This window comes from Numenius arquata, chromosome 23 (genome assembly GCF_964106895.1).
Source record: "Numenius arquata chromosome 23, bNumArq3.hap1.1, whole genome shotgun sequence".
Taxonomy (NCBI): domain Eukaryota; kingdom Metazoa; phylum Chordata; class Aves; order Charadriiformes; family Scolopacidae; genus Numenius; species Numenius arquata.
In genome coordinates this window covers 7010049-7077243 of record NC_133598.1, presented here as the reverse complement: position 1 = coordinate 7077243, position 67195 = coordinate 7010049, and the positions used below count along the sequence as shown (strand labels likewise).

Sequence of the window (67195 nt, the reverse complement as noted above, 5' to 3'; positions counted from 1 at the left end):
ATCGGTTCCCAAGCCCAGTTCCTGGTGCCCCCGCAGCCATCAGGGCTGGGGCAGATGCAGTGGGGGGGGCCCAACAGAGAGCCCAGGGAGCCCCAACGCAGGGAACCGCAGCCCGGGGCAGCCATCGGCGCGAGGCCAGGGTGCTGGGCTGGGCTCCAGCAGAGCTGGCGTCGTCCCTGGTCCGGCTGCCGATGTGCTGCGCCAGCAAATTACAGCCCTTGTCTGCATTGGCTGCAGCCGGCTGCCTGCGGCCCCGCTCCGCCACGCTGTTTGCACAACCCCGAGCACCACCGGCCGCGCGCCTCCGGTAACTGGAGCACCGGGCTGGCAACAGCCCCGGACAATACCTCCGGCCCCGGGGAGCCACGACGCCGGGGACCCAATGGTCCTCCTGCGATGTCACTGCAGGCAACGCCACCTTCCAGCCATCCTGGTGAGCACGGTTGCTGCAAACACCGTGAAATGCCGCGCCGTGGCCAGGAGCACCGGGCAGCCGGGAGGTTCCCACGCTGGGACATCTCCCACCTGCATCCCCTGACACCCTCCCGAAACACTTTGTGGGGCTGGTGATGCTCGGTGCATACCGGCACCGATGATGCTCAATGCACACTGGCACTAGCATGCACACATGCCATGGGCTACAGCTCTGCGTGGCCAGCAGCCCTCCCTGGCCACCATCACGTCACCCTGGCACGAGCTGGTGCCTGTCCCTGTCCTCCCCTCAACTTTGAAGCCCGTCCAGTGCCTTGTCCCCACCTGGTGCCATCTCCAGGCCCCAACACTGCTCTGTGCCACCGTGCAGGGACAGCGGTGACAATCCCGGCTGCTCTCGCGGTTGCACCGAGCAGAGGCTGAGCTGGGACTCATGACAAGGCACAAAATCATTCGCTTCTTGCCCCATCCCTGCTCGGTGTAGCTCCTCCCGAGGCTGCGTGGGTGCCTGGGTTTTCAGGGCTGCTGAACCCCAAACCCAGCACGGTGTACCCCAGGCTGAGGGGACCCTGTCCCTGAGCAGGGACGGCACGGCAGAGCCTGTCCCCACCCCGGCGGGATGCCCAGTGCCGGCCCTGGCCCCCAGGGCTGGGGATGCTGCCGAGCGCAGGCAGGGTCTGGCCCTGCTCCCGCAGCCCCGTCCCGGGATCTACAAACCAGACGCTCTCGGCTCAGGCATTTTTTCCACTTCCAAGCGGCTGCGATCCAGCCCCTTCGCCCTCCCCAGCTCCCCCCACCCCGGCCTCCCCTCTCCTGCTCTGCAGCCGCCCGTGCCCACAGCCCCTGGCACGGGGCAAGCAGGTGCCTCTGGAGGTGGCCAAAGGGGGTCCCTGCCCGGTAGGGGGTGAGGAGCAGCCCAGGGCCCAGCCTGCGCTGAGCTGCACCCGGGGGGAGTTTGGGGAGGGGGGGGCGGGAGGGTGCCGAGGTCGCAGGCGGTTTCTGGTTTAATTGGGCTCATTTGGAAGGGGAGCGTTTCCGTTCGGCACACGCCGGCACCGCAGGAACACAGCTCCCAGCCGGGTGGGATCCCCGCAGGCTCCTCGCTCCTCCTCTGCTTTGCTCCCCCCGCTCTCCTTTTCTTTAAAGCAATGCAAAGCTAAAATACACGCGATAGAAACACAGGGAAAATTAAATACAGTAATTACCTTTTTTTTTTTTTTCTTTTTGACGATACAAAGGCTCAAGTTTACTGTAAAAGAGAGTGGGTGCTACACGCGGGTCCGAAGGGACGGGCTTGGCCCAGGAGGAACCGAGAGAAATCACGTCGGCGTGGGGAGGGGGAGCCTTACGCTGGTATATGATCGTGTGTAAATACAGCCTTAAACTACAGGAGAGACGATACAAAACGCTGGAGCCCTCTGAGCTGGACACGGAATGTGCCCTGGCGAGCGCCAGCATCCCCGGCTGCCCCAAAACCGGGAGAGGGTCTGTGGCTCTGCCGGTGCTGCCCCGGCCGTGTCGGGAGGGGAGGAGGGGGGTTCCGGGTGGCCGAGCCCACCGGGCTGGGGCTGCCGCTGCGCCCTGCACCCACCGCGGAGCCGCTGGGGAACGGGGGGGCAAAAGGGTGTTTCACTAAAACTGAAACATTTTGTTCCCATCGGGGGCCATGGCACCCGCCAGCGTGGCCGGGGCGAAACCGCACAGAAAACCAAAACCTCCCACTGCGGCCATAGAGCCAGGGGGTGGGTCGGGGGGGGGAATGGCAAAATCATCTTTGGCAGGCTTGCCATGGCAGCCAGCACGGCCGTTTCTCACCTAAAAGACATTTAGGTGAAAAATTTCCAGCCCCGCTGGCTCCCACAGAAGAGCTTCAAAGAGAAAGCAGGAAAAAAAATAGTTACAAAAATAGTGACAATGCCTCAGCTGAGAACTTTGCGCTGGCGAAACCCACGGATCCTGTCGCTGAGACGTTCCAGAAATTCGTCCCCGTTTTGTCACGTTGGCCAAGTTGGAAGAAGAGAAGACAGAAACCATCGCCGGCGGTGCCCCGTTCCACGGAGATGGAGGATTTCAGCGGGTGGTTTTAATGGGTGGTTTTAACACCCCGCCAATGACATTTTTTAAATATTAAAAATCTTTGGGGAAGAAAAAAACAAAACAAAACCAAAAGAAGCCCTTCCTGATGGGAGGCGTTTCCTGGGCTGTCCTCGTCCCCCAGCCCTCCCCGTGGACCCAGCGCCCGTGGGGACACAATGCACGCCTGGGGGTGCCCGGGCCCCCGGGACGGGGCAGGGGGAGACGGGATGGGCAGGAGGACAACGCTGCGGCCGCCGGGTTTGTCCCTGCACGGGGAGCGGGACGGGGCCGGGCTGGGGGTGCCAGGCGGTTCCCAGGCCATGGGGCTGGGGGCTGCAGTGGGGAGGGGGAAGGTCTCTTAGTGCTCAGCGTGGCTGCGATGCCCATCGCGCGCACACGTTTTGGGCGAGACGGAGCCAGGGAGGGCCCCAGGCAGTCGGTGTCTGGGGGGTCTCTCTGGGCCCCCCCAGTTGCACGGGCTCCCCTGGTCCTTGCCCAGGCAGCCATGGCATGGCAGGACGAGGCACTTATGCTGCCACATGCAGAGGTCCGGAATGGATGGCAAGGCACTGCGGACGGGGGGGGCACCGTGGCACCCCACAGGGCACCAGCACGGCTGTGCCAGGTTGGCAGCTGAGCCTCCATCACAGCTCCAGGTCCCCCAGCCACAATGCAGCACAGAGGGGCTGGGACGAAAGCCGGGGGGGCACCACGGCAGCGAGAGCAGCACCGAGGGGCGGCAGCAGCACGTGGTGGGTGCTCTCCCCCCCGCTGCACCCCAACACCATTCCCAGGGCAGTGTCTGTCCACGCAAGTGTCTGTGCATATGCTGGGGACCCCTCAGCGGTGGTGGCTAGTGGTAATGGCACAGGTCGCGGTGCCATGCCGCGTGCCGTGGGCAGCCCATGGCGCAGAGCGTGGTGGCGATCCGGGGTCCCCTGGCACCAGGGAGCTGCTCGGCAGTCATGTCCCCTCTCTTCCTCACCTACGCAGCCCCGGTGGCTGTCCTGGCCGCGGCACGGCGCGGGGCTGCCACGGTGATGCTCACATGCTGTCTGCCAGCTGGTGACAGTCCAAGTCCCCCTTCAGCTCCAGGAAGCCCGGCAGCTTCACCCCCGTCTTGCGGTCCACGCACCAGCACTTGCCCCGCTGCCCGTCCAGCGCCGGGTGACACTGAGGGGACAGGTTCGGTGAGGGGCACCCAGCCTGGCCCCCACAGCCCCATTCCCATGGGCTGCCTGGCAACGGCAACCAGGAGCTCTCATCAGGGCTTTGCCACCCTCATCCCACCCTGGGGCTTTTGCAAAGGGTGATTCCCGAGGGTGATTCCCACCGAAGGAGCCACGGGTGGGCTCTGCTGTGCCCCGGCACTGGCCCGTCTGTCCGTGTCCCCTTCCCAGTGCCCCCCCCCCGGCGCCCCGTGATGGGAGAGAGCCATATCCTACCTGCTTGGGGTGGAAGTTGCCGTTGCGGTCGCAGTTGGGGATGGGGATGACGTACAGGTCCTCGTGCGTGCGGGTCTGCGAGGCCGCCAGCCTCTCCAGCGCCCGGTGCAGCTCGCTCTGGCACGAGCCCTGCGCCTGCGGGAATGGGGGGGGAGGGGGGCTGAGCCGGCAGCGGGGCTGGCGAGTGCCCCCACCCCAGCACCCCGGGACCCCCACCACCCATCCTGCCCCCCCTCGAGCCCAGCGCCGCCCCAGTGCCCCGCGGTGCTCACTATGGGCCGCGTCTCCTCGCGGTGGTACGGGCTCCCGCTGTTGCGCATCTTGTTGCCGTTGTTGACCCGCTTCGCCTGCTGCTTCTGCAGGCACTTGCGGTCGTGGATGCTGCAGGGGTTGAAGCTGTTGTTGGGGTGGTCGATCTCCTCCTTCTCTGCAAGGACACAGACAGGAGGGGGCTCAGCACCAGGGGGCAGCCCCCAGGGATGGAGACGCTCCTGCGGTGCCCTGTTCCTCCGCAGAGCAACTTGCACCCCCAGGCACAATGTGTAGCCAGTGCTGCCGGACTCCACGCCACCCTCCCCAGTCCCCACAGGCGTCACCCCCAGCCCCGGGTCCCCTCCTGCCCCTGCCACCTTCCTGCAGCACTGGGAAAGGCTCCTGGGAGTTTTTACGACTCATTAGCCACAATTCACGGGCTTGTTGCCATGTGTCTGTTATTGTAGGGTGGCAAATGCACGCTGCAAGAGCGCCGGGCAGTTGATCCAGTGTGCTGCGTGGCACGAGGGTCAGGCCGTGCCCCGGCCAGCCACGTGCCACTGGGCGCCGGGTGCTTGCCCACCAGGGAGCCCCAGCGAGACCCTGGTGCCCCCCAAAAGCTGCCTCTGAGGAGCTGCAGGGGGAATGGGGGCACCGGAGCTGCACCGGGGCGGTGCTGAGCACCCGCCAGGCTGGGACGGCACCGGGCGCCGCGGCCGGGAGTGGAGCCGTGCTCTGCCACGGGGCACAGCCCCCGCAAAGACATGAAAGAAGAAATTCCAGGAATAAGAAAGCTAATCTCCTGCGGGGCCAATCCCGAAAGGCGGCGCTTGGCATCCTCGCCTGCGCCAGGAGCGCAGCCAAACTGCAATCCCAGATGTTGGCAGCTGGACGGGGTGTCATGAGACACGAGCTCTCATCGTGATTTTTTAAAAAGCTGCCGGTCCCTCTGGTTTGGGGCCCATTAACGCCCTGTGGAGGGGGGACGCCTCGAGGAGCTGGGGTCCCACCTGCACTCAGAGCCACGTCAGGCACAGCCCGAGCAGCGTTTTGACTCCCAGCCCACCTGGGCTGTAAGAGGAAAGCGGCCAGGGCTCCCTGCCCGAGTTTATCCCGGGGCTGGGCTTATACTAATCAATATTGCAGCCAGCAACAGGAAAAACCTTCCCAAAGCAGGCGGGGGGCAGTCATGGTGCAGCACGGGTGGAAGCACCCAGGGGCTCACAGCAGCAGGGACGGAGGATGCCGGGGTGATGCCGGGCACTGGCCCTTCCCACGGACAGGCAGGAGCAGGCAGGAGCAGGCAGGAGGGTCAGAGCCACAGCCTCCTGCCCACCACATCCCCGTGGGATCCCGGCCCTGGTCTCCCATCAGCACCTCACACGGCGGCTCCCCTGCAGTGAAGGGTTCCTGGACCGGTTCCCAGCAGCCTGGCTAAAGTTCACAGCGAAGCCCCGATCAAATCCTTCTTCTTCATTCCTGTTATTTGCTTTTTGTTTAATCTGTCAATTTTTTCCAGGAAATGGCTCATGCCCTTGAAATTTGAAACACAAACCCAAAGTCTCCAGGACCCCATGCAGAGTGATGCCAGCCCTGGCGCACACCAGCCCCGGTGGCACCAACCACGGGGCCGTGGCGCAACACGGGTACCAGCAGCAGAGCCCAGCCAGGGAGTGGAGTTCGGGGGGGGGGGGGGGCTCAGGCAGCGGTGCTCCTTCCCTCCCCTGCCTCCCCCCTGCACCTTCTCGGGGAGAGATGTGAGGAAGAGCCAGGTGGGAGGTCTGGCACCAGCGGGGGCCACATGCCAAAGTCCCGGCATCTCCATGGAAGACAGGACCGGGAGGCACCGGCCGTTGCCCGCTCTGCCCCGGGGGAAGCCCTCACCCACCCCCAGCACAGACAAACACCCCTCCTCCCCCCGCCAGTCCCCTTCAGAGCATCGAATCTCTCGGCTTAAATAAAACCAGATGCCAGTAACATTTTCATAAGGTCACATGAAACGTCGGTGCCTCTGGGCAGCGAGGCGGCTCTCTCCCGGCACTGGGCTCGGGGGACAGAGCTCTGGGACCCGCAATCCCCCCGACACAGGGGGGCTGAGCTGCCCCCCCCCCCCGACTCACACACCAGCCCCAGGATCCCTCCCCACTGCAGGGATCGCTGCAGTCTTCGTGGTGATTTTCCCACCCGCTAAGCAACCCCTCAGCAATCCCTCTGCACCAGCTGGACGAGGAAACTCCTCACACTCACACACAAAGACATGGAAAAAGCAACTTCTGTGGCGCCTGGAGGCCCCCAGCCCGCCAGCCCCCCGCATCGCTCCCGGAGCATCCCTTGGGAAGCACCATCTGGATGCCAGCCTGGCAGTGCTGGTGCCTGTGGGGCGTCCCTGAGCCTTCCCACACCTCTCCATCGCATCCTGCTCCACCGTGGCCACCCAGGGCATCCCATGGACCGGCCACCATCCCCCTGGTGCTGCCGGTGACGGCTGGGGCCGTGCAGGCAGAGAGAGGTCTCCAAGCGACAGGGGAGGACAGGTAGAGTGGAGGGGGGTTCCCACTTGGCCAAGGGCTGGGGGAAGCCCCTCTGGCTGGCTTGGGATGGAAGTGGATGCCAAGGGGATGGGAACGGGTGCTGTCCTCGCTGGCTGTGCAGACCGGCTGCCCCGTCCCGGCAGCAGGAGGATTCTGCCCGGCCTTCTCCTCAGTCCATGGACAGGAGACACAAACGAGTCATTCAGCGTCGCCTTCAATTAACGGGAGCTGCAAATGAGGTTGGTCACATGCTGAACTTGTGATTCACCGCGCTGAGCCCGAGGGAGTAATGAAGGGCTCCGGGCTCCACCGCGCGGCTCCCGTGGGAGGAGAGCCCGGGGCAGTGAGCGAAGCCTCAGGACCGCGTGTGTGTCCGTGGGAGAGGGACAACTGTCAGGGACCCCCACAGCTCCAGCCCCGCTCCCCACTGCTCCACCAGCCCAGGGGCAAAGGACCCCACGTGCCCCATGGGCCAGAGGGGAGACATCCACGTGTCTACGGCCGACACGGCACGAGCTGCGGTGAGTCCCAGCACCCTCCGCTTCCCCGTCTGGCACCCCTGGTGCTGCCTGCGGGTGGTCCTGGCAGCACCGCGGGCTCTCTTGGCCACTGGGGCTCTCGACTTGGCAGGCGCTGGCGCGGGGAAGTCTGTGCTCATCCTGCCGAGCGCTGGCCCCGGCGGAGCATGGAGAGCCAGGCCATGGGGGTGGCAGGGGCGCAGGCACCAGGCACCTAGTGTCCCTTGGCCAGGGACACTGGCCGGGAAGCCTGGCCCATCCCCATCCCACAGGGACACGCTGAGCCCTGCCGTGCTCCAACACGGCCAAGCACATCTGCGCCTCCCGGCTCAGCGCCCGACGTGAGCCAGACGGAGGAGACGTCAGGATGCAGGAGGGGGTGTGAGGGATGCAGAGGCAGATTGTCGCCCGTAGGGACCAGAGCCTTGCCAGGAGCAGTGCCCAGCCCGGAGAAACCCAGCCATGGGCGAAGGCCAGACCCCATCCCCAGGGACAGCTGGGAGAGGGCAACAGCCTCGCCTGGCCCCCTGAGCGGGCGGAACGGGGCAGTGAGGGACATGTGGGGTGGACATCGCCAGGAGCTGAATCCAGCCTGTTCTCGCTGCCCGTGCACCGTCCAGCCGGGGCTTGGCCACTGCTGGCCCTCCTGGCCACTGAACACGGGAAAGGAACAGGATCCCTCCCCGCCACTGCTTACAGCGACCACACGGGATGCGCCCAGACATAATTATTTACCCAGCATTAAATCACTCGTCGCGTGCTGAGGAAAAATGTCCTCACCTCTTCCCAGCTGCCACACACGGGTTCAGCCATTGCCTCCCCCTGGCACCCACAGGCTGTGCCCAAAAGCCACGGCTGGAACCTGCCGGGTCCAGTCCCATCACAGGGCTCCGGCCGAGCAGCGGGATGCCCCGGGAGCTGGCAGGGCTGGGAGCGGGACACAGGGACCAGGGTCCTGCACAAGGTCCCCAGACCCGCAGCCACGGGAAAGGGTCTTGGGTCAAGAGAGCAACCACCTCGCTCCCTAGAAAGCCCCATCCCATGGGTTCCACAGGTCCCAGGCAAGCGGAGAGGCTGTTTCCTGGCACTGGAGCAGGGAGCCATCGCCCAGCCCCTCGGAAAGCCCGGCCTCAGCCCAGCCCCCTCGATCCCAGCCTCTTCCCTGGAATGCAGAGCCCCCCGGGCCGAGCCCCCAGACAAAGTGTTTACTGTACGAGCTGCACGTTAACCGCTTCCCAGCCGCCCGCCCGCCGCAGCCTCCGCTCGCCCGGCACCCGCTCAGCGCCGGCGGACACGGGCGCAGCCGGGGGGCACCTGCTCCATACACCCCTGCCTCTAAATAAGCATTTAAGTCCCTTCTGCTCACCCAGAGGGGACCCGTTGGGTGCACCGGCCGTGCCAGGGTGCCCTCCCTATGCCAGGCAGGGCTGCGGTGGGAGCGATGGAGCCTGCAGCCCCCTGTCCCCCGCTGGCTGGAGCGGGACAGGGGCCCGCAGCTCAGACGTCCCACCGGGACCTTCCCACTGGGGCTGCACCGAGCGATGTCCTGCGGGGTGTCCTGTCCGCGTCCTGCCGGGCTGTCCCGGGCGAAGGGGCTCACTGCTGCCCGCTCCCCCATTCTGCCACCTGCGACGCTGCGGGCAGGCGCGGTGCCCGGCTCCCACGGCCACCCACCCGTCCCAGCAAAGCCAAATCACCGCGGGAAGGAAGGGGAAAAAACTGCAAGTCTGTTTCCTAAAGGCTCTGGGAAAAAATGCTGCGTTACACGGGGCACGGCCAAAACCAACAGGCCTTGGCAGCGCGACGCAGCCCCGGGCCAGGGAGCCCAGACAGCTCCTGCAGGATGTGGGACCAGGGACAGGTAGGGCAGGGGCCTCCACCGCAGACCCCATGCCGAGCACTCGCAGCCAACTCCTGTCCCCACCTGTGAAGGTCCCTCCTCACCATGGGGACACCGGCAGAGCTGTCATGGACCAGCCATGGGAAGAGGGAACGGAGCTGGGATCTGGGAGCTGGCATCTGGGAGCTGCTCCAGCCCCTTCTGCCCCTCGGGGAGCATGAGGTGACCCCATGTGGGGACACAGGGCCAAGCCAGCTTGTGAACTGTCCCATGGTGGGATGCTGCTCCCCTGCTCCAGGGGATGTGGTCCCCATCACAGCCCGTAGACAGGGAAGGGGGGGAATGTGGCAGCCAGACCCACCGATGGGCCAGCCCCATGGGCCAGTTCTCCACGCTCAGCCCCAAGGGCCAGCTCCATTCCCGCTGTCAAAGCCACAGCGCGACCTGCACAGCTCTGGGTCTGGGCTCCCACCTCCAGCTCTGCTCCTGGCACCCAGACCCTACCCGAGCACCACGGGGGTGGCAGGGGGGCCACGATCAACACCTGCGAGAGGGTCCTGGGGCAGACAGGCTGGGGCAGAGCCCACGGGCAGTGGGTTTCTCCAGCCTGGCTCTGCCTGCTGCCCACACCCCCCCCGTCCTGCCCGGCCGGGGAAGGACACAGAGCCCCGGCACAGAGCCCAGCCCAACCTGCCGGTGAGGGAAGCAGGTGCCCCGAGGCCTCTTTCCTGTTTCCTCCTGGCAGCGCAGGCAGAGCTGCCGGCAGCATCCCCGGGGAAGGGGGAGTGCAGGGGTCACCGTGCAACGGAAGCTCCCCCGGCAGCTGGGACCTGATCCCAGAGCCGCGGGTGCCTGCGGGACCCCGGCTGCCCTGCCGTCCAGGGGCACTCTGCAGCCAGGGCACGGTGGGTGACGAGTCCCTGCGAAGCACCCCACTGCAACAGGCACGGAGCCACCGGCCGTGGCAGCGGTGGGTAAGGACGGCACAAATGTGACCCGCTGGTACCCGGCTGAGGGAGCTCAGCGCTGCTCCCTCCCTGGGATGCACTCCATCATCCCCATCCCGGGGCTGTCCCATCCCGCTGCAGGGTCCCGGCAGAGCCCCCCGCTCCACAGCCCCAACTCTTGCCAAGCGCGCGGCCAGCAGGTTGGCGCAAACAGGGGCTGCTCGGGGGCCGCTGCTGGCAACCCGGCACCCACCCCTCACCGCGGGGCCGGCCTTACCTGGGGGCTGGAGGCTCTCCTGGATGGCCTCGACGTCGGCCAGGTCGGTGCAGATGCCCTGGCCGTGCATGAGGGTGTGCAGGGGCCGGGGCACTCCGCGGGGGGGGTAACAGCGCAGCCCGGCGCCGCAGCGGGCGGTGTAGACCCCGCAGGGGGTTCCGCGGCCGAGGGCGCAAGTCGCGCAGCAGCCGCAGCCCGGTTCCCGCACCAGCTCCGCGCAGCCCTGCGGAGCCTTGCAGCGGGCCAGCCGCTCCTCCGAGCACGGCGGGCACTGGATCGCCTCCTCGCCGCCCACCGGCCCCGCCGCCGCCGCCAGCAGCAGCAGCAGCAGCGGCAGCGGCAGAGCGCGCCCGGCCGCCCCCCGCATGGCGGCCCCGCTCCGCGCCCGCGCTCCGGCCCCGCTGCTGGCGGCGCTGGGCTGGCGGCGGGCGCGGGGCGGCGGCGGCGACGGAGGCTTTATGCGGCCCCTGGCCACACCTCCCGCCGCCGGCACCGGGGCCACCGGCGGGGCCGCCCCCGCCGCCACCGGGAAGCCACCGGGGAGAGACGCTCCCCGCCCGACGGGGACGGCGGAGGCGGCGGCACCGGCGGCTTCGGCACCGGGGAGGGCGGCTTCGGCACCGGCGCCACCGGCGGGGCAGCTCCGGCGCCGGGCAGCCCGGAGACCCCCCGGCCCCGCGTCCGCCCCGCAGACCACCCGCCGCCCCCTCGCAGCCCCGCTGCCCCCGGCAGCCGCCCCGACAGCCTGCCCGGCGCCGCCCGCCCCGTCCTGAGAGCGACTGGGATGAACCGGGGGTAGGGGGACGGACACCGTACGGGGGCTGTGCCCGAGACCCCCAGCGTGGGGCAGCCCGGGGTGGGCTCCAGGGCCCGGGGGTCTCCGGCGGGAGCAAAAGCGCTGCCGGCAACACAGCACCGCGGGCAGCTCAGCCCCCGTCTGCCAGCGACCCCCGGGGGGCACCGCGGGCTCCCCGCGCCCCCTGGCCCCGCACCCGCTGGGTCCCCGCGCCCCCAGACCCCGCACCCGCCGATTCCCCGCGCCCCCCCCGGCCCCGCACAAGCCCGTGATAAGTTGAAAGCTGCCGGCACCTAGTGGCTATTTAGGAAATCGGGAGGCGAGTGGGCGGGGAGCCCGAGCATCCCTCCCCGGGCACGGGCGGTGGGACAGCACCGCGGGAGAGCCGGGAGACGGCAGGGACCGGTCCCTGTGCTCGGGGGGACAGGTCCCCGAGAGTCACCCGGGGGTCTGCTGACCCGCGAGCTGCACCCAGGGGCATCTCAGCCATCGCCGGGCTCGGGGCAGCCGGGGGGACCCGCCTGGATGTGGCAGGGGGGTCCTGGATACAGCCCGGGGTGGGATAAGCTCCGGCACAAGCACAGCCCCGCTGCCCCTGCCCTGCTGGAGATGCCACAGCGCCTGGGCTGGCCTTGCACGAGCTGTCCCCAACATGCCCGGCTCGCTGGGGTGGGGGGAAAGGGGGCAGAGAGACCCCCTCTCTCTGTCCCAGGGCCAGGATCCTCTGTGGCCAGGGGTAAGGCAGAGACCAGGCTGAACTCATGACATGGGACAAAGAGCGGCTGAGCGCTGCAGGGAGCTTTGTCCCGCATGCCCAGGGACACACTGGCACAGCATCTGTGTGCTGGCCATGTCACCACGCTGGCCTTGGTCAACGCTGGCGAAGCCACCACCCTGTGCTCCACAAAGATGGACGAGATGACCACGACTATCCCCACCACCAACGGGGACGTGGTGCAGCCTGTGAGGATGGTGACCTTCACCCTGCAGGACACAGGGAGCCAGCCCAGCCCCTGCGGTGCTGCGGGACAAGCACAGCGAGCAGGGAACAGCCACATCCCGAGGACCGGGCTGAGCAGCGGCAGCCGCTGGGGTTTGCGACTGCGCTCCGCACCATCTACGTGGCAATTAACTGTTATTAAATACTTGGACGTTAGCCGCTCCTGGGCCCCACTGCAGGGCCGTGGTGTGGGGCTCGGTGCAGCGGGGGGGACGTGGGGCAGCCTCCTGGGGGTGGCCAAAGCTTCAAAGGGACCCCAGAAGGCAAGGGGATGCAACACACCTGGGCTGCCCCGAGGGCATCCTGCCCCAGGGCAGCAGCTCCCACAGCTCCTGCAGCTCCTGCCCCATCCCCGCTCGCCGTGGGGCAGGCCTGTCCCCAGGCACCAGCAGCAGGGCTCAGCAGGCTGCTCCATGACAGAGACATGAGGGGGATCATGCCGGGATGCAGCTCTGGTTGTGCCCAGGAACATAACAGAGGGACAGGAGCAGGCACCGGGCCCCGTGTGGGTGCAACACTTGGATGGCACTTGTTTCATTTGCCCTGATTAAACAGGCAAGAGGGAGGAAGGTGGGGAGCAGCGAGCGGACAAAAAGCCACCTCCTCAGCATTCTCGCAGCCTGGCCACGCACGGAAAGGACCCAGCACATCGCAGCCCCCTTGAGATGAACAGAGACAGCCTGCAACGCAGGGCTCAGGCTGAGAACTCCAAACTCATCTCACAGGTGAGCACATCTGTGCTTAAATTGGCTTGAATGTGGGGGCTACTGCAACCATATTTTCTCTGCCATGCAGGCGAGCTGGGCATGGGCAGGCAGGTAGGACGTGGGGTGGGCAGGCAGGGTCCGTGTCCCCCCTGCTCCCCAGTTCCCTTTCTCCCCTCCCAGCCGGTACAGGGGCTCTGCAAGGCATCGGCACCCGGTAGTGCCCCGGAGCCCCTGCCCTGCACTGCTGCGCGGTGGCCGTGACTTGGGGCAGAGGCGCCAGCCTTGACACAGTGTCCAAGCAAGGACCAAACCCAAACAGGTGCCCAGTCCCCGCTGGGGCCGCGGCACCTTATCAGGCCTTGGCAGCGCCGAGCGCCCGCTGGGGAGACTGTTGTGTCTGCGGGAGGAGGCAGCGCGGCAGCAGCGCTGGCGGCTGGCGGGGAGCGCAGAGGATGGGCACGCTCTCGCTGTGCAGCCCCGGGGGCTGTCCCCCCCTCCTCTGGCCAGGCACGGCTCCTCCCAGCCATCCCAGCACCATTCTGCGCGGTGGAGAGGGGCTGGTGTACCCCACAGCTGTGCTGCCCCCCACCCCGGTGACAGCCCTGCAGCCAAGGAGGGTGCTCAGTGCACGGTGTTTGATGCTCGGTGCACAGGACCCCCAGCCCCAGGGCGCTTTGGGTTCCCTGTACCCCTTTCCCAACTTCAGTGGTGTTTGGGGGTTCCCGAGGCTGTGGGGGTCCGGGCTGGCTGCTGCTTCCCTGCCACTCACCCCACAGGGTCTGGAGCTGCCCCATCCCCGGGGAGAGGCTGCAGGTCAGCACAAGGCAGGGGCAGAAGGAGGTCTGGGGCTCAGAGAGGGCTGGAGACCCCCAGCCAAGGGTGGCCCTGATGGAGCTGGTGAGGCGCAGGGCTCTTTGCCCCCACAGTGGGACACGGTGACTGCACACGCTGCAGGACCCCGACACCTCCCAGGCTCTCGCAGCCCTGTCCCCACCGACCCACCCGTCAGCCGGTCTCTGTCCCCTCCTGGCACGAGGTACCGGTGCCCGGGCAAACCCCGCAGAGCGCTCGGCTGCTCTTCCTGCGGCCGATGCCCCCTGCTCTCAGCCAGCCCCTTCCTGCACTCCCCTCCTCGCTGGTTTTACTCCCCATTTCCAGGCAGCATCTCCTCCCTGGCCCTCCCTCGCCTTGGTCCCAGCGGTTCCTCCTGGCCCTGGCTGCCTTTCCCACGGTTCCCGCTGGCCTCCTTGCCCCTGGCCGGCAGGACGAAGGGTGGGTGACCTGGCTGCGCGGGTGCTCAGCCCTCCCCCCCGCCAGATGCGTCCCACGGGGCGTGGGTGCCGGGGCGGGCGAGGGGCGTGTTGGGCGGCGCGGGGGCCGCTGTGATAACAGCGGGGGCTGTGCCAGGGCCATCAGAGCAGACGGTGCGGGTGAACAGGATGAGCCAAGCACCCCTGTCCTGGACAGTCTGGCCCCGAGGCAGCGGCATGGGGTCCGGCAGCCCCCAGCGCCTCCTCCGCACGCTCTGCATCCTCTCGGTGCTGGCCGGGCGCCTGCCACCCACCACGGCCCAGTGGTTTTACCCCCTGGGCTCAGAGGACACAACGCCGGATCCAGGCAGCAGCCCCACGGCCCCCACAGCGCCCGCCCTGGACGGGGAGGAAGGTAGGCACGGTGGGACGGGGGCACAACTTCCCCAGCACCCCCAGCTCCTGCACCCCAGCAAGGGGGGGGCACCTCAGGCATAAGGCTGGAGGGTGAGGTGTGGGGTGCCGGGGTCCAGGGCTGCTGGTGGCACCACTGTGGCCGCAGCGAGTGCTGGGAACCGGGAGTGCTGTGTCACCCCAGTCCCCCTCCATTGTCCCATCGTCCCTCTGCTCCTGCAGATGCAGATGCCGGCAGCATGGAGCCCACGCGAAAGGTGCTGCTGAGCAAACCCCCACTGGCAATAGCCCCCCGACGCCGGGAGCCCCTCACCAGGGGGGCAGCGAAGAGCCCAGGCCGTGCCCTGCCACGCACACGAGGAAAGGTGCCTTTCCCCGGGGCAATGTTCCCCCCCCAAAAAACTCCCCAGCCACTGCCGAGCTCCTCACCACATCCTTCCCCTTATCTGTGCCCTGCTCCAAGTCTCTGCCCCCTCAAAAAGGAGCTGCGGCAGCTCCCAGTGTCCCCCCCCATGGCAGCGCTGAGGCTCAGCCTTCACCCCGGGTGCCGGGAGGGTCCCCATGCCCCCCAGGATCTCCCCCAGCCCCACGCTGAGCTCTCCCCACCCATCCCAGCAGCACCGACCCACAGTCACCCCAGAGATCTTCGAAGGGAGCGCAGAGGAAGAGGAGTTCCTGCAGATCAAGGTGTGGAGGGGTCCTGGTCCCTGGGGGGGGCAGCCTGTGATGGATACCCAGAGAGGGCTCTGGGAGACATGGGCTGGTAGGGTGGGAGGAGGACGATGCTGCAGGGGACAGGGAATGGTGTTCGGGGGGGTCTCACACTCAGCCCCCCCTCTCCTCTGCACAGCCGACGGCGAAGGCGCTGCCCCGGTGGGAGCCCCCAGCCCCACAGACGGACCCAGCTCTCCAGGTGAGGGGTGGGCACAGGACGGCCGTGCCAGACCCTGCAGCCAGGGTTCCCATCCCGCAGCTCATCACTCCCTCCCTCTCCAGATGTACAACGGCTCCGGCTGCGTCTGCCCCGTGCGCCCTGGCCCCCCTGGCCCTCCTGGCCCAAAGGTGCAGTGTTCCCCCCAGGGAGAGGGATGAGGACCCACAGGACCCGCTGGGAGAAATCCCACGGCTCTTTTGGCCATGCAGAACCTTTTCTGCTCAGGCTTTGTACTCTCGCTGTGGGGTCTGGATTGCTGGGGAACTCAGGTGTCCCCTGGCAGGGGGGCAGCAGGTCCCCACGGTGGGCACCAGGCTCTGTCTTTCCCCGACAGGGAGAGAAAGGCGACCGAGGGTCCCCAGGGGAGAGAGGCCAGCCCGGACTCTCTGGGGAGAGAGGGAAGTCTGGCAGCCCAGGGCAGCCCGGTCACCAGGGTCCCCGGGGCCCCCCAGGTCCTCCAGGACCACCGGGGCCCCCAGGACCACCAGGCGCCTGGGGATCCAGGAGCCCACCTGCACCTGCCACCCTCCCCGAGGGATCAGAGAACAAGGTGGGTGCCGTGGTGGGGTGCACAGGCAGACGATGCCAGGGTGGGTGGGTGATGCTGGTGCTGGCTGCAGGGATGGACACCATCCCTGGCTGGACTCTCAGGATGGGGAGGGCTGGGGCACCTGGTGGGAGTGGGCAGCCCAGGGGAGGGGGACCAGAGGATGGGACATGGCCGTTCACCAACTCTGCTCTCTCTTTTCTTTCTCCCTCCAACCCGACAAGCAGTTGGGAACATCCAGTCCTGCAGGGAACCGGGGGCCCCCAGGTCCCCCTGGGCCACCCGGACCCCCAGGTTACCCAGGCCATGAAGGCCCCCCAGGGGTCCCTGGGCGGGAAGGGCAGCCAGGACCCCCTGGCCCACCAGGGGCTGTGGGACCACCCGGTTTCCCTGGGGCTGAAGGACCTCTGGGGTCTCCAGGCTCACCTGGGCCAGACGGACCCCCGGGGGCACCAGGGCTCCCAGGGCCCCAGGGTCCCCCTGGAGTGCCTGGGCACGAAGGACCCCCTGGTCCCACAGGACCTGCATCGCTCCCTGGCAAACCAGGGCTCCGAGGGGAGCCGGGATTCCCTGGGCTAAAGGTAAGGGGGTCCCAGCTCAGCTGGGGCCGGAGCAGAGCCACTGGGGTGGGGATGGAGCAGCCGGGCTCTCCAGCCCCTCGCTCTGTCCCCCCGGGGAGCAGCCCCCAGCACCGAGCCCATCGGGTGGGCTCCAGGGCTGCCCCAGCAGGGACCGGGGGGACATGGGGTGCTGGCCGTGTCACATTCTGTGTGCTGGCAGGGTGAGAAGGGCGAACATGGACTGCCAGGCATGCCGGGGAGCCCTGGCCGGACCGGAGAGACCGGCTCCCCGGGCATGCCTGGTCCCATGGGGCCACCGGGGCCACCAGGGGACTACAGGGTGAGTCGGGGGTCCAGGGGCTGCGGGTGTTTGGGGAGGGGGGCAGCCCCTGTGCTCACCCCGGCACGTCCTCTCCTTCCAGTGCGACTCGCGCCACGCAGGGCACCGGGGATCGGCCGGGCCACCGGGCCCCAAGGTGAGCCAGGGCAGCGGGCACCGTGGGCGGTGGGTGTTGGCAGCGAGGACACGGGGACAGCGTGGCCACGGCCACCCCCCAGTGCTGGTGCCAAGACCAAACAGCTCCACGGAGACCCCGGAGCCGGGGTGCTGATGGGACCTCTCTGCTTTCCTTCCAGGGAGAAAAGGGCGACCCTGGAGAGAGGGTTTGTAGCCACGGGCACCGGGGTGGGGGGAGCTGGCTGGGGGGGGGTCCCGTTCCCACACCCTGAGCGTGAACCCCAGAGCCCCACGTGCTGCCTCTGTGCCAGGGCACTGCCCGCCTTCACCTCACCCTGGCGGCACCACCAGAGTCCCCAGACGGGCTGGGGCACGGGGCAGGGGTGGCAAATCACACCATCCCCTGCGGCACATGGAAATGCACGTGTGCACACCAATGCACACACACGTGCACAGCCATGCACACAGCGCACACCCCTGCATCCCCACCACCCAGCACAGGCTCTAATCGCGCCTCTCTCTGCGGCTCGCCCAGGGGTGCTGCTACGGGGAACACGGGTGCAAGCCAGGTCACCTCCCCTTCCACGGCACCGGCAGCCAGTCCAGCTCCTGGGTGCCCATCAGCGGGTACCAAACGGTGAGTCCTCAGAGCTCGTGGGGTCCCGTCACAGCAAGGGGTGCCTGGGGACCCCAGCCTGGCTGTGGGGACCCTCCTGCCAGAGCCCAGGCTGCTCTGCGTGCCCCACACCACAGCTCACCCCACCGCCAGCCTCACAGGGCTTGTGGGATGGAGGGATGGGGGATAAAGGGATGGAGGACTCAGGATGGAGGGATGGAGGATGGAGGGATGGAGGGATGGAGGGATGGAGGGATGGAGGGATAGAGGGATGGAGGATGGAGGGATGAATGATGGAGGGATGGAGGATGGAGGGATGGAGGACACAGGATGGAGGGATGGAGGAGGGAGGGATGGAGGATGGAGAGGGGGAAGATGATGGAGATCAGCCTCAGTCTTCTCTCTTCTCTGCAGGGCGGCAAAGAGGAGCCGGAGGTTTACGGAGCAATCATCCCCCATGTGAGAGACAGGGCCCGGCTCCCGTCCCGGGAGGTTCAGCCCCGGGAGGGGAACGGAGCGGGAGGGATAGGGGACAGCAAGGGGGTGTCATAGCTGCCCCCCAAAGGCAGCACCAAAATAGCCCAGTCCAATCTCCACACCGCTTTACTGCAGGGTCTTCGAGGTCCCCCCGGTCCTCCTGGTCCCCCCGGCCCCCCCGGAGCACCAGGTCTCCTCTACCTCAATGTAAGGCTGAGCGCAGGCTGTGCACACGCCTGTGCCAGAGCACACACACGTGTGAGCGTGCACAGCACGAGGGGCTCCCCGCAAACAGCCTGTCTTTCCTTCCAGAGGGTTTATCCCGTCCGTGCCCAGCCACCCTGCAAGCAGCCGGTAAGCCACGGCCTCGCTGTCCCCAAGAGAGACCCTGTCCCCTCCCGGTGCCCCGGGAAGGGCATCCCTGTGCCTGGTGGCAGTAGCGGGCCCCGCTTGCCTCCACAGGGAGCCGCCGACGCAGGCTGGGCAGCAGGTAAGGGCATTTTTTTTGGGTGTTCTGGGGGCTCCAGCCTCCTCAGAAGCACCTTTTGCGAAGTCTCGGCTCCCTTCCTGGGTGCCACCCTGCACGGGTCCCCAGCACCGCAGCTGGCTCTCCCACCCACCCACCTCCCACCACCACCATGTCCCTGCGGGGCCAGTTCCTGCGGGAGCATGTAGCCCCTGTGCCGGGGCACCTTGCGACCCCCCCCTCCTCTCCGGGCTCTCCAGATGCCGACATCCCTCGGACGGACCAGCCGGACTCCCATGCCGATCTCCAGGTGCGTGCTGGCTGTGGCCGCAGGCAAGCCCCCCAGGCTGTCCAGCTGCCCCGCACCCCACAGCAGGTCCCTGAACCCCTCCATCCCCCCCAGCGCCAGACGTGGGTCTTCAGGTCCAAGGAGCTGATGCTGAAGTCGGGCAGCGCCGTGCCCGAGGGGAGCCTGGTCTATGTGCGGGAAGGGAGCAGCGCCTTCCTCCGGACACCCACCGGCTGGAGCCGCCTCCTGGTACCGTGCACCGGGGACACCCCTCGGGGTCCCTTGCAGGGAGGGGGGTCCGGGCTCCCACCCTGGCAGGATTTGGTGACGGGGCAGCAGAGCCCAGGGAAGGAGCCGGTTCCCCCCTAACCCGTCCCTCTGCTCCTTGCGTTGAGCAGCTGGAGGATTCAGAGTCACTCTTTGCCGGTGACGACCCCTCCGCCTCCACCCCACGGTACCAGGTGAGGGGTGCGGGCAGCCACCGGGTCCACTCGCGTCCCAGCAAGGGGACAGAGCCCTCCTTTGCCTGCCAGGGGGGGTGACAGGCCCCACAGGACTGTCCTCTCCTCTCCATCCAGGAGGTGAAGCGGGTGCAGACGAGAGATCCCAACACGGGGCCACCCTCGCTGGCCCCCACGGACTCGCTGGTGAGCGTTGCCCTGAGCCCTGCTGCGGGTCCAGCTGTGCCAGAGGGACGTGCCATGGAGATGGGCACACACAGAGCCCGGGGTCATGTTGGGATGGGGAGGGTCCCACACCCATGGCACCCATGGCACTGTGATGGGTGTCCCTGGGCTGACTTGAGCCACCTTATTCCAGGTCCAGAAGGAGGAGGGACAAGAGCTGCCCCAGATCCTGCCAACCACCATCGCCCCACGGATCCCGTCAGTAAGCAATGCTTGGCCATGGGGGTGGGAGACGGGTGGCCCAGCCTCAGGAGAGGGGTGAGAGGTGCCCAGGGGACACCCCCATGCCCAGCTGGCACTGCCGGAGTCTCGCACCCTCCTGGGAAGGGGGGAGACCTCGGCACCTGGCCATGCCCGAGCCTCCCCCCGGCCATGCCTCCCCTCCCAGCTCCGCCTGGCCGCCCTGAACGTCCCCCTCACCGGTGACATGAGTGGGATCCGGGGTGCCGACCTGCAGTGCTACCGGCAGTCCCAGGAGGCTCGGCTCTATGGCACCTTCCGGGCGTTCCTGTCGGCCCCCACCCAGGACCTGGTCTCCATCGTCAAGAGGACAGACAGGACCCTCCCCATCGTTAACCTGAAGGCAGGTATCCCCGTCCCCATGGGGGCTGCTGGTGACAAAGCCCCACAGCCCCCGGTGAGCCTGGGCTGGGGGGAGCCTTGCCCGGTCCGACACTGGGGCTGCTGCATCCCGGCTGTGCTTGGCACTTGTGTTTTGGGGTGCCAGGAGGAACCCAGGGCAAGTTATTGCCCACGTGTGCTCAGGACAAGGGCATCACCTCGTCCCCTGGCTCAGTGCCACCACTTGTCCCCGCAGGGCCAGCTGCTGGCCAAGTCCTGGAGCTCCCTCTTCGAGGTCCAGGCTGGTGCCACCCTCCGGGGACCCATCTACTCTTTCAACGGGCGCAACATCCTGACAGATCCCCTTTGGTGAGTCCGGCCACGGGGTGGGCACGAGCAGGACGCCCCCTGACGAATGCACCCACACCAGGAACCGGGCTGGGGGGGCTGCAGTGGGTCCCTCCCACCCCTGGTGTCTGCACGGATGCAGGAGCTGGTGTGAAGAGCCAGGGGTGCCCCGACGGGTGTCCCCCAGCCCCTCTCACCCCCGTCCCCCTCCGCAGGCCCCACCGGCTGGCCTGGCACGGATCCACGCCGCGAGGTAGCCAAGCCCGCAGGAGGGATTGCCAGGGCTGGCGCAGCTCCAGCGCCGGGGAGGGCATGGCCACCCTCCTGGGCGAGGGACGGCTGCTGGCCGGGCAGCGGCACAACTGCTCCCGGGCGCTGGTGGTGCTCTGCGTGGAGGTGGCCTTTCCCTACCGGCACATGTGGTGACTCCGGCACCGGTGACACCCAGCCACACGTCCCAGGGGCCGGGGAAACAGCCCCGGGAGCCCCACGGGCAGCCCCAGGGGAGAATGGCAGCGCCAGAGCCGTGCAAGAGCACCGAGAGGACGCCGACCCCGCAGCCGGGCTGTGCCGTGCCCGTCCCCGGCTGTGCCATCCCCCCAGGTCCCGGTGCCGGGCGGTGGCAGGGTGACACCAGGCTGTGCTCGGCCACCTCCCTGCAGCTCCAGCGAAGCGAGTTCTGTCACTGCCCCAGAAATAAAGACACAAAACGGTTGGTGTTTTGGGTGACACTCTGTCATGGGGGTGGCCCTACCCAGGACGTCACCTGCTGCAGCGAGGGGCAGGGGGGGGACATGCTGCAGCCAGCCCGAGGAACGGGGAGAGGGTCTGGAGCCACCCGTGGGCTTCAGCCCCGATGGGATCAGCACAATCCCATGGTGGGGGGGTGGTAGGAGAAGGGGGGACACCACAGGGACGGTGAAGTCACCGGGTTCCATTTCCAGCGACACTGGTGTCACCGGGCGCTGGGTCGGCAGAGCCGCCTCTTCCAGGGCACGGGCAGCGGCGTTTGCCCGCCCGGAGCACCGGCAGCGGACGGAGGCGGGATGGGCAGAGCCGGGCAGCGGGCAGCTCCTCCTCGGCGGGGGAACGGGCAGGTCGGGGGGCACGGGCAGGGCTGGGCTGGCACCCGGCGGCAGCCCCCGGCTGGGGGCTTGGGGTGGACACCCGGGGGGTGGTGGTTTCACACCAGGGCTGGGGCCTGAAGAGACAGTGCTGTACCCCTGCATCCCAGTGTGTCCCCAGGACCTGCCCAGTGGGTCCCAGTGTCCCCAGGACCTGCCCAGTGGGTCCCAGTGTGTCCCCAGGACCTGCCCAGTGAGTCCCAGTGTCCCCAGGACCTGCCCAGTGGGTCCCCTGGACCTGCCCAGTGAGTCCCAGTGTCCCCAGGATCTGCCCAGCAGGTCCCAGTGTGTCCCCTGGACCTACCCAGTGGGTCCCAGCGTCCCCAGGGCCAGCCCAGTGAGTCCCAGCGTGCCCCCAGGACCTGCCCGGTATGGCCCAGTGTGACATAAGGGCCAGCCCAGCAGGTCCCCAGGGCCTGTCTGCTTGGTCCCTGCGTGTCCCCCATACGCTGCCCAGTGCGTCCCAGTGTGTCCCCGGGGCCTCCCCAGTGTGTTCCCTGGACCTGCCCAGTGGGTCCCAGTATCACCAGGATCTGCCCAGCGGGTCCCAGTGCCTCCCCAGCGCGCCCCAGTACACCACACTGCCAACGGCACCCGGGCAGGCGTAGGGCCCCCGCCGCACAGTGCCCTCCCCCTCGCTCGTCTATTGGCTGACATCGCTGTCCGTCGCGCAACTCTCCCTTCTGAGTGGCTGGTTTGAATGCGCGGAGCGCCTTGTGACTGGCGGGAGAGAAGGGAGGGGCGCGACCCGTGGCCCCGCCCTCCGGCTGCGATTGGCGGCGCGCTGGGGGCCGGCGGGCGGTGATTGGCGGAGGGTTTCGGCGGGCTGAGTGGAGGTTTGAAAGGCGCCGGGCGGTTGGGGCCGCCATTGCCTCCGCTCAGCAGCGCCCGCCGCTGCCGCCATGGAGCTCCAGGAGTCCCCGTCGCCTCTCCGCGTGCGTGCCACCCTCTCCTGCCCCGCACACCGCGGCCCCCTGTCCCCGCGGGGCTTCGGGATCCCCGCCGCTCCGTCCCTTCCGCGTCCTGGGCCTCCCTCAGCTCCCGACCGGCCTCCCCGGCCCCTTCTCGCGGCCTCTTCCCCCAGCCCCCCTCTCTCCTCAGATCCCCTGTCCCTCTGGGATTTCCCCCATCCACGGTTTCCCCCCCCCCCGGGATCCTCACCCCGGTACCGTGTTGGGGTCCCCCGCCGCCCGGGCTCACTCCACTCCCCGACGCGATCCCCTTCGGGCCCCCCCATCTCACCTCCCGGATCCCGCTGCCCCTCACTGCCGCCGTCTCTCCCCCGAGCAGCCCGCGAACGAGAACCTCCGGCTGCCCAAGGGCGATGGCAGCAAGAAAGGGCTCTCGGTGGAGCACATCTACCAGAAGAAGACGCAGCTGGAGCACATCCTGCTCCGGCCCGACACCTACATCGGCTCCGTGGAGCTGGTCACCCAGGTGCGGGGGGGTCCGGGGCAAGGGAGGGCCGCGGGGCTAAGCCTGAGCCTCCTTGGTGCAGGCGAGAGGTCATTAACATGTTTATAAAGCACAAAACATCTGCTTTACAAACTGATGGTGCCGAAGAGGAGGTGGACCCGGGAACTTACATATTTCTTGCCTTCTTTTCAGCAAATGTGGGTTTTTGATGAGGGCGTGGGCCTTAACTGCAGAGATGTGACCTTTGTGCCTGGCTTATACAAAATCTTCGATGAGATTCTAGGTAAGGTGACCTGTCTGTTGGGTCAGTGACTGATGAGTTATTAATGGGTGCCAAATGTCTGAGAAACTGGAATTAAATGCAAGGACATAGGACGTTCCGCTCAAATATGAGAAGAAACTTCTTTATGGTGAGGGTGACAGAGCCCTGGAACAGGCTGCCCAGGGAGGTTGTGGAGCCCCCTTTGGAGATTTTCAAGACCCACCTGGATGCAGCCCTGAGTAACATGCTCTGGGCAATCCTGCTTCGGCAGGGGAGTTGGACTAGATGATCTTTATGGTCCCTTCCAACTCTAAAAATTCAGTGAAACTTATCAAGTGCACTTTTACCTGGTTGCATTGCTGACTGAGTAATGTCTATTGCAAATTATAGACAATTTCATAGATGGTATTCCCAGAGTACATTGTTGATTGTGCTTGGAAATATTGGATACTAATGTCCTTCCATTAGTGCTACTGAATAGTAAGCCATTCACGGGATGATGGCACACTCTATTACAAAACCAATTTAATTCAGCACAAAATTCTCCTTCCTGTGTTAACTTGCAGTACTCCTTTTTGTTCTTTGTAACTTGCAAAACATCTGCATACCGAGATGATTATTAGTAACATCGTATTGAATTTTTGCATTCATTCTACTGAAGATGCTTTATAGTTAATAGTTTGGTCTTGATTGAGAATGTAATACAATAACAATAATCTTTCCGTTCTAGTCAATGCCGCAGACAACAAGCAGAGGGACAAAAGCATGTCGTGCATTAAAGTTACAATTGATGTGTAAGTTTTATTTCATTTCTGTTCATTGCCTTCCCAACTCAGGAGAGGTAGATTTTCTCTCTCGGGTGCAGTTCTGCCGAGCTGGTGTGGTGTTGGAGGGCTGTGTCGCGCGGCCAGTCTGAATGAGACCAAATATAATTCACCAGTTGTTAAAGCTTTTTCCTTTGTTTGGTCCTTTGGTCGGTTACTGAGTGCTGACTGCTGAAATGACTGCCGATTGTTGTTTTCCGTTGTGGCCAGTTTCCTCCTCTTCCTCTCAACCTTTTTATTCTGTCACTGAGTGTGGATAGAAGATTTTTACGTCTGGTGGCCCTTTCATAGATGGTATCTGCAGATCTGAGAATGTTTTTGTTGACTTGTCCTCCCTCTGCTGGCTGTTTCTGCACTTGCTGAGCAGAGATTCGCTCTTGATGAAATGGTGGCCTTTCCCTAGAGTTTTTGTATAATACTTGCTTCATAGCACAGATGTTTGCAGCCTTAAAAACATAATTTTTTTCTTTCCCCCTAGAGAGAATAACACAATCAGTGTATGGAACAATGGGAAAGGTATCCCAGTTGTTGAACACAAAGTGGAGAAGGTCTATGTGCCTGCTCTTATCTTTGGACAGCTACTAACATCCAGCAACTACGATGACAATGAAAAGAAAGTCACAGGTAGGGAAGACTGTCAAACACAAATATTTCTGAGCAGCCTGATCAGTTTAAATGTGTGAACTGATTTAAAGGAGTGGGGAAGGGCATCCTTGATGCAACATGAAAACAATGTTTTGAGTCCATCACAGAGAAGTCTCCATGCTCTATTTTAGGGTAATAACAGTACAAACATGAAGAAAAGGAAATATTCTCTTTAAACACTAATCCCAATTAACTACGGGTTTGTAGTCGTGTACTGAGTTTGTAGGATATTGTTGCTTATGGACAGTTGTACTTCGATTGTGCTTAAGTGGCTGAACTCCTGTTAGTCTGGAATTCTTTTAGATGTTTTTGAACAAAGGTAATAACAAAAATCTGTTTTCCTTCTAATTCCAGGTGGGCGAAATGGTTATGGAGCCAAACTGTGCAACATATTTAGCAAAAAATTTACTGTTGAAACTGCATGTCGTGAATACAAAAAGTTATTCAAGCAGGTATGAGCACTCCTCGTTTCAGTAAGGTTATACCCGAGATTTTCAAATAAAGACCCTAAGTTTTCATTCCAAAAATCTAGGTGTAACCTGCATTCAGTGCACCGTGATTGGAATAAATTTGGCCCACAGTTGCTGTATGACCAGATATAATTCAAATGAATAATGAAATGAGCAGACAGAATCTAGCTTTTAACCAGTGGGTTTTTTTGATTTGAAAGTATTTAAAACTTATAAATCAGCTTCCTGCTTTCAAAAACTAAGCTGGTGTGCGCATTAGATTTGCAACTCACAAATCCTCCTTTCCTCAGACCTGGACAGACAACATGGGAAAGGCCGGTGAAATGAAACTGAAGTATTTTGATGGAGAAGATTACACATGTGTCACTTTCCAACCTGATCTGTCAAAATTCAAAATGACAATTCTTGACAAAGACATTGTCGCACTAATGTCTCGAAGAGCATATGATATTGCTGGATCCACAAAGGATGTCAAAGTTTTCCTAAATGGACAGAGGCTGCCTGTAAGTAAGCATTTAAAAGAAACGGTAATATCTGTATTTCTCGTGCCATTTCAACAGTGAGATTTTGTTGAAGCCATTTACGTCATTACACACAGTGAAGGGAAAATTTGCACGAGTGATTTCTCTGCCCGCTTTTCAGGAGCATATGAATTAAGTATTTATAGGAGCTGTTGTAGCTGAGTTGTCTGCTTTCATCCGTGTGCAGGTGAAAGGATTCCGCAGTTATGTGGACCTCTATCTGAAGGACAAAGTCGATGAAACTGGTAATGCACTTAAGGTTATCCATGAGGAAGTAAATTCTCGGTGGGAAGTGTGTTTGACTTTAAGTGAAAAAGGCTTCCAGCAAGTCAGCTTTGTCAACAGCATTGCCACTACAAAGGTAACTTCTGCAGTTTATTTAGTCAAGCTAATGCCATATTCTTCATCATTAATATTCTCAGCTGTTTTCAGATGTGTGTATGTTAGTGAAAAGTACTTAATTTTGCAAAGACTACGCTTAAAGTTTTACATATATATGCATCCTTGGATTTTTTTCAATGGAATGACCCCCAGGTCTCTGGTCCCGTTCTCCGCAGGGTGGCAGGCACGTTGATTATGTAGCTGACCAGCTTGTGACTAAACTCATTGATGTTGTGAAAAAGAAGAACAAAAATGGAGTTGCAGTGAAGCCTTTTCAGGTACAATGTCAGAATTTCCCCGGCAGGAAACGCAACTCTAGCATTATTGCACATTGTAACTACAGCTTAATGCAATCCCAGATTAACGATACTTATTTCCATTGTACACACAATATATATAAAATATAGAAGTCCAGTTTCAGCCAACTAACAATCTTCTCTCTGTTTGGCTGGTGTATTTTGTAGTCAGAACACTAAGTCAGTGTAGATGTGCTAAAACTCGGTATTTGTCAGATAATACATGTTTAGGTTGAGCACTATGATTCCTTGACAACCCAAATCATAGCACATTTTTCATGAATGTTCAGTAGTTGTCCTAAATTCTCCCAAGACATCTAGGAAAATTGAGAAACGTACAGTGATTATTGAGATTTTCCTCGGTGTGTGATTCTGACAGGCAGATGTCAGAGCGCGCTGCTGTTAGTGAGATGAGCCTGTGTAACGTGTGATTTTTGTTGTATTTAACTGCAGGTGAAGAATCACATGTGGATTTTCATTAATTCCTTAATTGAAAACCCAACCTTTGACTCTCAGACAAAGGAGAACATGACTCTGCAGGCAAAGAACTTTGGCTCAACTTGTAAACTGAGTGAAAAATTTATTAAAGGTGTAAGTATTGATGCACGGATAGTGCAGGTGTCTGTAAAACTGCATCTTATGTTTAATGTGGCAAATATATACTTTTGAAGGAATGTAATGAACTACAGAAAAAGCATGCAAGTTAGAATTCATTGTTAAGGCTTTTCCCACAATTGTTGGGTTATTTTTGTGTTGCAGGCAGTTGGCTGTGGCATTGTTGAAAGTATCCTAAACTGGGTAAAATTTAAAGCTCAGAGCCAGCTGAATAAGAAATGTTCAGCGGTGAAACACACCAAGATTAAGGGTGTTCCTAAGCTGGATGATGCCAATGATGCTGGTAAGTGGGTTCCACCTTTGTAACCAGTTTATTCGAAAAGATAAAACTTGTTTGTTAGACAAATGATAGAATTGTCTCCTAAAGATAGTGAGAGAGCCTGTAATTATAATTCATCCCCATTTTACAGTCTCATTTACTATGTTTATCCCCATTTACTATGTGCAGTGAACAAAACCTGTATGCGTTAGAAGATATTTATTCTCATTCGATTTGTGAGTATGCAGGCTTCAATTTCACTTCTTAATTAGAAAATTGACTTGATTATTATTTTTTTTTTTTTAGGCAGCAAGAATTCTTTAGATTGTACACTTATCCTGACCGAGGGAGACTCGGCCAAAACACTGGCTGTCTCTGGTCTAGGAGTGGTTGGAAGAGACAAATACGGAGTATTTCCCCTTCGTGGGAAAATACTCAACGTCCGAGAAGCTTCTCATAAGCAGGTTAGTTGGAAAATTGGTATATTCTACATGTTAGAACAGTGTGGTTTGTGTAATGCAGTGTTTTAACCGCGTCAGTGAAGCTGAATGCCCAGAACATTGTAACTCACAGGAGTTTCTAAACAGCAAAACAACACTGCCAAGACAAAGCTCAGTCAATGCTATACTTATGGGTAATTTTAGGCTTTATTGAGCTACGTTTTAAGTCTGAAAGACAAGTTTTTATTCCGTGTGATCTTTTCCAGATTATGGAAAACGCTGAAATCAACAACATCATCAAGATTGTGGGTTTACAATATAAGAAGAACTATGAAGATCAAGAATCTTTAAAGACTCTTCGCTATGGAAAGATTATGATTATGACGGATCAGGTTAGGTTCACAAAAATTGGAAATTGGGAGAGGAAAAAAGCAGCAATTGAATAGAGAGGAAAGAAGGAAATATTACCTTTCTCCTAGTGCTACTGTACCTAATTGTCTGTATTCCTTTCTTTTTATCGTTCTGTATTAGTGGGTCATAATGTCTTTCCAGCCACAAAACAAACAGATAGAGGGGGGAGTAGCATCACCAAAGAGCTAAATACTCTCTTTCCAGTCCGCTGATTCAGGGTCCTTGACCAGTCCTTGATGCATTTTTTCACCAAGAATGTGCCTTTCCTGTTTCTTTTCAGTAGTTAAACAAGGCGTGGTCACCTTTTTAGAAGTGGAAGTTAACAGGGTCAGTTAGCTGGAATTACAGAATGGTTTGCTATGAAGCTAACAATTGTCAATTCCACCATGACCCTGATTAAATATGCCTTTTTTTCTTTTCAAATCAGGATCAAGATGGATCCCATATCAAAGGTTTGCTGATTAACTTCATCCATCACAACTGGCCATCTCTTTTAAGACACAACTTTTTGGAGGAATTTATTACTCCCATCATAAAGGTAGGGCTTGGGGAGATGGTAAGGACGAGGAAGGATCCTTACCTCTCAGAAATCTGCCTCTCATTTCACAGGTAAAATATTTGTTCATTGTAGGCCTCTAAAAACAAAGAAGAAATTGCATTCTACAGCATTCCTGAATTTGAAGAATGGAAAAACAGTACACAGAACTACAATTCATGGAAAATCAAGTACTATAAAGGTTTGTAGAAAACGAAATATGCTGAAATTAAATGATCCAAGTAAGAGCATTCCCAGTTCATTCAGTCAGCCCTGCTTTTGCAGAAGCTTTTGCTTTTGTCCTCCAAGTCCCTTCCCTCCTAAGATACTTTGATTACAAATACATGGGACATAAAATACAGAAGTAAGGACACAATAACCTCTAACTGGATCAAATCTCAACAAAATCTCCCCAAATAGAACTAGGTAACCATTCTTTCAGCCCTCTGAGACAATTATGCTCAGTTTTCTGTGCTATTTTCCTTGTATACTGTTAGCACTGGGAGCTAAGTCCTTACTCCAGAACTGCTTAATAGAAAGGTGCCAATTGCAGAACCATGGCTGGATGATGAGGAATCATTTCCAACTTGCAATTAGTCATTTCAGATATCTACAGGGGTTATAGACAAATCCAAAAGTACCATATGCACCTGCTCACTCCTCTGTAATTCTTATGATTTTTGTGATACTTTAAAATGAGATGGAAGGTAATGTTAAGTTTTCAGTAAGTTGTTGTCACGCTGTACATTTATCTCACAGGAACTGGGCATAGCAAAACATCTCTTTGAACTGCAACTTAATTTAAGCAAGAAGTGATAAGGATTAACTAGTCCTGTCTCTGCAGGTCTGGGTACCAGCACGTCCAAGGAGGCTAAGGAATACTTTGCAGATATGGCTAAACACCGAATTGGCTTCAAATATTCTGGCCCTGAAGATGATGCTGCGATCACCCTGGTAACTAACACTTGATTTAATTCCTGACTTACTACCTTTGCTATTCTGCTGCTTAGAGTGCTGTGTATTTTCTCTTAAAATGCTCTTAAAAGCCTTTAGGCTTGAGACAGTCTCTGTTACCAAGGCTACGGCTTTAGTCTAACCAGTAGAAGCAAATCTGTACCCGGACCTCAGGCCAAGAGTACCCTTTTAATGATGGTTTTTAAATATAGCATGGAACAAGCTAATCACAACAAACCAATTGACATTTTCAGACACAATAGTAAATATTCCTTTACCATTTTTCTGCGTGCTCTGCTGCAGTTTTCTCCAAGTCAGACCTCCCCTTTCTCCCACACAGTCCTTGCTTCTGTGAACTTCTTCACCTTCAGTAGACATTGACTCTTAAGCATTCTGAGCTATTAGGCAATGCCAAAAAACCAAGTTTTTCCCAAAAATGTTAATTTCCCTCAAAATCTGCTTTGGTTTTCCATTATGATGATCAAAATCCATACGTTTGAACCTAGCTACTGTGTCTCCTAAAGACCGGTGTCAATTATGCTCTTAATATATTTAGCTACAAAACTTCTTGGGCTATGAAGTCAGCCAGCTTAGCGTGTTGTTCTCCTGGGTAAGCTCTTCCTGTGCGCTCGTTTTTTCTCAAGTGCTCCAGCTGGGCACACCACAGAACCTCCTGGAACTGAGTTACTTTTCATTTTGTACTATACAGGCCTTTAGCAAGAAGAAGGTAGAAGAGCGAAAGGAGTGGCTGACTAATTTCATGGAGGACAGAAGACAACGGAAGCTGCATGGTCTGCCAGAGGTAAAAGGTTTACGTAGATGAAGGAAACTGGTTTCCTGTCTCTCCCTGGGGCTGCTCTTGGCTTCATTCCGGCAGGTCGGGGCTGCTCACAGCTCCCAGTCACCGCGCATGGAACAGTGCAAATGTTTCAGGATTTTGCAGAGAAGCTGCTTCTCTCATCGCCATACCCTCGTTGTCAATTGTCCAACAGTTAATTTCATTTTTCACTCTTTCAAATTATTTCATCAATAGGGAAATGATAACTTGAGCAGGACTGCACAGAGACTTTATTTCTCAAAAAAGCGATGTTTCCCTTTGCCATGCCAGGAATGTCATCACTTTAGCCGTGTTTAACTAGTTTTATAAGGAGCTTCCGTTTCAGTCAAACTAGCCAAGTATGAGCTAAAAACCAGATTAATCCCTGTTAAAATTAAGGCAATCTTCCACCTGTTTTTTTTTTAGGAATACCTATATGGGAAAAATACTAATTACCTGACATACAACGACTTCATCAACAAGGAGTTAGTGCTGTTCTCCAACTCGGATAACGAAAGATCGATCCCGTCACTGGTTGATGGTAAGTGATTTCAAGGTAGTGGTTCCACATAGCGCATTCCTCAGAACTTAATAAATGGGTGTTTTATGTCATGTCATCAGAATCGGGTAACCTGATGAGTTTTCAGGGTCAGAATTCTGAAATCTGTTTTTTGCTGTCCAGCTTTTTTAATCCTTGGATTAAATGTCTTGTCCATTTTGTAGCATATTATTGCAAGTACCTTACTCCTGGTGCAGATTCTTTAGGTGAATAAGTAGTTCTTTGTCTCTAGAGAGCAGAAGGTGAAACACATTGTATGTTCTAATCACAAGGTCCTTTTTTTTTTTATATAGGTTTGAAGCCAGGTCAAAGAAAAGTTCTGTTCACGTGTTTCAAACGGAACGATAAGCGGGAGGTGAAGGTTGCTCAGCTGGCTGGTTCCGTAGCAGAGATGTCTTCATACCATCATGGTGAAGTAAGGACCTGGCCCAGTTGTGCAAAATGCTTTTCAAATGAAAGGCAAAAAAAGCCCTTCTCTTGACTTGACAGTTAAGATGCCTCTAAAGCAGAATTAAATGTTTGAGTATAAACGCCAAAGTAAAGTGGCTGTATATCAGCTATTAATACTTTGATATGAATTTAATCTGAGATTGGTTGGTCTGTCTGTGCTACCTAGATTTTATGGGAGTATATTTCATTCATAAAAGTACAATGAGAAAAACCTGCTTTACTTGTGACAGATTTAGGCAGATGTTACTGGCCTTTCTGCCTTGGGGAGGAGAAGTTAAGCACTAAAACAAGATTCCCTTGGGAGACCAATAGTATCTTTCATTGGAGGTTTGAAGAACAGGTAGAGAGCAATCTATGGTGGGTCACTGGAATGTATCTGGTCATCCAGACTTATTGAGGGTCTTGGGATGCACTTTCAGTGAGAGTTTCCTCTGGTATTTCATTAGTTGAGTTTATCCTCTATATCAATTCTGTTCGTGGTGTGAATTTTGCCTTTGGCTTTGTCCATTCAGCATTCAGAATTCTGCATTTTTAGCTTTGAACCTTCCTTTGTTGCAGGCGTCGCTGATGATGACCATTATTAACTTAGCTCAGAACTTTGTGGGCAGTAACAACCTCAACCTGCTGCAGCCCATTGGGCAGTTTGGCACCAGGCTGCATGGTGGGAAGGACTCTGCCAGCCCTCGATACATCTTTACAATGCTCAGGTCAGCATCAAAGATTTCTTACTGTCTTAAATATCTTTAGCGTCTTACCGGACTCAATACTTCTGTGGGGTTTTTGTTTTCTGGGGGGTTCTTTTTGCATGGTGGTCACTGTTCTGTAACAAGAATTTGGGCTTAAATTCTCTTTTACATTCTAGCCCACTAGCCCGGTTGCTGTTCCCAGCAATGGATGACAACATCCTGCGGTTCCTGTATGATGACAATCAGCGTGTGGAGCCGGAATGGTATATGCCCATCATCCCAATGGTGCTCATCAACGGGGCAGAAGGGATTGGTACTGGCTGGTCCTGCAAGATCCCCAACTTTGATATCAGGGAAGTTGTGAATAATATCCGTCGTCTGATGGATGGAGAAGAGCCATTGCCAATGGTAAATAATGTATTTTAAAAACAATGTCTCACTCTTTAGTTTGTTCAGCACATATTTCATGCAAGTGCTTAAAACTAGAAGCATCAACACAAAGCTGAATCAGGTGTTCTTTTCTGCTTAGATTCCGAGTTACAAGAATTTCAAAGGCACAATAGATGAGCTGGGACCTAATCAGTATGTGATAAGTGGTGAAGTGTCTATCCTTGATTCTACAACCATTGAGATCACCGAGCTGCCCGTCAGAACATGGACACAGGTAATAAACGGTGAATTTGCCCTGGGAATGTACGGTTTGCCCTATAAAGCAAAACGTGATTAGTGGGTTTTAGAGCTTTTTCTCTCCGTGGGTCTGAATTTGAATCTTTTCTCAGACTTACAAAGAGCAGGTTCTGGAGCCAATGTTAAATGGGACTGAGAAGACACCCCCACTGATCACAGACTATAAAGAATATCACACAGATACCACAGTGAAGTTTATAGTGAAGATGACTGAAGAAAAACTAGCTGAAGCGAATGCAGCGGGGCTGCATAAGGTCTTCAAACTCCAAACAAATTTAACGTGCAACTCCATGGTATGTAATAGGTTTTGCCGAATACAGTTCTCGGTTTAACTCAGAGGCTGTGGGCAGCTGCAGTCGCTGCCTGTAACAAATACTCTTTTGCAGTAACCTATTCACTTTGATTTTTCTGCTGTTACTGGTTTTAAATTGGCTTTCTAAATATACCTTCAAAAGGTCAAGAGACTGGCTTGGGAATGGGCCCAGAGTGGTTTGGTTTTGCCTGAAGGAGTCAAAGTGATCTGAAATCGCACAGTTCACAGAGACCTTTGTTGTGACAACAGCACGGCCATTGAATGTCTGGATTCTGACAATGTGTGAAGCTGGATGCGAGATGTTTATCCTACAGCTAGCTTTAAGATTCAAGATACCTTAACCCTACTGTGTGTTTTCAAGAAATTTGAAATCCTAAAATTGTCTCTGCTGCTGTGCTTGCAAACTGAAGCCATTTCTAAAACAATGCTAAGGTTTTATAATTTCTTGGCTAATAATTCAGCTGTACTATCACACCTGTGTTAGAGGTGATTTTCAGTGGGTTTGGAAGTCAGTTTTATCATCATAACGCCTGTGTTCTTTCATCTAGGTTCTTTTTGACCACGTTGGCTTTCTCAAGAAGTACGACTCTCCCCAGGATATTCTTAAAGAGTTCTTTGAACTCAGGCTCCGATACTACAGTTTGAGAAAAGAATGGCTTATTGGAATGTTAAGTGCCGAGTCTGCGAAGCTGAGCAACCAGGCTCGTTTCATCCTGGAGAAAATAGACGGCAAAATCGTGATCGGTATGTGTTGTTCTTGGTTACTTGCTTTATGAAACTGGGAGAAGAACTAGGTGCTGCCGTGAGCTCTGTCAGCACCCCCTCAGCCCCAGACTGGCTCTTAACAAACTACACCAGAGCTTATCTTTCTGTTCCAGTAATGTATGGCAGCAAAATGCTTCACAGAGTACCCTTGGTCTACAGAGCATTATGCATATGTTAATTAAAACAAGAGACTCATGCAGCTTCCCTACTGTGTGTTTGACACTATTTTGAGAGTAGAAATATTCTTTAATAGTTTAGCAATAATTCCTATCTGTTTCTGACTTGGTAGGAATAAGAGTTAAGTGCTTGGTGGGGTTGGAAAGGGGCAGTGTTTTCTATTTAAATGCAGACTTCTTAAGAACCTGTCTCTCTTCTGTGTTATATCTGTGAACCTCTGCAAAAATATTCCAAATCCTGTTCTCAGTGGGCTGGGGTTTCAGACTAGGAAGACACTCACGTTAGCAGCATCTGAGCATCATGAGCTAGAAAAAGAAACAGGTCTTTGTTCCCAGCATTCAAATTTTTCAACCAACTTTTCCACCTCCATCTAAAAGGCCGTCTGTATCTCCCTTGCATTCCTGGAGGATGCAGCTGGACAAAGTGTCATAAGATGCTTTGTGGTTTGTGTCTGAAAGCGGCCCAGTAATCCCAACAGCCTGGGTCTGTTTGACTTGACTCGGGAAGAGAAATAATTCCCTTGAAATGCACTTTCTTGGGTTTTTGTAATAAGCAGTTCCAAGGCTGACAGAGCTGGTTTCATTTGTATTTGTGTCTCATGGTTGATTGCTTCTGATATCTTATAAAGGAATAAATTCCAGCTGAAGCATTTCCATTGGTTGGGGCACTGAGAGCATAAATGTCCCAGGTGATGTCTAATGAGGTGCAGGCTACACCAAAGCTGTTGAGCACTATCAGGGTGTTTTTTCCCCTCCACCTGCCTGCCCATTATCCTGAAACCTTTTTAATACCATCACACCTTTTTTCCTAAGTTCAAAAACTACTTAGGGCAGGGGAAATGCATATGTGGAAATGAGGAAGAAAAATATTTGCAGTACTCTGGGAGGTGTCCCTGACAGGTACAGGAGCGATGCTGACCCGACAGATCACCCGTGAAGTAGGAACTTGTCAGGTGTTGTTTCAGGCTCTTCCACAAGTCCCACCTCTGATGAGGAAAGGCTGTTTTAGAGCCCAGTAGGATGCCAAGCTGCTAGAACCATGGGATCCAAAACGTAAAGCTCGTCTGTCTTTCCTAACAGCAATGGGTAGTGGTCACTAACTGACAATCCTGAAATGTCTGTTCACAGAAAACAAACCCAAGAAAGAGTTGATTCAGGTGCTTATCCAGAGAGGGTATGAATCCGACCCAGTGAAGGCTTGGAAGGAATCGCAAAACAAGGTAATGCTTCAGTCATCCTCTCTGAACAGATCTGAACTGGGCCCTGTCTCTGAAGCTCCATAATCTGTAGGGAGCAGCACAAGTTGCTTTTCAATTTGTAGGGTTCAAGCACTTGTGTGTCTGGTGTGTCCGAGATAAGAACTGTAAGACAAGCAAAAACTCAGTCTCTTGTTCAGAAGGCACCAAGACCCAGTCGTTCAGATTGGAGTCTGTTGGGCCAAGTCCTCGTCACAGCAATTTCTGCTCTTTCTTAAGGGTGTCCTTTCTCCTGTGGGACACAGTGGCAGAAGGGCTTTGAGGAAGATGACAGTGTTAAGTATCCTGAGGAGAGAATCTGGACCGTCAAGATGGAGAGGCGATACAGAATAGAGCAAGAGATTTGGAGAATTGTTTTTGCAGATGGATTCCTCTGCGTGATAACAGCTGAGGCTTTAAGCAGCGTAACTTAATCCATTTCTGAACTGTTCTAGAAAAGCCTAGGACACATAGGCACAAGGAGCACTGTCCAGATTTGATCAATAGCCCTGGCATTGTATGCCAATATATTTGTTGACGTCTGTTTTAAATCTACATTCAGGAAGAAGAAGAGGAGGAGGAGGAGGAGAGTGAGAAAGAATCAGCTGCAGCTAAAGGACCAGACTTCAACTATCTACTGAACATGCCCCTGTGGTATCTGACTAAAGAGAAGAAAGATGAACTCTGCAAGCAGAGAGATAACAAAGTACGTTCCTTCCTTTTCTTATAAAAGCACTGGTATATAATATATTTTTTGATGGTGGATTAAAGTATGTGGCTAACAACTGTCAACTGTGATTCCCTTTAGGAAGCGGAGCTGGAAAACCTGAAGCACAAGAGTCCCTCTGACCTGTGGAAGGAAGACCTGGCCGTCTTTGTTGAAGAACTTGATGTATGTCAATGCTGGCGCAGATGGCTGATGGCCTCGTAGTCATACCCACCAGCACGTCATTGACTTTTTTCTCATAACAAGAAAACTAAAAATGATAACTCCTGTACCTTGCACTCATCAAGGAGAACAAAAGCTTTCTTTGTCTTCCTACCCTGGGCAGGAGTAGCGCTGCTTTGGGCCAAGGAGTCAAAATACCAAGGTGGCCATTGGAAAGTGGTCCGTGACCAGTCTGAGTAGAGAAGAGGAGTTTTAGGAGGGCTTGGGAGCAAGCACAGAGTGCCTTACTGCAAGGGCTGTGACGGACAGGTGTTTTCAATAGTACGTTTTCTTTTGTCTTCTCACAGTTGTGTTATTTTCCGCTCACCTCTGCAGGTGGTGGAAGCCAAGCAAGCTCAGGATGAGCTGGCAGGGTTTGCCGGGAAACCTCTGAAGGGGGGGAAAGGAGGAAAAGCGAAGGTGAAGAAGGCGCAGCTGCCGGAAGTAATGCCATCACCTCACGGCATAAGGGTTGTTCCTCGGATAACTGCAGAGATGAAGGCAGAGGCGGAAAAGAGATCTAAAAAGAAAATAAAGGTAAAAAGGGACATTTCAAATGCTTAATCTGTCTTTACACCCTCCTTAATACGGTCCAAAAGAAATTCAAGTTCTTGTTGGCTGAACTGGGCCTGATGAAGCAGCTGTTCAGGGAGAGGGATGGAATCTCGGGACGTGGGGAATCCTGAAATGGATGTTTCTCAGTTGAAAGGAGAACAGATTCACTGATGTATCAGGAGATGGCTTAGAGGGAAATCTTTTGACAAGAGCATATATCACGGTGTCAGAGATGGGCGGGTAGCTTAGAAATGAAAAAACAGATGCAAGTAAGGCTGTTCTAGGTGTCTTGGGGATTTTATAAATCCTCTATCGGGCAGGAGGTACAGCTGGTAAATTCACTTCTCTGGAACAGCCTTTGCATTTCCGGTAATGCTTTCAGCCACTTTATGCCATTATTGTTCTCGATATCAAGGAGATAAAGAAGATTTAACTCTTTTTATAGGGCTAGTTGAAATTATGCCATTCAGCCATTATCAGCCATTGGATAATAAAAATATCCCCTCACCTGCTTTGACCCGTGAGCGACCCACTGCTCCTCTCCTACAGGTGGTTCCAGCTAACAGTTTTTCCAAATAACTTGCGCTGTTGTTTTTAACCCACCCTGTTGAGTTCTGCATCCTCAACACGCCCCGGAGCCGTACCATCAGCACACGGAGGTGGTACCAAAGCGCTCTCAGGAGCGGGGACAAAGTTCCTGTTTTTGTTAATGTTGGATTTTTGCATTTTAAGTCACCTGATCTGGGGACGGATCCTGTCGGATTGAGTTGGCTGTCATCAATTTTACAGGCAGTTTGTGTCACAAACTCAGATTTCTTGTCCTATAACCTTCACACATCTCAAATTAGCAGCTCCTTTCTACATTACTCTGTGCCTCTTCTCATGGAGTGAGCGGACTCACCATCCACTCCATATCTGCTTCTCTCTTCAGAGTGAAAAAAATGAATTTGATGAGAATCAAGAAGAAAGCACATCAGGAGACAAAGAGCCTTCGGGCCTTAAGCAGAGATTAGCAAAGAAGCTTAATGTTGAGCAAGGTAAATGCTTTTCTGTGTTATTCCATCAATGGAAAGGGAGGGGGAAGGCTGTAAATTTTGTTATCTGACCTCTTCCTGAAGTGATGAGTAACATCGAGGATCAGTATTTTTGGAAAAACTAGATGAGAGAGAAAGTAATCCTGGATGACAGTCCAGCAGGGTAGATTACTGTTTCCCTGCGATGTTTAAGCCAGAATCCTCTGCATTTAGTGGTGTATTTCTAAGCTGAGCCTGAAGTGCGGGGGGAAGTTTGCTGCTTCATCCTGCCTCCTCATGTTTTTCAGGTGCGAAGAGACAGGCCACACTGCCGTTTAAGCCACTGAAGAAAATAAAGAAGCGAAACCCTTGGTCTGACTCGGGGTCTGACTCAGAGTCTGATTTCGAAGCTCCTCCTCAGAGAGAGAGGGTGGTTCGTCAGGCAGCAGGTGAGCGATGGCCTGAGGGCAGGATGGGGGCCAGCCATGGAGGAGAAAATCCAACAGACTATTTAGAGAGTTCCCAGAGCCCGAGATCTACATCAGAAACAATTTTTAATAGGCTTACTTATTTTATTGTGTATAACAACTCAATATTTCTACCATTGGAGCAGATTGTCACAATGCTTTCCAGGGAAAAGCAGAAATGTGCAACCAGAGAAATAAGGTTATTGGTTTTAATTGCACAACAAATGTGTTGGTGGCGAGCGAGCCCGGGATACGCGTGTGCTCAGGAGTCTGCTCACTGGCAGTCTCAGGATCTGCTTGGTTTTATTCATGTCTTTATTTTTTAATAACTGTAACTAAAATATTGAAAAAGAAACTGAGCTGCATGTTGCCAAATGTGTAAAATAACACATCTGTGTCCTTTCATCAGCCAAAGTCAAGACTATAATGAGTTCGGACTCGGATGAAAATCTCTCCAGCTCAGAGGAAGAGCCTGAATTTCAGGCTGACAGTGAAGGCAACACCGACTCCGACACAAACTCGAAAGAAAAACCAGCTCCCAAGCCCAGAGCGGCTCCAAAGTGAGTATTTTTCCACAGCGGCACTGGAATTAGCGCTTCTAGTGTTAATGCTGTAGAGAAGTTAATAGCTCTTTTTCTTCAGTGCACCTATTTAGTGTGTCCTAAGTTGAAAAACTACTTGGGGTTTTGTATTCCAGGGGAACCACCGAAAAAGCAGCTAAAGCTCCCAAGCCAAAGCCCAAGCAAAGCGCTGTCCCTGGTGAGTACGGGACCTCCTAAACCCTGCTGGTTTTCCCAGAATCCCAGGAGATTGCACTGGGAATTCTGGTCAGGGCTCGACGCTGAGGGGCAGAGGGTGGGTCACGAGATCTCGCCTAGAAGCTGTGATGGTGGGGCACAGGCTGGCTGGTTCTAACATGAACCTGTGATTAATCCCGTTTTCATAGTCGTTCTTTTTATGAAGTGGATCAAAACTCTTCTGCTCTCATGTTTATAGCCAGAGCAGATAATTTGACTATTTCAGACTTCCTTTCTGCTTTCTTTATTCAGTTCAAGCCCAAGAAGTTGCTGATGAAAACCTGAGTGAAGCTCCTGCAGCTCCTCCTGTCCCTGTGCTTCAGGGGAAGGCCGGGTCCAAAAAACCTGCTGCAGCCAAGAAGGCCAGTGCCGCTAAGGGTAAGGTGACATTTAGTAAGATTATTTTTAGTTATCAATTATTATTCCTGTGGGAAATGAATCTGGGTGATTTTACTGGGCAGTCAGAGGCCCAAATAACTTGAGGTTTCATTTCAGGAAAGATTTGAGGTTTGTGGCAGAGGCTGCCTGGTTGTTGTCATTTTTCAAGCAGTCTGTTTCCAAACATACCATGTTCTAGCTCATGTCAGACATGCTCGAAGGGAGGGAATTTTAGTTTGGGAACAGGAAAAGTGAATGCTTCCTACAGCGCTATGTAATACTTGGCAGGAATAATCCGAGAGGAATTTGTGTCTTGCAGTCAATGTTCTACTTCATGTCTTTGGGGGAAGGAAGCTCCTTGGTCGCCCTCTTCCCAGGCAGGAGCAAAGCTTCTCTGGGGTAGCGTGGTCTATTTAGTGCTACCTCAGCCTCATAAATCTGCGGCATTTGACTCAGGTTTTTTAAACTTTACTGCCCAGACTCTTTGTCAAACTTTGCAAGCAGTTCTGCATATTCCATCTCGGGCGGGTTTTGGTCCCAGCAGTGTATGTAGCAGGATGTTATTTCACAGCAAAAGAGCCGTTTCTTCCACTTCTAAATTGAGAAAGCCTCAAATTCAGGAATTTCAGCTTAACTTGGAGAAACACTTCAAGATGCTGGTAAAAAAATGTCACATTATATGGTTAAGAACGAACCCCAGGAGTAACTGTTTGGTGGAGATGGTAAATTCATTCCTTCCCTGTGCAGATGTTTCAAAGGTCCAAGATTGGTTCTGCAGCCTTGAGAGTTTCAGGACTTTTCAATGTGAAATAGTCTGTAAATTGCTTTGGGTACATTTTAATCTGATCCTCGGAACGCAGTGGGACCAACCAGATAAACAACCTCCTCCCTCATCGTCTCAATAAAGAGCAACCTTTGGAGAAAACCCCTCTCGGAGCGAGACGACCCGTGCACTGCCCTTGCGGGGCCGTAGGTGTGATGGAAGTCATTCACCAGCTGTGGATGAGCCAGAGAGGCAGGAAAAACATGGGTTTAAGGGTTGTGTGGTTCCCTTTCAGATCACCAGCCGTCCATCCTGGAGGTTCTGGCCAAGAAAAAGGCCGCCCCCAAACCCAGCAAGGCGGCGGCGGAGGGAGCCCCGGATGCGGAGGCCGGAGGAGCGGGCAATAAGAAGCCTGGCCAGGCCAAGGGGCGGAAAGTCGTCAAAAGGCAGCCGAGCTCGTTGGATTCCGATTCGGATTCGGATTTTGGGTTGAAACCTTCCAAATCAGTTGCGGCAAAGGTTTGTACCTGCCACCTGTCAGAGCCAGGGGGTCGGTGTTGGGTTTTTGGGCAGAAAAAGCCTGGCAGAGGCAGAACCTCCCCTGTGCCCCCCGTCCTTACTGTTGGGGGTGGGAAAGGGGGGTCGGGGCACACGGATCTATCCCAGAGCATCAGTTTGGCCTCCTCAGTCCCAACAGCCACCTTCCCCGTGACACCGAGGTGCATTCTGTGCTGATGGAGTGGTCCCTGTTCCTGCTCGGATTCGTGATTCGCTTCTTTGACTGTGCTTTTCCCTCAGAAATCCAAGCTGGAGGATGATGACAGCTTCACCCTCGATTCTGCTTGTGCAGGCAGCCCCGTAGCAGCCGTGCCCCGCACCAGGCCCGGGCGTCTCAAAAAGCCTGTCCAGTACTTGGAGGAGTCTGATGAAGATGATATTTTTTGAATTTTTATGAAGATTTTAAACTGCTGATCCATAATCCAGGAACCAGCCTTTAGCAGAGCTCCCGACGAGCTGGCACCCAAGAGCAGCGGCCCCGACTGTGAAATCTTTTCACTGAATTTAAGCTACCCCACAACTGTTTGGTAGAAGTGAATACGGCTCTATTTTTCTTGGTTTTAAATAAGTTAGATTTGTTTAAACAGGAAACTTCCCCCTCCCCTCCCCCCTTTTCTCAGCACTTTTTTCTAGTGCTGATGCACTTCCCTCTTACCCAGGAGCTACCTGGAATCGTTTCATACTTTGTGGTCGTTTTAAACTTTAGAACCTATCAAATCCTTTAAAACACCCTCTCGCGTAGATACCTTCCTCTTTAGATAGTTTAAAAAATGATAAAACACGTAAGCTTTTAACTCGGCAGGGGCAGAACCCCCCGCGCTGGTGTTTTCCTCTCTCTTCTGCGGCCCTTTCTGTCTGTGCAGGTCCCCGTTGCTCAACCTCCGCCACGTTGGGTTTTAGCCTTTGGGGTTTTTAGATTCAGGTTGAGGAAAACGGAGCTTTGTGCAGACTTGTCTCCGCCTGGCAGTTTTATCTCCTCCTCCGGCTGCCAGGAACCCCCGTGCGTAGCCCAGAGGTCATCTCCGGGTAAGATGCTCTGGCTGCCGGTGCCCGGTGCTGGTGAAGAGCCAAACGGCGTGTCCCTGCGGTGCCAGGACAGACAGCGGCCGGCCCGGGCTCTGCAGGAAAAGCCGGTTGGTTACTCCCAACACAGGTTCCTCAGCAGCACGAAGCTTTTCCTGCCCGTTCCTTCGTGGGGACAAACCCCCTGAGCTCCCACACACTCTTAGAGGAGGAGCGTGGTCCCCTGCGAGGTGGCACCTCTGTCACCTCAGTTACCACAGGGTGCTCAGACCTTCCGGCGCTCAGGTTCCTCAGCAGAAGCATCATCTGCCTCTTCCCATCAGAAATACCTCACCGGAGTATTTATTTCTTCATGTTTGGCTTTTCTTAGAGCTGTTCCGCAGCGCCATGGGGTGTTTCTTGACTGTCTGTAAATATTTTCTGTGTTTTTTTCTTTTTGTCCCAACTTTGTCCTTTTTAATATTTATATAATAAAAGTGGTTTTTTACTCAAGCTTTCTTCAATAAAAAGGAGTTGTCCTCAGCTGCCTTCTTCCCCTGCTTCTCCCTTGCGCCCCTTCTCCCCAGCCTCCTCTTTGTTCACGCTGAAGCTCGGACTGGACTAGAGGCCATCGGCTCCCACCCTCCGCTGCCAAGACCCATCTTAAATGGGTCATCTCTATTGTCTAACCCTGCTCGTTAGTTCTGAGCTCAGTTCCAGGGCTGATTTAACCAATTTTGGGCATTGTTATGGAAATGATGGCTGCAGAGCTTGTGGCAAGCCCTCTGCTCTGCCAGCGCTTTGCGCTGGCGGAGCAGAGGGCTTCCCACAAGCTCTGGTAGATCATAGAGTCATAGAATGGTTTGGGTTGAAGGGACCTTGAAGACCACCCAGTGCCACCCCCTGCCCTGGCCAGGGACACCTCCCACCAGACCAGGTCGCTCCAAGCCCCCTCCAACCTGGCCTTGAACCCCTCCAGGGATGGGGCAGCCACAGCTTCTCTGGGCAACCTGGGCCAGTGCTTCACCACCCTCACAGCAAAGAAGTTCTTCCCCACATCTCATCTCCATCTCCCCTCTTTCAGTGTCAAACCCTTCCCCCTTGTCTTATCGTTTCCCTGCCGGTTCCTCGCTGCCGACACGGTGGCTTTGCTAAAACCACGGGCTGGACCCGCTTCCTCGCCTTGAGGTTCCCAAATTCTTGCGAACGCCCGTGTGGCTCTGGGTTCAGACTCCAAGTTCTGCTTCTGCAGCTGGTGGTGGTGGCTGCAGGTGAGCGGGGGCTGAAGTTTCCAAGGTGCTCAGCGCTCCTGGGGTGATGGTGGGTGCTGAGCCACCTCCCTGGGCTGGTGTCGCACCCCCGGGGGGCCGCCTGTCTGCTCTGGGTCTACTCCAGCTGCTCCTGGTGGAAATGGGGAGGGGTGTCAGTGTGTGTGTGTCCCCAGCAGGGAGGGATGAGGGTCACTAATGAAGGCCTAGGGGATGAGCTGTGATGTCCCGTGTCCCCGGGGAGCCACTAGTGGCTCCTGGGCTGGCACCTGAGGACCAGCAGGACCCAGCTGTGACACCCGCCTTCCCCCAGGTCCTGGGCTGGTGATTCACGGCACATGGGGAGCTGTGGTGGCTGCAGGACCAACTGCTAAACCCTGTCCCGTCCCCCCCCCCAGCCGTGGCGCAGCAGTTGGGCGCGGGCACTATCGGTGCCACCGAGGTGCTTTGCTGGAACCCAGTCAAGTGTGGAAAGCGCTGTCAGATTTTCCACTGCCGGGCTCTGGAGAGCGTCTCCGGCGCGTCCCCGCCGAGGGGGCCGAGCTATTTACGGCTCTCCTCGCTGCCAGCGCCCGGAGAATCAGTTGTCACGACTCGCACAGCAAATGGCGAGGCCACGGCCGCGCCGCACCGGCTGCTCCGGGCGGGCTGTGGAGCTGCCCCCGTAACCCCACCGTCACCCCACATGTATATGTAGACATGTATGTGCATGAGAACACACACACACACCCCCCCCATCATCACAGAGGGCATCACAGTGTCCACCCCAGGACTTTCTCCATCACAAAATCTCCAACAGGGACCCTGGGGACGCTGGGCGTTGCGGAGGGGGGTGCTGAGGTTGGGGGGGCACCAGGCACCAGCCCACCCTGGACATTGCATTGACAAGGAGGACCCGAGGGTGCCCCGCATCTGCTCCGGTTACCAGGAAGGGAATCCGAGGCAAAGGCCATCGGCACTGGCCGGAGAGGGGCTGGCGGGAGCCCTGGCAGTGCCATGAGCCCATTTCTTGCAGCACTTGGAGAAGCAGCTGCCCGGCAGCACAACATCCCAGACACATCAGAGCTGGGGGCAGCCTGGGATGCTCCATGGGACCCTCCACATCCCCAACAGCCTGGGCACAGTGTCACAGAGCGGGGAAGGCTGGTGCCAGCCCTGAGCACCCCCCCCCCCGCCCCGTAGGGAGACCCCGGCCCCGGAGGGAGGCAGGGCAGGGGCTGCCACGGCACAGTCCAATGCAACCGATGCCCCCGGGCTCTACGGGGGCCATGGCAGCGATGCCAGCCCCGGGGGGGTGCTTTTGGGGACTGAGTGCTGTGGCTTGACACCCTCTCAGCCCTGGGGATTTGGAGAAGGCCAAAGCGTGGGGGCTTTTCTGCATGGGGGGGGGGGGGCACTACACCCTGCCACAACCCGCGGCCCGGGCAGCTGCTGGTCCCGGGGCAGGGGCAGCCTTTGTCCTTGTCCCCCCCCCCCCGCCTCCCCAGCAGAGCTGAGCCCTTCCCGCCCCTCCGGGCGCCCCCGCGGCTGCTCTGTCTCTTTAAAAGGACTCCAGGCGTGGCTGCGGGACCGTCATCTCATCCCTCCGGACAAGGGACCGGACACTCCGGGACAGCCCGGGACAGCCGCGCCACCGTGGACCGCAGCCTCCGCAGGTACCGGGGCCGGCCCCGCCGGGCTGGGGCTGGGGGAGGCTCGGCGGGTTGTGGGGGGGGACAAGTGATGGAGACCCTCCTAGTCCTGTCCCAGCTGGTGTCCTTGGACCCATCTTTGGGGAAGCAAGTCCTGGGGCGCAGCAGACGCCTGGGGACACTCGTGATGGGGTGCTCTGGGTTGGCACTGCCCGGGCACCCTCCCTCCAGCTGGGATGGGCTTGGCATGGAGGAGGGTGAGCTGGAGGGGGCTGTGCTGCCCACTGCGGGGGGGGGGGGGTCCATCCCGGTGGACACAGCATCCCCCTCAGCGCTGACACCCCCCCCACAGTGCGGCCATGGGCGAGTGGGGCTTCCTGAGCTCGCTGCTGGACGCGGTGCAGGAGCACTCGCCCATGGTGGGACGGTTCTGGCTGGTGGTGATGCTCCTTTTCCGCATCCTGGTCCTGGCCACGGTGGGCAGCGACGTCTTCGAGGACGAGCAGGAGGAGTTCGTCTGCAACACGCAGCAGCCGGGCTGCAAACCCGTCTGCTACGACGCCGCCTTCCCCATCTCCCACTACCGCTTCCTCGTCTTCCACGTCGTCGTGCTCTCGGCCCCCGCCGCGCTCTTCGTCATCTTCGCCGTCCACCAAGCGGCCAAGCCGGGGGGCGGGGGGGTCCCCGGCCAGCGTGCCCGCCGCCTCCAGCCTTTCTACGTGGGTAGCGTGGTGGCCCGCATCGCGGCCGAGCTGGGCTTCCTGCTGGGTCAGGCGCTGCTCTACGGCTTCAGGGTGCAGCCGCTCTTCGTCTGCCGCCGCCGGCCCTGCCCGCACCGCGTCGACTGCTTCGTCTCCCGCCCCACCGAAAAAACCGTCTTCATCCACTTCTACTTCGTGGTGGGGCTGGTCTCGGCGCTGCTCAGCCTGGCCGAGCTCGCCCACCTCCTGCGCAAGGGACCCCCGCCCCGGGGTGGGTGCTGCCACCGGCCACAGGAGCGGGGTCCGGCCCCCGGGCAGCCGGCGGGGGCCGCGGAGGAGCCGTGTCGCCCCAGCGTGTCCCCACCACGGGGGGACCTGACCGTGTAGCCGGTCCTGGGCTGACATCGCTGGCACGAGCTGTGGCTGTTCTCAGCCCGGCCGGTGCCCAGCGGGCGGCTGCGGCTCTGCCGGGGAAGCAGGGCCGTGCCGTGCCCCGGTGCCCCCGGTTCCTGTTGTGGGCGGTGGACGGGCCTCACCCGGCAGCTGCTGGAAAAAAAAATATGGACAAAAGGAAAACAAACAGGTCCCATCCCTGTGCAGTGCTGGGGACGCCCCTGACCCCCACTGCCCCCCAGCCCGGCAGAGGGTGGGGAGGGCCAGGGTTGCCCCCACATCCTGTGCTGGGGGTGTCACAAGTGCATCGGGGCTCTGCAGGCCAGGGCTGGCCCGTGGCAAAAGGGGACGCAGCTGCAACGTCCAGGCTGGGAAGGGCAGAGCTTTGGGGGTGCTAGGGGGGGCCCCAAAGAGCTCTGCCCCAACCCAGTCTTTGGGGGCAGCCAGAGCCAGTAAGGGTAAATTGGGGGGGTCCCAGGGTGCCCCCCTGCAGTGAAGAACCCCCCCATGACTTGGTGCCACAGCCCCAACCATGCCTCCCTCCCCGGTGCCCCCACAGCAAGAACGAGCCAGGCACTAGAATAAATAAACTTTATTCTGGAGCCAGCCCCCCCTGTCCTCCCTTCCCCCCCCCCCCCCCCCCCGTGCCGGCAGGACTGGGCCCCCCTCCCCACAGGCGCGAAGCTGGGGCTGGCACCGTCACGCGCCCCCGCAGCCCCCACCCCACCTGGGGGGGCCGGGGCAGGGCCCGCCCGGCCCCCCCCGACTCTAAAACCACTAAAATCTCAACAACAACAAAAAAAAAAAATTTAATAATAATAAATCGTGTGCCCCCCCCCCCCCCCCGCCCTCCCCCCGGCAGCACCCACCGTGCCCCCTCCACCTGCACAGGCCTAAAAACCCCTCCAAACTTTTACAAAGGTTTTAAAACGTATTTATAGATATTTATAGATATTTATATATATATACTTTGCTTTCTTTTCTCTTTTAAATGACTCTGCTTCCTCGGCGTGCGGGGTCTGGCCGGGCCCTCCCCGCCAGGCGGCTGGGACGGGACGGGGGGGTGGCTCGGTGGTCGCGATCCCGTGTGTGCTGGTGCTGGTGGGGCCGGGGCGTCCCCGGGGACGCGGCCGAGGGCCCCCGCGCCCCTGAAATGTGACTCAACCAAGGCGCTTCACCCGGGGCTGGGGGGGGCCGGGGGCTGCGGGGCTCCCCGCGAGTGGGGGGGTCCCGAGGCTGCGCCGGCGGGGGGCTGCCGAGGAGTCCGCCCCAGGGGGGCTGCAGCCAGGGCCGAGGCGTGGGGTGCCCCCCCTGCGTGCCGGCATGCCGGGCTCTGTCCTGGTGCGCGCCGGGCGCAGGTCACGGCGAGTGCGTGGCCGGGCTGCTGCGGTTGGAGCTGGGTGAAAGGCTGGGGCTGCAGCTGCCCCCCGGCTGCCCCCCCAGCGTGTCCATGCCCTCCGAGTTCTCCAGCATCTCCTGGATGAGGGGCGGCATCGACCCTGGGATCTCCATCTTCAGCGTGATCACCCGCTCGGCGCCTGCGGGAAGGGTGGGGGTCAGTGGGGCAGGGCTCTGACAGCACCCCCAAACCGGCACCCCCAAACCGGCACCCCCAAACCGGCACTCCCAGCTCTGCTCCTCCCTGGATGCCGACAACAAGGGACATGGCCATGTCCCCAGCGTCCCCAGAGGATGCTGTGCTGTGGGTATCCCCTCCCTCATCCCCTCCGGAGGATGCTGGGCCCTGGACCGACGCCGAGCCCCAGGGATGCTCCCCCAGGATGCCCCCCCGGGACACGGCACCGCAGGGAGACGACCACCCCCTCCCCAGCGCTCACCCTTGGCGCTGATGCTGCGGAGATCCGTGATCTTCATCAGCATCTTGGGGAACATGTGGGGCTTGTTGGGCCTCCTCTTCCTCACGTAGATCTTCAGCGCCTCCAGCAGCGGCTCCTGCAGCTTGTCCACTTTGTCGGGCTGCTCCAGGTCCTGGCGGTCTGGGGGGGGACACACACAGAGCGGTTACAGGGGGGCAGCGCACATCCCGTCATCCCCCCATGGGCACAGATACGACCCAACTCCCTGTACCGGGTCCCGAGGGGGTCACAGGGGCGGCGCTATTTGGGGGTCTTCTTGGTGAGAGATTTGGGGAGGACGGCCGGGGGTGCCCCCCAGCACCCACCTCCGCAGATGAGGCAGATGGCGCTGAGCAGCCCCGTCTCGGCATCGTCCATCTCCAGCGGCAGCAGTTGGTTGGCGAAGGCGAAGACCAGGTCGGTGAGGGGCCCGAAGCCGGCGTTGTGCATCTGCGTGCGGTTCAGCGTCAGCCCGTCCGAGAAGGTCATGGTGTCCTGCTCCGGCGTGTAGCGCGTGCAGATCCGCAGGATCTGGGGTGGGGAGGCAAGGACAGCGTCGGGGGACTCAGCCTGGTGTCCCCTCCCCGTCCCTGTCCCCGTCCCGGTCCCCGCTCTCACCAGGATGTCGAGGCAGGCGGCTTTGAGGAGGGTGATCTGGTCGGCGATGGTGAGGGTGGTGAAGCCGGGGAGCTGCTTGGCAAACTCCACCGTCTTGATGATGCACTTGGTGGACAACTCGCTGAACTTGTCCCACAGGTCGATGTCCAGGGAGACCCGCTGCTCCGAGCTGTTGTTCTGTGGCGGGAGGCGGGGGGTGAGGGTACAGGGGGTTGGGGGGGGGGTGTCAGCCGTGCACCCCCAGGTTCCCCCCCCGGGACCCCCCAACACTCACCGTAGTGTATTTGCCGAGCTGGCAGAGGGCGGGGAAGGTCTCCTGGTGGGCTTTGCGCACCTTCTCGATGAGCTCCTCCACCTCGGGGGTGATGATGTAGCTCTCCGAGCACTCCGGCTTGGGCACGTCCTTCTTCTTCTTGTTCCGGTCGTTGCGGACGGCTGCGGGGACGGCAGGGTCAGCGTCATCCGGCCCCGCTGTCACCCAGCCCCGGGGTGGGGGGGTCAGCCCCACCGCGCTGCGCCCCCAGGGCAGGATGAGGACCCCGGTGACGGGATCAGCCACGGTGACAAACAGCCATGGAGCCGCCAGCCCCGCACAGCTTGCCTTTAAATAAGCCCCCGAGTCATTAGGAGGCAACTGGGGGTGACACCGCACGTGGGGAGGGGGGGGGCACACCCCTGGCCACGGGGACAGTGCTCAGCTCTGCTCTGCAAAGCCCACAGAGCGGAGAAAAACAGCCGGGAGAGAAAATGGCAGCTGAGCCACCACGCTCATCGTGGGGGTGTGCGGTGGCACTGAGGGGGGAGGGGAGCAGCCTGGCGCACCCCCATCCCTGCACCCGCGGGGAGCAGCCTCTGTGGGACTCCCCCTTAGGTGCAGGGCGAGCTGCAGCCCCTGGGATGCTGAACACCCCCCACCCCGGTGATGCCCGCCTCCCCCCGCCCCAGCATCCGCCAGCCCTCTCCTGGGGGGGGGTCACGGGCCCCCCAGGGGCAGGCAGATGGGGCAGAACTCAGGGAGGCAGCTGCGCCCCAGCAGCCATCATCGCCCCCCATCACCCACCCCCAGCGATGCCGCGCTGTGCTGGGGGGGGGGTGGGGGGGTGGGGTACCGCCGGGCACCATGACAACTGGCACACAGACGCCAGGAGGCCTCCTCAGCGTCATTTATCTCTGACATCATCAATCACGCGTTGCCTGGGCAACGGCCAGCCTGTGACACAAACCCAAGGGGGCCCCCCCCAGGGCCTCACGGCGGGGGCTGCCGGGATGGCCCACCGCACCCGGACCCCCCTCCAACCCCCCCGACCCAGGCAGGGTGTCCCCATCCCTGTCCCCATCCCGTCCCCGTCCACACTCACACTCCTTGGACATGCCGACTTCGAAGCACTTCTGGAGGCGGCAGTACTGGCACCGGTTGCGCGTCACCTTGTTGATGATGCAGTTCTTGTCCCGGTGGCACGTGTACACCATGTTCTTCTGGATGCTGCGGCGGAAGAAGCCCTGGGGGGACCCCGCACGCCCCCGTCAGTGCCCGGCCCGGGGACCCCGGGGAGCCGCGGGGAGGGTGGTAGCTCTCACCTTGCAGCCCTCGCAGGCGCTGACCCCGTAGTGGTAGCCCGAGGACTTGTCCTGGCAGACGAAGCAGGGCTTGTAGATGCGGGGCAGGGGGGGCGGCGAGGGCGGGCTGGGCACGATCTCCTCCGAGCTGGTGCTCTGCGTCTCCACGGCTGCGGTGGGAAAGCGGCAGAGCTCAGGGCACAGAGACCCCCAGGGAGGGCTAGTCCCATGGGGAACCCCCACCCTAAACCCCCCCCTTCCCCTCCCCTGACAGTGCCAGGGCTGACCCCGCAGTCCGGTGGTCCCAGGAGCCACCCCCCCCCCCGCCCCGGCCACCCCGGCCCTTGGCGGCCACAGGGCCAGGTCGCGCGGGGCCGCGGGGGGGGGAAGAGGATGCGAGCTGGGAAGATGCAACTTGACATTTCCAGGCCACGGAGACGATGTGGAATTCAGGCAGACATTAAAAAAAAAAAAAAAAAAAAAAGGGAAAAAAAAAAATAAAGAAAGGAAAAGAAAAAAGCCGGGATCCCAGGAGCCCCCCGCGCGGGCGGCACGACGGCGGCTGCGGGGACGGTGGACGGTGCAACACACTCGCTCACACACGCAGACACACGCGTGTGCATGGGTGGGGGCTACCCCTTGTGCCCACCGCCCCAGCACTGAAGGCACGGCCCCCCCGGGAGGGGACAGGCGCAGCGGCACCCCATGAGACATCCCCCGTGAGGAACATCCCCCAGGGCAGCCCCCGCCACCATGTGCTGCGACAGCCCCACCCGCACAGGGGACACAGCCCGTGTCCCCTGCACCCCAAAACCTCGTGGGACGTGCCCGCTCCCCCTTCTGCACCCCAAAATCCCGTGGGATGTGCCCTCTCCCTCCTGTCCACCAGGACCACCCCTGTCCCCCACTACCCCCCAGGACCACCCGAGCCCCCCGGGGGGGCCGCGGTGCAGGCGCGGTGCCAGCCCCCGGCGCGGGGTGCAGCCAGGCAGGGGTTAACGCTCCCCGGCTCCTCCGGGATGTTTGCAAATGTTTTTCTGCAGCGGAGCCAAGCGAACCAGTCAAACAGGATATTAAAGGCCGGGCCCGGCGGGGGAGCCCGGCCCCCCCCCGCCCTGCCGGCCCCTGCGCCCCAAAAAGGGCCCCCAAAAAGGGCCCCGCCACCACCCCCCCCGGCGCCAGGGTGCTGCAGGAGAGGCCCCGGCCAGGGGCATCCCCCCCCCCCCCAAGGACTGAGCCGAGGAGGGGTCCCACCGGGGACGGTGGGGCTTGTGGGCGGGTGACAGGCGAGGGGTGGGGGTCCCCAGCCTGGCTGTGCCACTACGGGGACAACAGGGACAAAGCCACCCACGACACTTGTCCCCCAGCACAAGGGGGATGGGTGCCGGCGCGGAGGCGAGCGTGCAAGGCAGAACACAAGTGTGCAGGGCACGGAGGCGAGTGTGCAGGGTAGGAGCGAGTGTGCACAGCAGAACACAAGCGTGCAAGGTGCGGAGGTGAGCGTGCAGGGTAGGAACAAGCGTGCAGGGTGGGCTGTGAGCGTGCAGGGCGTGGAGGCGAGTGTGCAGGGTAGAAGCAAGCGTGCGGGGTGGGTGTAAGCGTGCAGGGCGTGAGGTGAGTGTGTGGGGTGGGCTGTGAGCGTGCAGGGTGGGCTGTGAGCGTGCGGGGCGTGAGGTAAGCGTGCGGGGCGTGAGGTAAGCGTGCGGGGTGGGTGTGCGGGGTGGGCTGTGAGCGTGCGGGGTGTGAGGTGAGCGTGCGGGGTGGGCTGTGAGCATGCAGGGTGTGAGGCGAGTGTGCGGGGTGGGTGTGCGGGGTGGGCTGTGAGCGTGCAGGGCGTGAGGTGAGTGTGCAGGGTGGGCTGTGAGCGTGCAGGGCGTGAGGTGAGCGTGCGGGGTGGGTGTGCGGGGTGGGCTGTGAGCGTGCGGGGTGTGAGGTGAGTGCGCGGGGTGGGTGTGCGGGGTGGGCTGTGAGCGTGCGGGGTGCAGGGCGAGCGAGCCGGGCAGCGCTTCCCAGGCGGCACTGAATAAATCACCGCTGCCACTCCAGGGAGCGGAGCCATTAAAGTGACTGAGCGAACGTCGTCTATAATTTATCGCCTCTTTTATATAATTTAAGAACTTCCTCGTGGAGCCGCACTCGCAAAATGCAGATTTGACAAGATTTTGATGTGCTGGGTGCGGAGGGGGGAGGGGGCCCGGCTCCCCCCGTGTCCCCGGGCAGGCACTGGCGCGGGAATCCCCGGCCACCGCAGCCACCGGCGAAGGGACCGCGGTGCCACCGGGGAGGGGACAGGGACACGGGCACAGCCGCCTGCCCGGGCAGCTCCTCAGGAGCCCTCCATGGTGGCGTCGGGCCTGGGTGCCCCTCGCACAAGGGGGAGGGCCCAGAGCAGCACCCAAAGGTGCTGAGTGGGCAGGATGGGTGCAACCCCCCCCTGCTCCCGCGGGAGGGGCCGGATGGGGACACCGGGGACCCAGGCGTCCGGGTTCCCTCCCCTCCCCCAGCCCCATCTCCTCCTGGAACAGGAGGGACCCAGGCGTCCTGCCCGCCCCCCCTCCGTGGGGAGGAAGCGGAGCCCAGCTGCAGACCAGATGCTGCGGCCCCGCCAGCATCCCCGGGCGAACGCGCCGCCCCCGCCCGCGGCCCCGCCGGCCGCTTCCCGCCTGCGCCAAGGGACCCCGGGGCGCCCCGACACCCGGCACCCCCGCCCCGGCGTGGGAAAGCGCCCGCGGGGCCACAGCGCGTGCCAGGGCCCGGGGCGGGGGGGGGCCAGGAGTCCGGGTTGCCACCACCCCCCCGCCAACAGCCCGTCATGGCTCCCGGGGCCACAGCTGGGGAGGGGACCCTGGGGAGCGGGGGGACGAGGAGCAAAGCCGAGGGAGGGGGCGAAGGAGGATCCCAGGGCCAGGAGCCCCAAACGTGGGGTGCCCTGGGCTGTGGGGTGCCCAGTCCTGAGTGCCAGGGACGGTGCTCAGCCCACCGGGCACTGCAACCACCCTGGTTCCCACTGGGCACCCTGCCCGGCAGATCCAGGGGTCCTGCCCCCTGCCGGTACCAGGGCCTGGGGTCCCCCCCACCCCGATTTGCCCATCTGCCGTGCCACCACGCCGTGCCGCAGCGCTGCGCTGGCTGCGTGCCACCGGCCAGCGCGGGGTGACCGAGCACGGCTAACGTAAGGCGACGGCGGGGCCACCCCACGTCCGGCGGGGCAGTGACCGTGCACACCCCGACCCCACTTACCCCCCGAGACCCCCACAGCACCCCACAAAACCCTGACAAGGATGTAGACCCACACGGGCACAGGGTGCCCACTGCCTCGGTGGGCTCCTACAAGCCTCTCCGCCACCGTCGAAGACCACCTCGTGCCTCAGTTTCCCCAGCCGCGGCGTGGCAGCGTCCCCAGGCCCCGCTGCAGCGGCGGGCAGGCTCCCGGCCCCCCAAGGAGCGGTTCTTGCCCCCATGCCAGCGAGACGGCGTCCCGCCGGGTAGGGCAGCGCCGGCGCCGGGCCAGCAGCCAGCACCTCGAGGCCAGCCCCAGCGGGCACAGCCCAGCCGCAGCCAGCCTCTGGGGAAACTGAGGCACGGCACCCCCAACACCAGCACCGCCGTGCCGCGCCACGGGCTGGCAAACCTGGGCCGGGGAGACACGGCACCTCGGCGTGACGTAGGGAGCGGGGCACCCTGCCAGGGATCCCCGCCAGCACCCGCCGCCCACGCGCCCGCCGGGTCACGGTCACCGTGACCAGAGCCTGGAGGTGCCCTGGCCTGCCAGCACCGCGGCCGCACGTCCACCCAGAGCTGCACCCCCAGCAGGACTGGGAATACTGGGAGGGGGGTGCGGGGGGAGAGATTGCCCGCAGCCACCCTGCTCAGGGCAGCACGGCCCCAGTGGGATTTGGGGGAGCCCTGCGCTAAGGGGATGGCACCGGAGCCTGGGACACACGGTCCCTGCCTGCGCCCTGCCTGCTCAGGGGGGCTCCGAAGGCAGGACACCCCCCCGCAGAGGCAGCGGGAGTCCCCAGCCGCAGACAAAGGCCCCTCGCGCCAGCGGAAAGGTCGAGCAGCCCCGAGACAATGGGGGGAGTGAGACCGGGGGGGGCCGCAGCCAAACCACCCCCATGCACCCCCGGCCACGGGCACCACACCGGGCATTGCAGCGGGAAGGGGGAACCGGCCCCCTGGGGACAAGGCGGCCCCCCCCAGCCCCACAGCCCTTATTGGGGTGAAAGTCCTGTGGAGCCGGGCAGGACTTTCCCCGGCCGTTATCGCCACCCACGGCCCCGGGTGCAGGGCCAGCCCAGCCTGCTGCCCCCTGGGGACACCCGGGGACCCCCCCAGCCCACCCGCTGGGCACAAAGCACAGCGGGTGCCCGCATTCCCCACGGGGTGGCAGCCCCCAGTCCGGCCGGGAACCCAGGGTGGACTGCCCGTGCCCCTGCCTGCTCCCCCTGCCTGCCCCCCCACTCTGCGCCCCCCCCCCCTCCGAGCACAGGGCCTGCCCGTCCCCAAGGGCAGCGGGGGACCCACGGGGGACACCGGGCTGTGACACCCTCCCGAGGGACACAGGGTGGGATCCAGCCAGTTGGAGCGGACTGGCCGGGCCCCACCGCGGCACCCAGGACCCCCCCCGGGGCAGAGGGACCCCCGGATTCCTGCCGGGGGGAGCCCACGCTGCCGCCCCCCCTCCGCCCGAGCAGCGGGAGCAGCAGCAGGCGCAGCGGCTCGGGAGTTAATTGGATTTTGTCGGAGCCCTTATCAGCGGGGAGCGACATTCCCGGCGGAGCCGGCGCTGCCGCGGCCCCCGCTCACGGGAGAGGGGTGCGGGGGGGGGTGGGGGGTCCCCGTCGGGTCCCGGCCCCCGCCCGGCCGGGCTCAGCCCCGGTCCCGGCCCCGGCCCAGCTCTCGCCGAATTAGGACAAGGGTTGTTATGGCCGAACCGGCGGCATCTGCGCAGAGCTGAGCCCGGACCCCCCCCCCCCCCCCCCGGGACCCGCACCCAGCGCCCTGCACAGCCCCCCCCCCCCATGGACGAGCCCCCAGCACCCATCGCTCGACGCCCACCACCATCCCCGCACCCATCCCCGCCGCGCCCCCCCCCCCCCCCCCCGCCTCAGAGCCGGGGTTTGAGGCCGTTTCCCTCCCGCCCCCCCCCCGCCCCGAGCGGGCTCCGACCCCGGCCCGAGGCGGCGGTGAGGGGCCCGGCCGCCCCCGGGGCGCAGGTACCTACAGCGGCCGGAGCTGCTCCACGGCGGGGGGCGGCGGGGGGCGCCGCGGGGCGCGGGGGGGCCGCGCTCCGGCAGCAGGCAGCCCCGGCCCGGCCCGTAGAAATCCATCCGGAGGAAGGGGCCGGGGGGCAGCCCCGCCACCGCCGCGCCCTCGTACATGGCCCGGGGCCGCGGAGGGGGGGGGACACGGACGGCTCCCCCGGTCCGGCGGCGGGGGCGGCCCCGGGGAGGTCAGCGGCCCCCCCCGCGGCAGCCGGGCCCCCGGGGCGCCCCGCGCCGCGCTGCCATGGCCCCGCCGCGGCTCAGCCGGGGAGCGGGGCCCCGCCGCTCCGCTCCGCGCCCGGGCAGGCGGCGGGAGGAGGAGGAGGAGGAGGAGGAGGAGATGGGAGGAGGAAGAGGAGGAGGGGGGGGGGGAGGGGAGGAAGGCGCAGCCCCGCCGGCTCTGCGGCTCCGGCAGCCCCGGTCCCTCCCGACACCAGCCGCCTCCCCACAGCCTTAACCCGCTCCGCGCCGCGGGGCCGCCCCCGGCCTCTCCATCCTCCTCCTCCTCCTCCTCTTCCTCCCCTCCCCGGGACGGACGGCACCGGGGGCAGACGGACGCGCAGGGCCAGCACCCGGCGGGAGCGGGGCCAGAGGGGGGGGGGGGGGCACGGCGGAGCCGGGGGAGGGGGGGGCACGGCGGAGCCGGGGGGGGGGGCCCGGCCGGGCCGGGGGCTGCCCGGGGCCGCGGCTCATTTGCCTAATGGGATGCGGGTGAACTGCGGGTGAACCCGGCGGGGAAGGACTCACCTCGCCCTGACCCCCGGCCGCCCCCCCGGGTGTGCGGGTGTCACCGCACGGGGTGGGGGGGAAGGGGCGTGTGTGTGTGCATGTGTGTTCATGCGTGTTCATGCGTGTGCATGTGTTCCCACCGCGTGACAGGGTATGTGCTTGTTTGCGTCCCCACTGCAGAGGGGCCCATGTGTGCTCCCGCTGCACCACTGCAAGGGGGGGGTACGTGTGTGTATGGGGGGGGCGCAGCCTGTGTGCACATACATGTGTGTGCATGTACTCTGCACACACGTACATGTGTGTGGCACCGTGTCCCCACCGGGCACAGGAGCAGCTGAGCGTGTGCACATACATGTGTCTGCATGTCCCCACTGTGTCTGTGTGCACACACCCCCACGCACACGTGTGTGTTTGCGTGTAGCCCACGTGGGGCAGTGCCACACACTCCCCCCCTCCCCTGCCCATGCACACAGGTCCCCACAGGAGGTGACACCCCAAACCCAGGGCCTCTCCGGGGGTGCCCCAGCGGTGATGGCCCTGCCCGCACAGACCGGCATCGCAGCACGGACCCGCTGCCCGCACCCACACCACGCTGGCACCGACACACGCCAAGGACGGTGGCCACAGGCCGGGCTGCCAGGACGGGCCCCAGCGGTGCCACTTCCCCGAGGCGCCGGTAACCTCCCGGCCACAGGGTCTCACCCACCCACCCTCGCTTCCTGTGCCGCCGGCACAGCCACCCCAGCGGGCACACAGCCCCTGCCACGGCACAGGGGTCTGCTCTGCCCCAGCCCCACGGTGCCCAACTGACCCCTGAGTGGGGTCCTGCCGTGGGCAAGGGGCAGGAGGAGCACACGCGTGTGCATGGCAGGACAGTGGTGGGATGATGCAGGGGCTGCCGCACACGCCAGCCCTGCACGGCCACACGCAGCAAGGAGGGAGCGTGCATGAGCAGCTGTGCATGTGTGCATGTGTGTGTGCACACATAGCACCGTGCACACACACGGCAGTGCACATGTGAACACACGCACACGGCAGTACACACACAGCAGCATGCACACACATGGCAATGTGAACACACACACGCATGGCAGTGCACGCACGCAGCAGTGTGAACTCAAACACAGCAGTGTGCACACACACATACATGGCAGCGTGCACAGACGTGGCAGTGCACACACACAGCAGTGTGAACACATGCGGCAGTGTGCACACGGCAGTTTGCACACATCAGTGTGAACACACACATACACAGCAGCGTGCACACACATGGCAGTGCACACACGTCAGCATGAACACACACACACAGCAGTGTGCACGCACATACATGGCAGTGTACACACACACACAGAGCAGTTTGCACACATGTCAGCGTGAACACACACGGCAGCATGTGTACATGCACCCCAAAGCTGAGGACATCCTTCCACCCTCCGATGCGGCCACACACTCACGCATCCCGGCCCCGCACACGCCTGCAGCCCCCCCCCCCCAGCCCTGAAACGAGCAGCCAGGGCCACCCCGCTTTTATTCCCAACCCACCCCCCCAAAGAGAATCGGGGCGGGGGAAAGGGGAGAAAAACAAAAAAGCCTAAGAAAAAGGCCGGGAGGTATGTGCGTGTGCGTGTGTGTGTGCATGTGTGTGCGTGTGTGTGTGCGCGGAGCGGATCAGCAGCGCCTGTTTAAATAATAATAGAAAGTCAAAGGCTTTGCTTAGCCAGCAGGTTTCTGAACAAAAGCCCAGCGCTCCTCCAACTTCCTGCAGCGAACATGACAAATGTCTGCTTTGACTCATTTACCAGCGCTGGAAAGAATGTGGCTGCCACGGACGGAGGGGACGGAGGGGACGTGGGCCGGTGGCAGCGGGCGGCTGGGCTGCGGCAGGGCCGTGCCAACGATGGCCGGCGGCTCCCGTCCCGATGGGCACCGCTTCCCGTCCCGCCGGGCACCGCTTCCCGCCCCGCACCGGCGGCAACAGGAAGAAACAGAGATTAAAAAAAAAAAAGACAAAAAAAAAAAAAAAAAAAAACAAAAAACCCAACCAACCCAAACCCCAAAGCTTTTAACGCAGAAGCCAAGAGGAACTGGGCGAGGGGAGCGCCCCACACGCAGCCGGGACGGGGACGCCCCGCCATGCACCCTGTCCCACCGCCCTGGGGACAGCAGAATGAGCCCCCCCACCTCGGTAGCGCCTCCCCCCCCCCCCCCGCCCCAGCCCCGCTTCCTCCCTCCCACCACCCCCGGGATGCCGCAGGGAACACTGGATGCCCCCACGGGTGGGATGGAGAGCCAGCACTGGGGGACCCTGCTGTGCCCGGAGTGTGGGGTGCCACCCCCAGCAGACAGAGGGACCGTGGGCAGGGACCCCCCTGCAAACCCACCCAGCCCGGGGTACGGGGTGCCCCCAGCCCCTTCCCCCCATCCCCACACCGGCACCTCGGGGCCCCCGCAGCCCCCCTCTCTCCCGCCCACTTCAAAAGACCCCATTTATCCCCTTCAGCCGCTTTTGAGCCCGGCGAATTCCCGGCGGCTCCCCCCGGCCCCCCTGACAGTGATAGAAAACCTCCGCCGTAATGGGCTTTCCCAGGCCGGGGGCCCAGCGCCCAGCCCGGCCTCATCAATCTTCCCCGGGCGGGGATGGGGGGGCCGGAGGGGGGGGGGGTCCCCAGCACCGCACCCCGCAGGGGCTCCCCGGCCCCTGCCCTGAGCGGGGGCCCCCAGCCCCGCCGTCCGCCACCCACCCCCCGCGGCCCCCAGCCTGCAGGGAGCACGTTTTGCTCATTAATTTTTAAAAATTAATTAATTACGGGGCGCTGCGGGGGAGCGGCTGCGGCGCGGAGGAAACCGGAGCCAGCGGGTAGGGTGACAGGCCGGGCCCGGCCGCGGGGCCCCCCATCCCGGCAGCGGGAGCGGGGGGCCCGGCTGCAGGGGAGGGGGCCGCGCCGGGGTCCCATTTCCCGCAGCCGGGCCTGGGAACCGGGGCGGGGGGAGGGTCCGGGGGGGGACCCAGAGAGCCCCTCGTGGGGTGTGTGGGGGGGAATCCCTCCTGGCCCCCCCGGGACCCCCATGGGACAGCACTGGGAGAGGGGAGGGAACCCCCGGGGACAGCCAGGGAGGAGGGCACAGGGACAGTCCTTGCACCACGACATGCACCAACACGCGTGCACACACCCGGCACAGGGACACGCGTGGCTCCGCACCACGGGCACACGTACAGGCGGCACGGAACTGAGCACACCCCCACACACAGCCCCCCCAAACAGTCGCTCAGCCCTGCGCACACTCGCTCCATGCACGCACATCCCCTGCACATGGGCGTGCACACACACGCACACACACCCTGCTGCACACAGGCGTGCACGCACACGTGCACACGCAGGCGCAGGCACAGCCGGCAGCGCACGCGCAGAGCGTCATGGATGCACACACGGATGTGCACACCCCCTTGCACGGGGTGCACACATACACCCCCACCCCCTGCAGTGTGCACACACACGTGCACACCCACCGTGCGAGCGCACACGTGCCCACAGGCAGCTCTGAGCGCGGAGAGGCCCCACACCAGCCCCGGGTGTCCCCTCACTGCTGTCCCCTGCCCATCCTGGGGTGCCCCACATCGGGGCAGAGCGTGGGGCAGGGGCTCCCGTGCCCACCCTGCAGGGGAAGCTGGGGGTCCCATGCTGGGGGGGGGGCCCGTGCCGGGGGTCCCCAGGGCTGTGCCCAGCACCTCCGCTCGCTTCCCCTGTGCCGGGCGCTCTCGACTCATGGCACGAAAGGGCACGTGGGTCTGGCCCTGGCTGCGAGGGTGGCTCCCGGGCACCCAGGGACACCCACCTTGGGTTGGGGGTGCAACTGCTCCCCCCCCGCCCCCCCAGCACCCACGCCCGGGAAGGGGCATCCGCACCCCCCCAGGAGGGCCCAGCCGGATCGGCCCCAGGGCCGCACAGCTGCAGCACATCTGGCGAGGGTGGGCCGGCGGCAGGGCCAGACACGCATGAGGAGGGGGTGGCTGCACCGGGCCCCTCCGCAGCCCCCCCCCCAGGAGGGACACAGACCCCAGTATTTCCCTGCCAGCCCCACTGCCAGGAGCGGGAGCGGGGACATCCCACCTGGGCACACACCAAATACTGTAGGACCTACACAAACAGGGCATCCACCAGGCTGCACCGAGGCTACAGGGGGCGGGGGGGGGGGGGTGTGTGTGAGCAGACACGGTGCCGCCACCCCCTGCATCCCCCACAGGCACCCCAGTGGGGAACGCCAAGGGGAAACTGAGGCACAGGTCACCCGGCCACCACCAGCCCCAGGGCACCCTCCAGCCCTGCCCGTGGTCCCCGTCCCCAGTGCCAGGGAAGGAGGGGGGGGGGACGGGACGGACACAGGCGCCCCCCCCAGCCCGTTCCCACAACACCGTGCGGGAATGGCCCCAGCGCCAGCGCGGGGGAGGGGCCCCACCCACCGCCACCCAGTCGCTGAACTGGTCCCACTGGGTCCCACCGCCGCCGGGGCGGCTCCGGCGGGGGACAGCGCCCGGGGCCGGCCCTGCCCGGGCCTGCACCGTCCCCCGGGGCCAGGGACGGGCCGGGGGGGCCCTGCCACACCCCGACCCACGGCGGCCTCCCCGACGGCGGGCGCCGCGGGGCACCCATGCCAGCACGGCACGGGAACGGGTGCCCGTCCGCAGTGGTGCCGGGGATGGGAAGGGGTCCGGCAGCCACCCCATGGCACCCAGCGAGGGTCTGGGGAAACTGAGGCACGGCGTGAGCCCAGGGAGGGGGGGTGACGATGAGGGGGGGACCCCGGCCGGGAGCCCACCACCTCCCGTGGCTCCAGCTGCCGGCGCGGCGGGGCGGTGATTACCGGGGCCATGATGGACGACCCTGTCAGGGGGAAATTGAATCAGGAGCAGACGCGATGATTGCCTTCATCGCCTCCCCCACGGGCGGCCCCCGCACCGCCGGCGAACAAAGAGCCGCCACGGGGACGCAGCGCGGCACCGGCTCCCCGGCCCCCCGCCACCGTCGAGCCCCCCGTCTCCCAGCCCGGCCACGGTGGGTGCCGGGGACGGTGACAGCCAAGGGCCCCTAACCAGGGCCAGCTGGGCCGTTAACAGCCAGGGTATAAACACGGCCATTAACGAAGGCGGCCACACAACGGCAATTAACTCGCACACACCCCGCCGGGCGCCACTGCCCGCTCCCTGCCTCAGTTTCCCCAGCGGCAGCACTAACAGGGACACACTGGCAGAAGCACCCGGCGCTCAGCCCCCACCGGACAATGAGCCAGTGCCCCCCAAACACAGCTCCCCACGGACGGGTGACGCGGTGGCTGGGAGACCCCCCCCTCACTGGTGCCACCACCCCGGGGCAGGCTATGGACCGGCGCCAGAGCTGCAGCCTGGGGTTGGCAACCGCATCCCATGTGGGGACAGAGCGTGGCACAGAGGGGTCCCCACACACACACCCCCCGACGCTGGGGGTCTCACCACCCACCCCCCCGCGGGGCCGCGGTACTCACTGGCGGGCGAAGGGGTGCTGTATCCGCTGACGGGCAGCTGGTGCTGGATGCCGGCCAGCGTGCTGGGGGGGGAGAGCCCCCCCAGCATGTGGGGGAAGAAGAAGGCGTAGGGGTGCACGGGGTAACCGTTGAGGTGCCCCCCTCCGGGCGTGGGGCAGGAACTGCTGTTGCTGGCCATGGCGGGGGTCTCCGGCATGCGGGGGGGCCTCTCAGGAACGGGGCGCGGGGGCCGAGCAGAGCATGGGGGCTGCGGGCGACCCACTGCCCGGCGACTGTCCTCGCTGGTGGCGCTGGCTCCTGCGACACTGGGGGGGGGACCAGAGAAAGGGGGTTAGTAGACGGGTTGGGACCCCGTTGTGGCACCCACCAGCTGTGCCTCAGTTTCCCCAGACACCACCACCACCACCCCACAAGGGGCTGCATTCCCTCCCGGCCCCAGGAGGGCGCAGCCGGCCGGGCCCAGCGCTCCCCGCGAGATTAACGACAATCCCCCAGATTAACGACACCGGGACCGGCAGGGCCCAGCAGGCGCAGGTCACTAATCCCAGCTTAGCGGGCGAGGGGGCAGAGGACGGGACGAGGGGGGTGGAGGGCACAGCGTGGGGACAATGTGGCCCCACAGGGCACCCCACGGGGCCACGCGACAGCCCCCAACCTGGCCTGGGAGAAGGGACACATAGAGGGTCCCGGGAGGGGAGGGGCTGCACCCCTTGTCCCATCCTGGGGGGCAGCCAGAGATGCTGGGGGGGGGGTTTGGGGTGTGATGGGGGACAGGAGGGACGGGCACACTGGGGTCCCCTGAGGACAGCAGCTCTGGCTCTGCCGTCACGGCTGCTTGCCTCCACCGGCTCTGCTCCCCCCACTCATGCACCGAGTTTGAGGGGGCTCAGCCACTTGGCACCGGGGGCAGGAGGGGGTTCACCCCCCCCCACTCCCCTGCCCCCGGGACTGGCATCCAGGGGGCTCAGCATGGTTGCCCACTGCCGCGCGCCGGGCTGTGCCGTGCGCCGGGCCGTGCCGGCAGCTCCCACGCCAGCTAAAGCTGGCGTGGGAGCTGCCGGCACGGCCCGGCGCACGGCACAGCCCGGCAGGGCACGGACCCCCCTGGCCCTAAGGGGGGGGGGGGGCAGCGGTGGGAAGGGGGGCACGGGGCTTTCACAATCCCGGGCTGGCTGTTTATTTAAGCGCTGGCGCGGGGCCCGGCGGGGGCTGTTTATTTGCCGAGAATTCTGGCTCCCGGCCCCGCGGAGGCGGAAAAGGATCCAGAGGAACAAGGCTGGGCCGCCCGGCGAGGCGCTGGGGAGGGGCCGGGATGGGTACAGCCCTGCCTGCCCCCCCCCCCTTCTTCAGCACCCAGGTGGGTGCACCCACTGGTGGCAGGACCCCCCATCCTCCCAGTTCACACCAGTAGCCAAAACCCTGGCGCTGCCCCCAACCCGTAGGGATGTACTGGAGCATCTATGGGGTGACCCGTGGTCCAGTTGCCCCCAGGGTGGGCATCTGGGGTGGCTGGAGGTGGGGGGGGGGTCACATCCCCCCCCACACCCCGTGGCACAGGGCACCCCACCGGGCACCCCAGCGCACGCCGGATTCCCACGGGCACCATCGGGGCACGGTGCCGGACAGCGGGTCAGCATCCGCCGGGGCATAGTGACAACGGCTCAGCCCCGGGGAGGGACATCACTTGGGGTCCCCACAGGACCCTGGCCCCCCACGGCAGGGCAGGGGGGGATGCCCACGGCCCCCCCCCCCCTCCCAGCCAGGCCGTGGCCCCCCCCAAACCATGCTGGCCAGGGGGAGCGGGGGGGAGGGAGGCGCGGGAAGAACTGTTTATGTTTGCCGGTGCCAAGTGCTCGCCGGGCACCGCGCCAGCCGCGCCGGGGCCCAATTACTCAACCCGCTCCTGCCCCCCCCCACACCGCCCCCCCCCCCCCCCAGCACGCCGCCGGCCTGGGACCAAGCGAGGCCAAACACCGCCGGCCTGGCCACCGCGCACCCCAATCCTGACGGGTGGCTGCCAGCCCCCCCCAGCCCCTTCCCGATGCCCCAGCAGCGGCCAGGAGGGTCTCCGGCCGGCCCCACTCCTGTGGGTCACCGTGGGGAGAAGGAGCTGCAGCCCAGAGGAGCCCCCATGTCTGTGCCGGCACGGACCCCGGCACACGGCTGCTCCCCAACTGGGGGGGTCCTGGGCATCCCAACTGGGGGTCCTGGGCATCCTGGCCAGGCTCTGCTCCTGGAACGCCCCAGAGCAGCAGCGTGACTCGGGGGCCGTGCAGCCCCTCGGCGGGGGCCCACGCTCGCCCTCCCCGATGCCTTTTCCTCCAGTCCCCGGCAGGAGCTGGACGGGGCCCGGAGCTTCCTGGAATCCTGCGCCTCGTTCCAGCCCCGCGGAAAACACGGCCGCGGGGCTCGGGCCAAATCCCAGCCACGAGGAACCTCCCGCTCAGGCCGGGGGCGGCCCCCGGGAGCGGACGCACGGACACACAGACGTGCAGACCGGAGCCGTTCCCAGGGCCGGCGGTAGCGGGGATGGGGGCACCACAGCTGCCCAAGTCACCCGTGACCCCAAACCAGGGCACAAAGCCCACCCCACAAACCCAGACAGCTGGGCAGCGCTGGCACAACACACCCCCCCCGCTCCAAGAGACCCCTTCCAAAAAAGCAGCGCCCCCCCCCCCCCCCCCGCTGTGATCATTGCCCACAGGTGGGCAGGGCCGCATCCTGCTTCCCTGGGCCTGGCACGGCCAACACTAACCACACAGCGACGGGGATTGCACCGGGACGGTGGCACCGTGACACCCACCTCCCCAGCGGCCACCCCCAGCCCTGCCCGCCGAAGGGGCCAGGCAGCACCCCCCAGTCCCACCCCATGGGCACCCTGACCCCCTCCCCCCCCCCCCCCCCCCCCCCGGTGCAGGCAGCACCCCCATCCCCAGTGCCCATGTCACACCACCAAATGCAGCCGCGCTTCCTGCCGGGGCACACGGCGATGGCAGTGCCAGCGCCCGGATGTGACAAGCCGGTGAGCGGGGGCACCGCCCTGTCCCGTCCCCCGTCCCCCCCCCCCTTGGCACCGCGGGGGTAAGTGGGGCCAGGGCTGCTGTGGGGTGCCTGGCGGGGCGGCGGGCAGCAACCGAGCCCTTCCTGTCATGCCTGCGGGCACCGCGCTCCCGGCCGCAGCTTCCCCTCGCCGCTCTCGATTCCTGGGTGGCCAGGTTTCAGTTCAGCCCTGGCGTGACTGCCACGGCCCCCTGCCACCCCCGACCCTGTCACCCTGCTCCCCTGCCACCCCCAACCCTGTCACCCTGCTCCCCAGCACTGCCCTTGCTGCCACCCCAGAGCCCACAGCCCCGGCTCCCTGCCAGCCCACTCTGCTCCCCAAATCTGGCAGGGGTTCCTGCTGCCCGCGTCCCCCATCCTCACCGGGACAGGTCACAGGGACACCCCACTGCCAGGGGGCCCCATGGCGCAGAGGCAGAGGAAGGGGGTGCCGTGTCAACCCGTGGGGGGGGTGGGGTGGGGGGGGTAGCAGGGTGGCCCCGCTCCGCTGGCAGCCTCCCGGGCAGGGCAGGAAGCGCCCGCGGTGCCGCTGTGCGGTCGCAGCCTGCGGTTTCCTCGCTGCTGTCAGCACCCGACCCGGGGCAGCCTCACACGCGAGGTCGAGGGCCTGGCCACCCCCGGACACCCCCACCCCACCCCCGGGCCAGCCAGCACCGTGCAGGGAGGGGTGAGGTGTGTGTGTGTCCCCCCCCCCCGCCGGGGGACCACAGAGCGAGACCCCCTCCCTGTATCCCCGCAGCATCTCGGCCGTGAGTCACCGTCACGTTTCTCACGTCCCCGGGCAGGCGTGAATCATGCCCCAGCCCGGCGGCAGGGCCGGAGCCGGCGGCACACGCTCGGCACAGGCAGCGTGCCGGAGCCGGGGCTGCCCACAGCCCCCCAGTCAAGGGGATCTGGGGGTGCTGCGGCCGGTGCGGAGCCCAGGACCTGCACGTCACTCCCAAGGGCCAGCAGCACACCCAGCCCCACTGCAGGTCCCTGGGCAGTGCTGGTGCCACCACACCCTGGCACCCTGTGGGCCAGCAGCGACCCACACCCGGCCACCACAGCTCCCCCCAGCAGGGACACGGGGCCAGCACGCACACCGCGCTGGCCGGTGGGGACAGTGACCTTGCCTGCAGGGACGGTGTCCGTGCTGGCCTCACCACCCCAGGGAGCAGCCGCCGGCCCCACGGCGTGGGTCCTCGCCCCGACACCCCCATGTCCCACTGCCTGGTGGGAGCCACAAACTGAAATTCCACCTGTCGCAGCCGGGCCGGCTCCGGTTACGCCGGGAACGCGCCACTCCGGTTACACGTCCCGCACCCGCCGCCAGACGCGCCATTCTTCTGCGGGAACAGGTGCCACGGCCCCCGCCACGGCCCCCCGGGACGGGCACGGCCGTGCCACGCCGCCACCGGCACCAGCGCTGCCCACCCCGTGGGTGCCGCATCCTGGAAGGAGTGGGTCAACCCGGCTCAGCCCCAAAGGTCCAGCGGTGCCCGGGCGAGCGCTACCCACCAGCCCCTCGCACCCTGGGGACCCCCCCGGCCCCCCACCCCACGGAGCAGCCCTGACCCTCGGGATGAGCCGGGGGAACGGCAGGTCCTGCCCGCAGCCGGGGGGAAGGTTGCGGTCCCAGGGCGCTCCATCCCGGTTCCCCGCGGGCTCCCGGGAAGCGGCGGGATTGCGCCACGGCAGCCGCTCGCAGCAGCCCCGGTTGTTTTTAGCCCTGGATGCGGCGCGCAGCCGGCGCCCTGGGAACGGCGTGCCGGGAACAGCGCGGCCCCAGACAGCCCTTTCTGGCTCGGCGACAGCCGGCAGACAAGTGCAGCTGGCTGCGGCACGGGGCCGCTCGGGACACGGCACCGGGGACGGCCTGGGTGGACCCAGCGGGCAGGCGGCCGCCCGACACCCCCCGGACACCAGGATTCGGTGGCGCCGTGCCCCCAGCCCGGGCAGGCCCCCCAGGGCCGGGATGAGGCCAGGCCGGGCTGGGACCTGGCGTACCTTGGGGACACCGAGGCACCGCCACCGGGAGGGCGTGCGGATGCGTGCCACCGGCGTGTCCCCTGTCACAGCCTGGCCACCGTGGCTCAGACCGGGGGGGGGGACGGTGGAGGTTGGGGCGGGCACACGCGGCCCCTCGCCGGGCCCTGCCACGAGCCACCCCCCGCTAAGCCGCCTCCAGCCGCAGGGAGATTAACCCATTTTCTGTAATCAGCACATGTGTCACCGCAGATATGATCGCAGCCCCCCCCCACCCCGCGCCTGCCGGCACCGCAGCCCTTCCCCCCAAGGGCTGGCACTGCCACGGGGGGGGGGGGGCCCTGCAGCACAGGGGTGCCCACGGGTGCCGGAGGAGTGCTGGGCACACGCTGCGGGGACCTCACAGCTCCACCAGCCGAGGGCTCCCCCGAAGTGCTGCAGCAGCACCCCAAAAAAAAGGGCCGGGGGACACCAGGGCCCAGGCACCCCCTGAGCGACAGCGCTGGCATCGGCGGGGTGGGTGGCCCATGGCACATTCTGCCGGCGGCCGGCGCAGCCGAGTGTGGCACGTCGACACGCCAGAGCCTCCCGGTTATAAATAGAGCCGGAGCCGCGGAGCTGGTGAATCCCGGCGCCGCAGGGCAGGCGGCGGCACGGGCCCTCCCCGGGCTCGGCAGCCACGACACCGCTCCCGGCACGGGGACCGAGCGTCGGGGACACGGCGGGTGTGCGAGGACAGCCGGGCAAAGCCGGGCATCCCGGCTGGGACACGGCACCCGCGGGTACCGGGCAGAGCGGGATGGGGCACGGGGTCCTGCCCTCCTCCCCGCTGTCCCCGTGCCCACTGCCATCGGCCGTGTCACCTGGGGGGCGGCGAGCGGAGCGGTGGATGAAGGGGACGG

General features: G+C 61.7%; 4 protein-coding genes across 6 annotated transcripts; 2 read left to right on the top strand and 2 right to left on the bottom strand.

Annotated features, from left to right (window-relative positions):
• Nucleotides 1-1658: 1658 nt before the first annotated feature.
• IGFBP4 (insulin like growth factor binding protein 4) lies at nt 1659-10685 on the bottom strand. Its single transcript, XM_074162925.1, has 4 exons — nt 10319-10685; nt 4226-4380; nt 3954-4088; nt 1659-3681 (listed from the first exon to the last, which is right to left on the bottom strand). The coding sequence occupies exons 1-4, from the start codon at nt 10683-10685 to the stop codon at nt 3553-3555; spliced, it is 786 nt and encodes a 261-aa protein (XP_074019026.1). The 3' UTR covers nt 1659-3552.
• An 11767-nt stretch (nt 10686-22452) lies between these two features.
• TOP2A (DNA topoisomerase II alpha) lies at nt 22453-42250 on the top strand. The gene is made up of 35 exons (XM_074162621.1): nt 22453-22485; nt 22841-22987; nt 23159-23249; nt 23959-24022; nt 24531-24676; nt 25052-25149; nt 25458-25670; nt 25876-26049; nt 26246-26347; nt 26819-26956; nt 27125-27263; nt 27546-27703; nt 27946-28071; nt 28518-28628; nt 28722-28827; nt 29470-29579; nt 30289-30381; nt 30823-30937; nt 31249-31370; nt 31964-32112; nt 32268-32499; nt 32621-32755; nt 32871-33071; nt 33640-33835; nt 35161-35252; nt 35830-35973; nt 36076-36159; nt 36532-36732; nt 37682-37787; nt 38072-38212; nt 38640-38790; nt 38928-38989; nt 39280-39405; nt 40464-40687; nt 40967-42250. Exons 1-35 carry the CDS (start codon nt 22453-22455, stop codon nt 41111-41113), a joined length of 4677 nt encoding a protein of 1558 aa, XP_074018722.1. The 3' UTR covers nt 41114-42250.
• A 2241-nt stretch (nt 42251-44491) lies between these two features.
• GJD3 (gap junction protein delta 3) lies at nt 44492-45715 on the top strand. The gene is made up of 2 exons (XM_074162938.1): nt 44492-44651; nt 44980-45715. Exon 2 carries the CDS (start codon nt 44987-44989, stop codon nt 45713-45715), a length of 729 nt encoding a protein of 242 aa, XP_074019039.1. The 5' UTR covers nt 44492-44651; nt 44980-44986.
• Nucleotides 45716-46658: 943 nt separating this feature from the next.
• On the bottom strand, nt 46659-61443 carry RARA (retinoic acid receptor alpha). 3 transcript variants are annotated; one of them, XM_074163014.1, is made up of 8 exons: nt 61266-61443; nt 49774-49922; nt 49554-49695; nt 48470-48630; nt 48196-48372; nt 47904-48108; nt 47560-47718; nt 46659-47259 (listed from the first exon to the last, which is right to left on the bottom strand). In XM_074163014.1, the coding sequence occupies exons 1-8, from the start codon at nt 61441-61443 to the stop codon at nt 47081-47083; spliced, it is 1350 nt and encodes a 449-aa protein (XP_074019115.1). In that variant the 3' UTR covers nt 46659-47080. The 3 variants fall into 3 exon arrangements, with proteins under 3 accessions (XP_074019115.1, XP_074019116.1, XP_074019117.1); XM_074163015.1 differs by lacking the exon at nt 61266-61443 and adding an exon at nt 54980-55136; XM_074163016.1 differs by lacking the exons at nt 49554-49695; nt 49774-49922.
• Between the last annotated feature and the right edge of the window lie 5752 nt (nt 61444-67195).

What these genes read in the sequence shown, in the direction of transcription:
- IGFBP4 (XM_074162925.1), bottom strand. Translation starts at nt 10,685, where the DNA reads ATGCGGGGGGCGGCCGGGCGCGCTCTGCCGCTGCCGCTGCTGCTGCTG. An exon ending in GGAGAGCCTCCAGCCCCCAG is followed by an intron (nt 4,381 to 10,318) that starts GTAAGGCCGGCC and finishes GTGTCCTTGCAG; the next exon opens with AGAAGGAGGAGATCGACCAC. An exon ending in GCAACTTCCACCCCAAGCAG is followed by an intron (nt 3,682 to 3,953) that starts GTAGGATATGGC and finishes CTGTCCCCTCAG; the next exon opens with TGTCACCCGGCGCTGGACGG.
- TOP2A (XM_074162621.1), top strand. Translation starts at nt 22,453, where the DNA reads ATGGAGCTCCAGGAGTCCCCGTCGCCTCTCCGC. An exon ending in ATGATGCTGCGATCACCCTG is followed by an intron (nt 29,580 to 30,288) that starts GTAACTAACACT and finishes TGTACTATACAG; the next exon opens with GCCTTTAGCAAGAAGAAGGT. An exon ending in GAAGGCCAGTGCCGCTAAGG is followed by an intron (nt 39,406 to 40,463) that starts GTAAGGTGACAT and finishes GTTCCCTTTCAG; the next exon opens with ATCACCAGCCGTCCATCCTG.
- GJD3 (XM_074162938.1), top strand. Translation starts at nt 44,987, where the DNA reads ATGGGCGAGTGGGGCTTCCTGAGCTCGCTGCTGGACGCGGTGCAGGAG.
- RARA (XM_074163014.1), bottom strand. Translation starts at nt 61,443, where the DNA reads ATGGCCAGCAACAGCAGTTCCTGCCCCACGCCCGGAGGGGGGCACCTC. An exon ending in AGTCGGCATGTCCAAGGAGT is followed by an intron (nt 48,631 to 49,553) that starts GTGAGTGTGGAC and finishes CCGTCCCCGCAG; the next exon opens with CCGTCCGCAACGACCGGAAC. An exon ending in CCGCCTGCCTCGACATCCTG is followed by an intron (nt 48,109 to 48,195) that starts GTGAGAGCGGGG and finishes TCCCCACCCCAG; the next exon opens with ATCCTGCGGATCTGCACGCG.